At 44.5% G+C, this 60,948-nt stretch overlaps 2 protein-coding genes across 8 annotated transcripts in view; both read left to right on the top strand.

Annotated features, from left to right (window-relative positions):
• The window catches only part of KBTBD8 (kelch repeat and BTB domain containing 8), a 9,523-nt gene extending 3,499 nt beyond the window's left edge, over positions 1-6,024 (top strand). The window contains exons 3-4 of the mRNA XM_063164980.1: positions 1-26; positions 2,343-6,024. The exon at positions 1-26 is cut by the window's left edge and continues 1,089 nt beyond it. Of these exons, the coding sequence (XP_063021050.1) occupies positions 1-26; positions 2,343-2,806 (490 nt within the window). The 3' untranslated portion in view covers positions 2,807-6,024. The remainder of the gene's footprint in view (positions 27-2,342) is intronic.
• Positions 6,025-11,217: 5,193 nt separating this feature from the next.
• On the top strand, positions 11,218-49,051 carry LOC134422659 (monocarboxylate transporter 2-like). Of its 7 annotated transcripts, none has more exons than XM_063164981.1 (7): positions 11,218-11,318; positions 11,653-11,776; positions 13,797-14,323; positions 14,554-14,811; positions 37,184-37,327; positions 43,434-44,282; positions 47,034-49,051. In XM_063164981.1, the coding sequence occupies exons 4-7, from the start codon at positions 14,595-14,597 to the stop codon at positions 47,324-47,326; spliced, it is 1,503 nt and encodes a 500-aa protein (XP_063021051.1). In that variant the 5' UTR covers positions 11,218-11,318; positions 11,653-11,776; positions 13,797-14,323; positions 14,554-14,594; the 3' UTR covers positions 47,327-49,051. The 7 variants fall into 7 exon arrangements, with proteins under 7 accessions (XP_063021051.1, XP_063021057.1, XP_063021056.1 ...); XM_063164985.1 differs by having other exon boundaries at positions 11,306-11,322; XM_063164987.1 differs by lacking the exon at positions 11,653-11,776 and having other exon boundaries at positions 11,272-11,414.
• The last annotated feature ends 11,897 nt before the right edge of the window (positions 49,052-60,948 follow it).

The raw sequence follows: 60,948 nt of genomic DNA on the forward strand, positions 1-60,948 counted from the left end.
CAAGGATAACATCTATGTTTTACAGGGTAAGGTGGTGTGACTGCCTCTCTGGTGCTTTACTGGAAGTGGGGATTGTTCATTCTGACTGTCTGTGTTTTCTTTAGCAATTTGGAAAAATCCCTTGGGCAATGGGGTGGGGGAGAAAAGGGGGGAACTAGGAAGAAGGAGGTTGCTGTTTGAATTCTCATGCCCTGGGAATGTGTCACTGAGATGTAGTGCTGAGTTATTGCAAAGATGGCATTTTTGGTGGTATTCTGAGTCAACAATACAGTGTTTAAATTAACTCTGAAAATTCCTCATTAAATCTTTACCTGGATGAAATGCACCAACATTTAAGAAAAAATATTGTCCTATGAAAAAGCACTTTGCATTTTACTTAGCTAAAGCTGAGAAAATTCCTGGTGTCTTGTTCTTGGTAACTTGTAAAAGTTGATTAACAACTTCTAAGCCTTCATTTCCTGTCCTACCCTACTTTCTGAAGTCATCTTAGAAACTGGAAAGAGATAAAGCATCTCTCTTAGTTAACTCTGTTCCTTTGGTCAGTAATTACAGTAGTGCCTTTACACTCAGTGCACACTGAAAAGTGCTGAGACTGCTCTGAGGCCGTGGTAAGAGACCCACAAAGTGAGGAAGGAGGAGGAGATGTCCCAGTTTTGTTTTGCTGAGGGCCACCTCTGTAAACACCTGCTCAAGTTGGGGTCTCATGCACACCAACTCCTTGGGTCACTTCTATACAAATCTAGACAACAGAGAAGAAACAGGAAAAACAATACTGTAAGATCCTTATTATTTAGCAGAAGAAGTTAACATTATTTCTTGACTTTGCATTCATGATCTTCCATGTGACTTGCAGTTTTCTTCTTCCATTGTTTCTGTATCATGTTCTACTCCTGTTGGTTGTGGCCTTAAGTAGTTCTGTTGTGCTAAAAAGTTCTTTAAATCTCTCTTGAGTCAGATGTCTGCTTTAGGTGTTTAGAAAGGAATGCTGAAGAATGCTGAACTTGGTATTTGTTCTTTTAGTGTTTCTTAGAACTGATAAAAGGTGGATGATATTATAACCCATAGAACAAGAGTGCACCTTGTTCACAAGTTTTAGCTGCTCTGATTCTGTGCTTCAGTGCTTTAAGTGACAACTGACTGCTCACACAAATAAGCTGCTTCCTGTGCTAACCAGCAAATTCTAAAGAGTGGTGTTATGAGTGGCTAGAAAAAACTAGATTGAGCTGTGCTGTAGTATAAAGAGCTTAGCTTTTAGTAATTTTTCTAGGGAAAACTCCTGTGTTAGAAGTAGTCAATAAGAATTGATGAGTGTGAAAATGCCTATGGAATGCTGGGGTCAGTCACAGGAGATTGCACTATGGAACAAAACTAGATAATCAAAATTAGTATTATCTGTAACACCTTAACTCTGTTCCACCAATTTTACTGTCTCACTTCTGCATTCTTTGTTATACTTGAGGTGTTTGGTCACACAACAGCTTGGTTAAAATTCTTGAGATAGCCATGTGAAATCATGTGTGATTTGAATTCTGCTACTATTGCCTTTCTCCCACTGGACTTTACAAAAGTCAAGGAAGTCTTTATCCATGTTCTTTTCATTAAATATACAGAGCATGAGTTTTTGGTCACCTGAACTTCGTTTATCTGCAGTCTGTAGCTGCTGCTCTGTGCACTGAGCAGCAGAAGTGTTTTATGACCTAACCACAAACCATGAATCAGTAGCTTCATGCAGGTTCTCACCTGGCCTCCATTTCACCAATCAGCCTGAATGTGTAACCCAGCCACCTGATACAGCAGCTCCAAAATCTGAGTGTAGTGTAAGACAGAATTCAGGGTTTGAAAGCTGCTAAACTTGAGCAAATCATTGTGAGACTCCCCATCTGCAGATGACGCATTGTGAAGATGTTAAAGAGTGAAACAAATGTACTACAGATATTTCAAGAGTGGAATCTTGAAAGGTTTAGTCCCAAATTAAAAAGCATGGTTTAGAAATGATACAGGATACTTAGAAACTGTGTAAAAGGTGTTTCTTTGTAGGATACCTAGACACTGCGTAAACTGTAATATCTGTTTACACATATTTCTGTGTAAAATATGTTTCAAATACTCTCTGCTTCAGCTGAATCAGAAATTCAAAGTAGGTTTTAGTGATGCTATTAATCTTTTTGTAAAGTACTAAAAGGAAAGCAGCTAATGGTGCTGGGGAGTTTGTTTTGGGATGCAGGCTCTAGAACATTCAGTGTGTTCTGTCTGTGGAAGGACTTTCCTGAGAGCTCAATTACTGCGGAACTGTTGTCTGGAAACAAAGCATGAGTTATATTTTATTTTCCCTCTCTCTCCAGGGGAGTTCTTCCTTTGCTATGACCCTCAGAAGGATTACTGGGGATTCCTGACCCCAATGACTGTGCCTAGAATCCAAGGCCTGGCCACAGTGTACAACGACTCCATCTATTACATCGCGGGCACCTGCGGGAACCACCAGCGCATGTTCACAGTCGAGGCCTACGACATCGAGCAGAACAAGTGGACTCGAAAGAAAGACTTCCCCTGTGACCAGTCCATCAATCCATACATCAAACTGGTTCTCCTCAAAAACAAACTCCATCTCTTTGTCAGAGCTACTCAAGTCACTGTTGAAGAGCACGTTTTCAGAACCAGCAGGAAGAATTCGCTCTACCAGTATGATGAGGTCACTGACCAGTGGCAGAAAGTCTACGAGACTCCAGACAGGCTCTGGGATTTAGGCCGGCATTTTGAATGTGTTGTTGCTAAATTGTATCCGCAGTGTCTTCAGAAAGTTATTTAAATTCTTTTTTTTTTGGGTTTTGGTTTTTTTTTTTTTTTTTTTCAGTAACAGGCCTTAGTGATTTCAGTGGTAATTTGATGCTAGAGAAAACATGTCTTAAAAGAAAACAAAGAAATTCTGTCAGTATTTATTGTAAGATGAAACAGACAGTTTTTTGTATATGGGGATGGGTGCTCTTTAAAGGTTGCAGTCCGGGGAGGGACTTGTTGGTTCAGTTTCATGTTCACTGATATTTTCCTGGGAAATGAGAAGGAGGTTACAAAGTGCAATTATCAGCATTTTTTTTTCTGGTATACACTTAATCATGTCATACTAAAGGGTTTTTTTGTGGTAAAAGCAAATGAAGTGGAAGAGCCAGGATAACTATGCACTACAGTGAAAGAAAATCTAGCATTAATAGTTGAGGATGTCCAAGATGTGTTGAAGTGACTTTTCTTCTTCTCTTTTTTTTTAATACGGGTAAAATTTGAGGCAATATCACTAAGTTTTGTTGCTTTTTTTTTTTAATTTAGATTGAAAGTACACAGAGAGGAATGGTAGATCCTGATTCATAATGATCTCTTCTTTTTGTACTGTTTTTGAAGTCTGCTAAGATGTTTGTGATGTTGTTTGTGCACTGCAATTTGGGAGAAAAACTCAAGTCAGAATTGGATTGTGGAGTACCTTTGCCCCGGATGGAGGCCTGTTCATATTGTTGTACCAGTTCCTGTCTGTGGATTTTTGTTGAGATTGAGCTTAATGATAGTGGGGAAAATACCCCAAAACCTGTTTTTTGCCACATAGGTGTAGTGCTGTAAAAACTTTTTTTTTTTTTTAACACTGATTAAAACTTTTTTTTTCACCCCGTAAAGGGCTTTAACCCAAAAGTTGATGGTGCTAGTACATTTTTAATACTTGTTTGTCTGAACTGGGCCAGCCTTCTGCTACTGTTTAAGACAGCCTGTTATTTTCCATGGAGTGTGTGTCTGTCTTCAGGCCCTGTCCTGTCATCAGATTCTTTTCTAACATAACATTTTTACTGCAGTGGTGTTCTTGCACAGAATGGTGACAGGATATGGCCTTAATAATACTGATTCTCTTTTATTTTTTCTCTTTGTGTGGAGTGTTCATTCTGTCTCCACTACAGTACAGTGCTATGTGCAGAGTTGGCATGTGCTCTGGTAATTTGGAAAAGTGTGGTTTAACTTTGCAAGTTGTTTTTCTTTTCTCTTTGCAGTCAAGCCCCCAACTATCTTCTATTTCCTTCTGATCTATAATGTGAAAAGTTGCACTACTGAGCTGTCAGCATTATCCAGTGTATTAAAGCAAAATTGACAATAAGCATCCATGGCTTAAATTATCTTAGGGGAAATACAGAATAAGGAATATATTGCAACACTTGTCTTTATGTATTTAACATTTAACTTATTTTTAAAAAGCAAATAACTTTGACCTTCAGTCTCTACTTCAGTAGTGAAAGTTGGATTTAAAAGGGAAAAGAGGACTCCTAAAACTTGCATCAGCTGTGATTTACCAGGTTTCTTACAGCTCTACTTTTTGCAGAGCTTTAAGTTATCCTACTCTTTGCTGTCTTTTCCTGTTGACCTAAGTAAACCAGTTAACTTGACATGGCACTGGCCATCACTGCCTGAAAGTGCTTACCATTATCTGGCTTAGCAGCTGATACTTCAGTCAGCCAAATATTTAGCTCATTGTTTATCCCCCTGGCATGGCTGAGGATTTGGATAATGTTTGTTTACTACGTGGTCTTCCTGTTCCCAAATGGAATCTTCCTAACACATGAAAATACTCGCCTGGTTCTATTTATTAATTCTTGCACAAAATGTTTGAGAGGCAAAAACAAACAAAAAACTGTGAAATGAAAAGCAAAATAAAAATGCCTCTTTGCATTACATACCTCATCTTCCAGAGACTCACCAAACTCTTCTTCCAATGCAAGCACCTGCATTTTGATTTTTTCCTGAATTTGGCAATTCTTGCTTAGACTGCATTTTCCAACAGTGTTGAGGTGTGTTGTTTCTTTGTTTAGTTTTCTTCCTCTGGGTAGTTTTATCTATATGCATAGCCAGGAATAAGGGGTTTTCTGAAAAGTACAACTAATTTAATGTTTAACTAATGATCCTTAGTCCTTGGCTAGCTCTCTTTGCGCTGTTGTAGGCCTCTAGCTGCAAGCTTTCTGAAGCACCCTCCCTAACAGTGTTGCATTTGTGTGTAAAACCATTTTTTTTTTTTTGCAAAGTGTTATGTAACTTTTTCCTTGTTTCTTTGTTTGTGTTTCTTTTTTTTTTTTAGCTTGGTTGACTATTTACAAGATTTCTTGCTGCTTTTTGACAATCTATATTTATTTAGTAGAACAAATTTCAATATATTACTTGAAACTATGAAATAGAATTGAGTTAGCAGTTGACTGGTCATGTGATGTATAGGAGTACAATATGCTGTGGTTAATTCTGCAGTAGGTTTGTTAATTTTGTTTATCTGCACTAAAGTACGAAGATCTCCATTCTGTTTAACCATTCAAACTGAGGGTGTGATCCAAGTCTGTCATGTGTTTGAAAGCTAAATCCTGGAAATTGCTGTGGGAGTAGAATATACTAAATCTTTTGCATGAGGAGTTTGTTGAGACAGTAATGTAGCTGTGACATTTTGCCAATTCTTAAATGCTTCTACGTTATGCTGAAAGTCAGATTCCTGGTAAAGTTTTGCTTTAGAGTCAGGCTTAAGTAAACTTGCACAGCACAAAAAAAAATAATTGCACCAAAGGTACTGATAATATTTGAACAGTGATCTGTACATTTTGCTCATTTGGAATTTTTGTTTTTTTGCATTTGTTTATTTCCCTTTATGAAATGAATTTCTAGTGTTGTAAGAACTTAGGTGAGTGTAAATCTCTTCCAAAATTATTAGTTACTTTAGAAGGAAACATTTTGTAATTTCCACTTGCTTCCATCAATGAAATTTAGAATAACTCAGAGCAGTTTTGGTGCACCAGACATGCAGTGTGTGTATGTTCTACAAGAGATCCAAGAGCTCCCTGTTTGCAAGGCTGTTGAGAAGTGGCATCCAACATTCAGTGCTCAGGTATGTTAGTAAGAAGTACTGTAGTCCTATGAGGGCAAATGTGTGGATTTTTAAACATTTTGCCATAATTGCACAATTTTGCATTTTTACTTAATGTCATGTTATGTTTCTTAAAATAAACCTATTGTTGAAATACAGTGGAGTTTAACTGTTTTTGTGGCAAATCTGTGTGCATTTAGTAAATTTCTGAAAATTAATCTGATGTATTTTTGATGTTTGTTCAGTTCTTCTATTTCTGGAGTTGTGCCTCACCTGTGTGTAATGTCATTTTTGTTTTTAATGTGGAAGGTGCTTTGTTCTTTTGTCTCATTCCTTGTGGCTGTTCAGGTGTAACTTCTGGTTTGTTTACACTCAGGCAACGTGGTCTTTGCCTTCCCTTTCTCCATGCCTTTGGCTGCAGTTGGCATTCCAGCAGGAGTGTCAAGTGGGGCTTTCCAGCCTGAGAACACTATTGGAAAACCCCAGCCCCTTTACACTGAATTTCCCAGCACCCTTGCTGCAGAGCTGAGAACTGGAGACCCCTGGCTATCAAAGCAAAGCAGAACTGCTGCAGTGATGGTTGCAGAAGTGCTTGGACGTGGTACTGGTTGGTTGAGAGCCTTTGTTCCCTTCCAGAGGCTCTCATGACCAGTGGAGATGCCAAGTCATGGCAGCCTGGGAAAACACCATGGGATTCTCTTGTTGGGGACATTGTGCTGATTCTCTTGTGCTGCCATTGTCAGGTTCTGCAGGCAGTGTCTGTGTGCAGTCAGGGGCTCTGATCCTGCTCTGACTGCAGAGCTGTGCTGGGCTGGCTCCTGTGGCTGGGATGGTGCTCTGGAGAGCTGCACTCTTTGGGAAAGCCAGGCCAGGGAGGCACTGTGGATCTGGGGGCAGCACTTGGAATGTTTCAAAGTGTGTCTTGGGGTGGGTGATGAGTGAGTCAAGACTTGGGGCTCTGCTCAGGGCAGTCTGGTCAGTCTGACCTGCTGTGGGTGTTTGTTACAGGCCACCTGAACATGAGAGCATGAGGTTTTCTCCAGGCAGCCTTTTCGGAGGTCTTGGAGCAGTCCCATAGGAACAGGGGTCCAAGAGAGCTGGTTGCTATTAAAGGATCACTTCCTTCAGGGTCTAAAATGATGCAAGCTGATGAACAAGAAATTGGGTAAAAGGGGCAAGACACTTGTGTGAGTGGAAAAGGAATTCGGTTCCTGCATAAGCAGGAAATACAGAGGAGATGGGAGCAGGGTCAGAACAAGAGAGGGACAGGAGTGTTTCAACCATGCTCTTTGATTCCCTAATTTCTCTTCTGTTGTCGAGGCAAAGAACAGATGCGTGGATTGTCCCCCAGTGCCCCAAGTTCCTGTGGAGCTCTTGTGAAATCCTTTCAGTGCTGGGCTGTGTTACAATGCCAATGCTGTGACAGAGGAGGATGACTTGGCAGGGTCAGGTTAACCTGCTCAGGTGCAAAGAGGGTGAGCAGCTAACCAAGGGAGCTGGGGAGCCACAGGCTTGCAAGTGATTATACTCTTCTAAGGGTCAATAAGGATTTTCCTTCTTTGGATACTAAAGTAATTTCCAATGTATTTTTTTGAAGAGAGAAGTAGCTGAGCCCTTGAGAGATAATTCCATCCCCAACCTGCAGACAGGAACAATTTGCTGGGCATTTTTTTTCTTTCAGAGACTTCCTTTTAGAAGTGAGTTATTTTAGAAGCTTCTGCTGAAGGACAGGAACACACAAACCCCTGCATACCCCCTAAAGTGTTAATTAAATGAACTTATCCACTGTGTTTTGTGCCCCAGAGCTGTGCAGTGCATGCTGCATGCAGGGGAGTATCTGCCAGCTTGGCACTTGTGTGCAGCCAAGAGGTGGGGAAATAACCATCCAGATGTTGCTTTCTCCTTATCTCTCTGCACATGTTCTCCCCCCTGGGCCTCTCAAAGAGGGAAGAGTGAGACCAGAAAACTGGAACCTCCCCCATTTCTTAATATCTCACTAAGGTCCCTGTGGCTCACTGCTGGTTTTTGTGTTTTACACAAATAACGTACAAATATCTACTCCAAGAGGCAGGAATTTATTAACTTTTACAAATATTCTGTGATCAAATTACTTAACAAGTATAAGCTACAAAACCAACTGAATTCTAACATCTCTCCAAGAAGAATTTTTGAAGTACAACAAAGGCATTTGTCAGCCAGCTTTCCCTTTCAGAAGGTGCTGGTGGGGTCTCTTTGTTTTTAACAAATCAGTAGGACACAATTCCTGTGCAGACTCTACATTTTTGAAAGGTTTGGCCCTCTACAAAATGGAATTTAAAGCAGCCTCCACCTGAGGAGTTGGGAGGCAGAGTTGTGAGAGTGATCAAGCACATGGACAGAATCCTGAATATTGTATTTCCTCATGGAAAAGGTGCTGGGTTTTACTGTTTTTGAAGGATTAGGTGAATTCCTGCATGTCACAAGCTTTGACTGAAGAAGGCCTAGATCTCCCTGAAGAGGAACAAAAGGGAAATAGGTGAAGCATTTTGCCCTACTCTTTGCAGCACCTGGATGATGGGGAGACCTTCCCAGCATGGAGGGACCTCTGTAATTCATACAAGTGTGTCACAGCTTTCTCCTCTGCCCTTCTTCTTTCTGTGGCTGTGAGCCAGGGCACAGCCTGGTCCCAGAGGCACTCCAGGGTAACAGGGCTGGAGGTTGTGCCCAAATGACCTCAGGCTGCTGTCTTTTAACAGATCAGCTCCACAATTTACCATGCTATGTGCGTGTTTAGACCTTTAAGTGTCACTGAGTGCTAGCAATGATAACACACCTGTAAAACATCAACCTAAATGGCACCAAATCTATCTGTTTTAAGGAATGCCCTCTGTCTCCTTAGATCTGCACGTGACCTCTGCTTTGCAGCCCTCACTGTCACACAACTGTAAGGACTGTGAACTGTAGGCTCACTTTGTGCCAGCTTTTCATCCTTTTGTTTAACGATAAATATCTAATTTTTGATTATCTAAAAACTCAGTTCTAAACTCCATTAGATCAATTATTTTGAAGTCAGGATGTTGTGTGACACATCAGTTGCAGAAAAAGATTTGCGGGTAAATTCTGAATTACCTTAAACCCTTCCAGATTGATTCAGTTCATGTTCCTTCAGTAACAGATTTCTTTATAGATTCTGAAAAGTTCAGGGGCAAGAATAATTGGTGAATATCAAATTAACTGTCTCCAACAGCCAATAAATTAAGTGCTGAAATTGTTTTTATTCTGAACATTTAGATTTTAAGTAAAAGTTATGCCACATTTTATATCAAAACTAGTATATGGAGAGGAAGTGTTAAGAAGAGCAGTTGGATTAGTCTTTTAAGTTCAATTTTTCATATTTTCTGAAATAGTAGAGTTTCTGCTGCTTTTGTCCATCTCAGCCACAAGGGAGGTGTCCAAGATTTTCTGAAGTGATTTTGAAGAGCAGTCTCAATAGTGTCAGTTGCTATTGTGTCTGAAGTGCACTAGAAGTGGTCACAGCCAGTAACTATCAGCAAAAACCTCTATAAATCAGGCAGTTGCTGTTAACATAGAGATGGAAGGAGGAACAATATCAAACAAAGGCAAATCTATGTTTTGATTTGGTAAAGCACCAGTCTAAAATGGCTCAGTGTCAAGGGAACTGTTGGGTATCCACAAGCAAAACAGAAAGTACATATTTGGAAGTGTAGAGTTAATTAATTCTGAAGGGTCTAAAGGAATTTCATCTTTTGCAATGCCATTCTATCTTACAGTAGCATTCTTCCAGCACTATACTTTTAGGAATGAATGACTCCCATGAACTCCAGGTCTGGAGTGGTTGCATTCTCCTCCACAGCCAGCTCCTGGTGCCTTCCCAGAGGACCACGTGCACCTCCAGCAACCTGCAACAAATCCCCACAGCACCCACAACTGCCTTTAAGGATTTACTCATTTCAGAACGCAGAAAAAGCACCAGGTATGCTTGTTATATTTCTGGCTGTGAAACGTTTTTAGAGAGAGTAACTGGTAGGAGCCATGGCTGGTGAGGCAGAAAGAGCAGGACCACGAGATCGATCAGCCCAAGGAACATGCAATTGGAATTTGTTCCCTGACTCCGAGCTAATGGTGAGTGCCTGGGGAGACAAGCGTGGAGTGCCTGTCAATACTCCCCAAGCTCCAGCAATTTGCCGTCTGCAATGCCAGAGGTGACATCTCTGTGTTTAATAGCCCTCAATGGATTTCTCCCCAGAATTTATCTTGCTGTCTTTTGACCCCTGGAGACTTTTTTTATCAAGCTGTTACAAGTGCCTGGTAGAAAAATCTTTTAAAATGGGAAACGTGTATTGTGTGTCCTGTGTTGTGAGAAGAACATCTGAGCTGGCTGGGAGAGCACCATTTGCAGCCTTTTGTGCTGATGCAAACTGGGAACTTGTGTGTGGGTTTGGGCACTAATTGTGTCCTTGCAAAGATATATCTGCTATGGAAGAGTGTGGATAACTCCATGTGGCTACAAGGCAGGAAATACAGGCTACAGGAGATGCTGACGGGCAAAGTTAACTGGGATGTATCATTTTTCTAACTCCATTTACCTTTCTTATTAATTTTCTACTCAGGTTGGCTGAAAACAGTTCCCTGGCCCACCTACAATCAGGGTTTTTTTCCTATTTTTCTTTTGTGCTTCAGTAGTGTGTTGCAGCATTGGGATTATAAACACGGCTGGGGAATGTTTTAAATCCCCCAAATGGGGATTTGCAACATAAGTCTGGTGGAAACATTCCTGCTGAAACTGGGTTACATTAACCTTTACAAAGCATGGATATTGCTCATTTAATAGTCCAAGTCAACTGCTTGGTTACTGGTAAAAAATTCAGGAATTTTCTGTATCTTTTCCCCTCACTCCAGGGTGATATTTACCCCTGGATAAGTGTTGCTATGTCTTGTCAACTCCTTCATTTATTGGGTGATCAAAACCAATCTTTTGGAGGATTTTGGGTGACCCAGAAGTGATTCAGGAGAACTTTGGGCAGAGGGTTAAAATGCCCATAGCAGGATGGGCAAAGACCTCCATATGCAAATTTCCCTGGAGCAGAGTGGGAGCAGAGCCTGCAAAAATACATTTTAAAGAAAGAATAAGTTAATATGTACAAGGAAAAATGATATCTGACAAATAATTGATCAACATCCACAGGGAGCTGAGACATGCCAGCATTCCAAGCACAGCGGACTGAGAGCTTGCGGTGAAGGGCCACCCCCATTCAAGAGGAGTTAATGTGACATACAGCAGCCTTTGGGTCCAACAGGTGGCAGAGGTTGTTCCAAGTGAGGGTAGAACCTTTGATCTCCTCTGGGGTGGGGGACAAGGTCAGCAGATGGCTTTAAAAGGCAGCAGGTTGCTCCCAGAGGAGCCAGGGACGGAGAGGGACGGCGTCCGAGCCGGACAGGGAGCAGCCCAGTGGTCAGTGAGTGTTTGTGTGTGATGCTGTGCTGGGGCTGAGGGAATCTTGGCCCCATGGAGCCCTTGGATCAGCAGGTGAAGCTTCATTAGACTCAGGTTTGATTTTTCAAGGTGCTGTCATCTAGCAAGAAAACCCAGCCCCAACCACGTAAAATGAGCAGTGTAGAAAATTGCACAGTCCAAGAATGGCCCCAGTTGATCTGGGTTACTGAATGAAGGTTGTGATTGTATTTGTTGCTTCAATAAATCAAAGAAAGAGGATGGTAAATGTCAACTGGATTGAGATGTAAGGGCCTTGATTGTGCAAGAGACCTGGAATTCCTTTATTTCCAAGTTGTTGTTTGTAGCCTCAGAGAGATTCTTGAAGAGGGTTGAATGATAGTGAAGATCCAGAATACCTGTCTAAAGAATAAGCCTAAATAAACTATCAGGAATTAAGCAGAAGCCTGCAGGGAGTGGTAAGTGGAGAAATGGGATATCCAGAATTTTTAACTTCACAAAAAGGAAATTGGGACAAAGTGAGAGAGCTGACAAGTAAATTTGTGCCAGACAAAGACAACTCTTTCTTTAAAATGACAAAGTTGTGGTTAAGAGGTGTTAACAGAAGGGGCAATGCCTGTGGGAGAATGGTCCTGGGCCCTCCTTGGTGCTGATATCTCACAAACCTCAGGGCATGCCACAGGAGAAATGAGGGGAGACTGGGACTGTATCACATCACTGCCTGCTGGTTGCTGAGGCTATTAAACCCTCTAAAAATAATCCCAAATTTTATAATCTCAAAGTTAGATTCCCCTAAATCTTCCTCTGGAAGCCTTGTTTTAGAGTTGGAGAAGTAAGAGTCAGCTGGTGTGATTTTTAATTTTGACTGTACACTACATTTTCATTTAACTTTGGTTCCTCTCTTTGGTTTACTGTATTAATTTGCCTTGATATAGAAAAGCTTTACAATGATATGATACCATGGTCTGATTTTATGTTAATGTCTTCTCCATATATTTCTCATTAAACAAAAAAATCAAATTAAATGCACAAATATATTCATCATGTAAGACTTCTAAAGGTGGTGTATAATTAGTCACAGTTTTAGAATTGGTGGTAATAAAAAATAGCCTTTTAATCCTATTTATAATGTTCAGGTTTAACTTTTTTAAAGGACTATGAAAAAATTTGAATTTGAGGGGCCTGAGAATTTTGCATATCCTAAATTTGAATGGCAAACATAACGTTAAATAGGGAAACATGTCCTCACTCTAACCACCCCTTTATCAGTTTTATTTTGCCTAATTTCAGAAGCACTAGTATATGTCAGTATTTTTAGGAGCTTGATATTCTCCACAATATTTGAATGGCCTAAACTGGGTAGAATAACCATGAATGAAAGAAGCTGTGCAGTGAAATGCAATTTGATGAGTAATAAGATCTCTTAAACATCAACAGACAGGCATTTCAACATCACCACTATTACTTTTTAACTTGGGTTCTCCTTTTAAAATCTCACCCCACAGTAATGAAGTCGAGTTAATGTAGTTCTAAAAGAAAATTATTTCCCTTTATGGAAAGGCTTAGATGATGGGCTATAACAGACTCTGCATCAAAATGTTCCAGATACTGTGGGTACCTGTAAAGGGAAAAAAATGTTTCATGAATATCTATCAGAAAAGTTTATTAGCTAATATCAGAGCAAGAGAAACTTTGCAAGTACAATCTTGCTGATCCTGAAATTAAAACATAGCATCCTTCACAGTGTAATGCAGCATTTTCCTTATTATTTATAATTTCATTGTAAAAGACTTAGTTGGTCATCTCTTGATGTAGCAAAGAAATCTCAGGAAACCCAACATCTTGCAATCCTGGATATTATCCAGATAGAAATTAGAGTGGATTTATTAAATATTAGCATTTTGGGCTAATAATTTTTCCAGTTATAGTCAAGTTCCTCTCATGTCCAGTGAAATCCTTGTGAAGGGGTTGGAGCTGGATGACCTTTAAGCTCCCTTCCAACCCAAACCATTCTGGGATTGTGTGTAAATGGCAGTCAATCCTCTCGTGGGTCTCAGTGGATCAGTCCCTGTTAGACTGGCTCTGACCAGGGCTCCTCACCCACAGAGGCTGGGAGAGGATGCCCAGGGATGAGGGTGAGGATGGAGCAGGGGTGGAGATCCTCTTCCAGTCTGTAACCTCTCATCCTTTGAGGCGCTCTAGAGCACTGAAGATGGGTTTACATAAATTTCCTTCAATTAAAAATAAATGGAGATGAATGGTCTTGGTCTGTAGCAAAAAAAGAGAATGAAGAGAGGCTATGGCAAGAACAAAAATCAGTGATTATCTTTCAGTACAGGACAAAGTTTTCAATGGAGGTCTGACTATTTTGCAAAGGGATTCCAAAACTCATCTCTGATGTATCTGAAAGATTCACAGAAAAGAGATGCATGTTTTATTTATTTTTCTTTTTTATCCTCATTTTATTTTAATGACCAGGGAAAATGGGAAGAATGCAAATGAGTGAATGCCCTCTTTGATCTGGGCTGTTCCTGAGCATAATCTGCTAACCTGGCAGGCACCAGGGACGAGTGGAATTGCTGCCCATAAGCAGGAAGGAACCTCAGCCCCTTTGCAAGCAGTTTCTCAGTTTGGTTGTTGGTTTGAGGGAAGCAACAGCCAGAAGAGCCCTGTCCCCCTGCAGAACGGGGGAGCTGGGCCCACTCTGGGGCTGCTCACCTGCTGCTTGCACCATGGGGATTGTTCTTTCAAGCAGGAATTGCCTGAAATCATAAGGATTCCACCCACACTTGAAAAATACACAATAAAGGATTCATCCTGAAAAAGGTACAACCACAGCACTGGGTTCTCTCCAGAGGGACTGTGACAGGAGTGACCTCCAGGAGCCATCTCCCAAGGTGGGACACAGAGCCACAGGCTGGACGTGGCACAGAGCACAGAGTGAGTGACTTCACCTGGGACTGAGCTCTGCTCCTGGACATGGGGGCCATAGGAGCATTTTGAGGGTATGTATTTAAAATGCAGGTGGAAGAGCTGGACAGGGTTATTGCAGAGGGAAGGGTGGTCTTGGTTGTGCTAGAATTGAACAGTAGAACTGTTCAAAGGCAGCAAAAGGATTGAGGCTTCAAGAGCGGGTGATTCTCTGTACCTCTAAATCATTTTAATTTGCTTTAAAATGATGCCTGACCACATGTTATGAGCAATCTGTACAACACACCTCTCCTCTGCTCTGCAGGACACCGGCAAGCAGGGTTTGCTCTGGAACCTGCCCTGACCATGTCTCCTCCAGTGCTGTCAGAGCTGGGCTATGTCCCCCCCGACGGAGGATGGGGCTGGGCCGTGGTGTTTGGAGCCTCTATCTCCATTGGGTTTGCATTTACCTTCCCCAAAGCTTTCACAGTCTACTTTAAAGAGATCCAGGCTTTCTTCAACATCTCCTACAGCCAGATTGCCTGGACAACATCCATCATGTGTGCCACCACCTACGGAGGAGGTAAGTGAAGCAAGGCTGGATCTTCCTTTGGAAAGAGAAGATCTGAGCTCTACACCAAAAGGGGAGAATGCATTTCTTTGAGAAAGTTCCTGGGAAGCACTAACTCTAAGCCTGGCTTTCTGTTTCCTGATGATACATATTGGCAAAATTGAGAAAACCAGTAGTGCTGAGTTTTTTATTGCCAACATATATGAAGCCATCAATTATTATTTGATCAGAATCCTTGCTATGCGTGGGTGAGTGGAGGCTTGGAATTATTCGAGTCTGGGCAGTTAATTCAGTATATTTATTCTTTTGTTCTGTTCCTATTCTTGTCTTTCCTTTTGAAACAAAAAATGTGTGGCTTGTACTCATGATTGCAGAGAAACCACTGAAACTCAAACCCCAAGTTTTGCTGATGTACAGACACGATATATTTGCATGTATATCTTAAGGCAGCATTGAAATATGTTCTTCCCTAAATATGTTGCTAAAATCTTGCTTCAAATAAGTAAGGGATGATGTTTTAGACTTTTCTCTGTAGAATCTTTCTAAAAGAACAAATATATTCACTGGTTTCTTCAGATTAAAATGTTCACTGGGTACCTGTACCTTGGCTGCAAAAATTGGTGCTGTGGGAAGGTATCTACTGTCCTCATAAGGGAATCATCAGATGGGTGTTCCCTGAGGGATGTCTCCAGGTTATCAGTCTGCCACTTTGATGTGAGCAGCAGGTCAATCGTGCTGTTAATGGTTAGTGGAGATCAACTGGTTCAGGCTGCTGGTGCCTGTGAGGTGCAGCTGCTGGCAGGCATTGCTGGGCTCTCAGCAGATCCTGCTGGTTCTCGGCTGGTTTTGCAAGGGTGAAAGGTAAAAGGATTAACACTGGAGAACACAAGATTAGCCACCCAAGTGTGAGTGACCTCATACCTTCCCAAACCTGTATTCTCCCTAAAAAATTCTCTGACATTCTTTGGGGAAGACTATTACAAAAAATTTTGTAGGTGGAGGGATCTTCTTGGTACCCTCCAACCTTCAGGACAGGGTGCTTTGGAGGCTTCCTGTGTCACTCATTGCAAGATCAGGGGTACACTCTGGGCACAGAAGGCTCACCCTTTAGGAACTGGTTTTACATGGCAATAAAAAAGGAGCTGGTATGGGATAGATTAAGGTGAAAGGAGATGTGTGTGACCAGAGGGGTGTGAGGGATGACAGAGCCTCTTCAGGTGCGGCTGGAGTGGATCAGACTGTCAGTGAGGCAGAGTCCCTGGGCTCTTTGGGCTGTGCTTTCTGCTGCAGATGGACAGAAGGGTTCACCTCCAGGGGGAATAAATCCCTGGATTTAAAATCCTGGAAATAAAAGCAGCTCCCCTGAACACTGATTTCCCCCTGAAACAATGGCTGTGTGTCCTCTGGCTGCTGTTTGGCCCTGGTGGTTTTGTGTCAGGAGCTGGGAAGGGCTGACAGAGTGAGAGACGGAAGAGAGATTCATTTAGAGGGATTATTTCCTCAGGGTGGCTGCTCAGGGCCCTCTGGAAGCTGCAGGTCTGAAACTGAGCACCAGACCCTGCACATGTCTCAGAGTGGTGGAGATTTCTGTTTTTTTATTCTCCACATTCCCTGAGTGAGGGCCTTTGACATCTGGCTGGAAACAGAGGAGAGGACAGCAAGGGCACCGCTGGCTGTGGTATTGATGGGGGAAGAAGCCATCACAGTGTCAGATTTGTGGCTTTCATCACTGATCTTCCCATCTTTAAATACACTTTTCTGACACCATCCTGCTGCAGAGCTGTTATTATAAACCAGAACTGTGTGTGTAAGTGCCTGACTTTCCCAGATGCCACCTGTAACAACAGGAGGGTGCAGCACAAGCAGGAAAATATGAGATACTGTAGAGAAAGTCAACTTTTGCTTTTCAGCATTGTATTTATATTCACCCAGACTTTGGGCCAAGAGCTCAGTGCTGGTAAGGGGGTCTTGTCCCTGTCACAAACCCTGTGTTCATTGCTCTCAGAGCACCTTTCCTCTCTGGGGTTTGTCCCCCAGGCAGTACCTGCTGCCCTGCACCTCACTCAGCTTTTAAATCCCTGCAGCATCTGAAACAGATAATGGAAAAACATAAATCTGAGGAAAAAATCCCTGTGTACTCTTCTAGAATTAAGGGAGATCAAGTGTCTCATCTGTTTTTGAGCATGATTCATAATTCTAAACATTTCCCTGTCATGTTCTCATCTTTCAGTTTTGCTGCCAGTAACTGGTGTTGACATCTCCATAGATCTGAAGGCAACAGCATGCTAATAGCAACAGAAGAGGGAATGGCAATAATAACAGATTTAGGACTTTCATCTCAGGGAATAAATACCTTTGAGTGCATAAGTAATTGAATACTCAGTTTGATCTTCCTTTCAGCTATAGCAGCATAACTCTACAGCAATTCTGTAGCATCCAGTGGAGCTGCATGCTGTGGTTGGAGAAGGAGGAAAGCACCAACAAAGCCTGCCCAGAGTGGCTGGAAGAATGCAGGGGATCCCTTCAAACCCCAGATTTTATTTTACAGCATTCAGGAAAGCTGCAGCTATCTGTATAAAACATATATATATATATATATATATATATATATATATATATATATATATATATATATATATATATATGATTGAGATATATATATATACACACATAATAATGTATAATATATATAATATATATGTATTAAATATATTAGATATATATACATGAGATATACATATATATGTATATATAAAAAATATATATAATATATATATAAAAAACAGTTGTTTAGGACAGCCTGCACTAGAGTAAATAGTAAAAAAAACCCTTCAAGAAACATTGAGTATAATTTTTTGGGTAAAGCCTGGGCTGCACTGAGGTTATCAGGCATTTTGCCATCACCTTTAGTGGAGCCAGGATTTCATCTTTCAGCTGCTGAGTTTGACCAGCTGAACTGGAGCAATGGAAGCCTGGCAAATTTCAGCCTCAAGCATTTTGGGAAAAGTGGCTTTCCCAAAGGCGTTCAGGAATAGGAAGCAATGGAGTGCCCTGTAACAGGTGCCTCTTTGGAGCACATCTTACAGGGAGTCATTTCTGTGGAACTCAGGGGGCTCTTGGCCAGCCTGTAAACCTGGGATTACAGCAGGTTTGAGTAAACACTGCATCTGGACCAAAAAACCTCCTGGTTTTGTCCTTGTGGGGTAACGGGGATTGTACCCTTGTGGGGTACAATGTCAGAAGTTCAGCAAGTTCCTTAAGAACTCTGTGTAAGTCCTTGGAAGTTAATGCCAAAGCACTGTGCTGGTCTGCTGGACAATGGTCACCCAGAGGGGCATTCAGAGCCAGGAGCCTGCTGGGCTCACCCCCAGCAATCCTGAGAGTTGCACCAGCCTGTGTTGAGGGCACAGGGGTGTCACACAGCTCCTGTGATGTCTGCGCTCAGCTCCTCCCAGCTTTGTTTCTGTCTCTTGTTTCCACATCCCAGTGTTTTACTGAATTTGAAGGGTAATGAGGAGCTTCCTGGCTTTCCTCCACCCCATCAGGAGGAGCTGGTTGTGTTCCAAGGAGCTGCAGGCTGGATCCTGTTCTCCTGCCTCCCACCTGCTCTCCTGCCCTGCCCAGAGCTCGCTGGTGACCAGCACTGCGAGGTGCCAGCTGAGACTGGCTGCTGCTCACACCATGCCTGTCCTTGGAGCACATCAAAGGTGTCCTAAATGCATCAGCAAACAGCAGCTCCTGCTCCCAGAGCACTGCAGTCATAGAGAGAGATTTCCTGGGGAAACTCATGTTAAATAGAAACACCTTTGTGGAATTACAATTTTACTTGGTGAGGAACCAAAACCCACACCAAAGCCTCTTTATGATATTTTTCTGTACTTATAATTGACTATCCCTCCATCATCTTAAAACTTGGGTGATGTGGGGTTAATATCTTTGGAAAATACCTGGATTATGTAATGACTAGGAGTACTATGATCTGCAAACAATGGTGTTCCAGACACTGCTTGGAAACTGCTGTGACCTCCCCCTGTCCCCTGGTCACTGACCCCCAGTTCAGGCTCAGTCAGCATTGTGCAGTCCCAGGTTTTGCTGCTCTGGAGTGGGGCTCACTCTGCAGGGTGATCCTGTGGCATCTCTCCTCTCTCAGACACCATGAGGCTTTAATGAGATCTAAAACTCTCCAGCTTGGTGGAGAGTTATTCAGGCAGCCTTGAGGCAGCTGATCCTTTTTCTGTCCTGCTGACAGCAGCTTGGGAGTCTGCTGGGGACAGCAGTGGTTATCTGCTGCCAGATGTGCCACAGCTGCTCAGGGCCATGCCTTGGATGTGGTGCTGGTGGAGAGGTTGGATGTGCCACAATTCTCCAGATTAGTTTTGCCTGTCTAAGCTGCAGATCTTTGCTAACCTGGTCCTTTTTCACTGAAGGGAGTAAGGAAACCCTCACAAAAATACTCTCACCAGAAACCACAGGCAGGCTGGGTGGGTAAGGCAGGCTGGGGCAAGGTGGGATCCACACTGGTTTTACTTTGGCACACTAAGGAGTCTTTATTCATTAAGTGTTTACCTTGAGCAAAAATGTATGGACTCCTTATCCTGTGCTAAAACCTCACAGCAAGGACAAGGCTTGAGTGTGGACCTGGGTAGGCACAGGGTGGGGAAGGCAGAGGTTTCCCTCTGTCACCAGTAGAGTCCCCTTTATTTTCAGTACAGAGAGTGACCTGCTCTGCTCTGGCTAATGTGTAATTGTACCTTCAGCACAACCTCCTGCCCCAGCTGTTTGTTTGCCTGTCTTTGTGTGCACAATCTTAAATGCCTTCAGGCTCTGCATTCAGCAGTGTTTGGAAAAAAACCACAGTATTTCTCCTCATTTCAGCCATTTAGGATTTGGCATAGCCAGACTTATGCCATAAAAGTTAGTAGCTAAATTCTTGCTGCATCTCTGAGTACTTCAACCATGTTGTTTTTCCCTTTCTGTGCAATCATTTTCCAAATATAACAGAGAAAGATCCTTCTGGGATTAAAATGTAAATGAGACAAAGATGCAATAGCAAAGGAATAATTTGTTTTAATTCCCCAGTGAAAGCATTCCAGTTATTAGATCTAGATTAATTGTCACCATCTTTTTACCAACAAGAATGTTTTCATTTGAGCTGCTGATTAAACTCCTGCAACAAGGGAAAAACAGAAGAAGTGATGTTATTGCTTGGTTTATTCTGATTTCTCCAGGAAACCAGCACATCCTGCAGTGATGCCTCATGCACCTAGCTGGTTTGATGGCACAGACACAGGGCTGGGGATGTCTGAGAGGTTTCCTGGCTCTGGAGAATATGATTTCATGTCATGAATCCCTCTACTGTCTGTTACTAATATTGGGGTTTAGCAAAAAGCGAGTTTGATATTTCATAACTTTCTATTTCAACCTCTCCTTGACCCCCTTGTAAAACACATTGCTCAGTGAAAAACAAAGCCAGGAGGCTCTGCCATTGTCCCAGGTGGTTTTGGTGCCAGCACTGATGTCACCTGGCTCTGTGCAGTGTCACCTCATCACCAGGGATGAGGAGCTGGTGGCTCTGCCTGCAGCAGAACATCTCACACAGCAATAAAGAGGCTGCATGGAAATTAAAGGTTCCCTCCCCTCCCAAATAGCCAAGGAGATGCCAGGGGATGTGGCCTGACCAGGTCTGACCAACAGATGCCACTTGGAACGTGTTGGTTGGGTGCTGCCTGCACCCCTCCTGCTGCTCAGTGCCCCAGGAGCCACCAACCAGAGTTTGGTTCCCTTTAATTAAAAACCCAGGCATGGAAATATTAGTGGTAAATCCCTGAGTGCTGGAGTCCTGTGGCTAAACACAGAGGAATGTGTTTTATCAGCCTGGTCATGCTCAGGTGGGGAGAACACAAGGTACAAGGGCAATTCTGTGCTACTGGGGAGGGAAATGATGCTTTGTCCCCCAGCTGGCATTTTGTGGTGGCATCAGCTTGGAGTCCAGAGCAAAGAGTTTTGGTGATTTGAAATCTACTCTCGAGTTTTACTCTGTATCTGTATGGATTGATCCCTTGGAAAAAGTTAAGAATTTTATTAGGAGCACAAATAAATGGGCCTATTTTTTGAGGATGTGATGTCTCTCTCCTAGGACAGGTCACACAGGCAAATGCAGGGGATGTTCTTTAGAATGACACCCAATTTATGTGCCATTCCCTCCTGGAGAAGGGAATTCTCATCTTCCAGTGATGGTATCACATGGGTCCAGCCCTTTGGTTTTGCAGAAAATTGCTGTCTGTATTCTCATCCATTAATTCAGGAGCTCCATTTTAACTGGCTGTGGATTGGATTTCAGTGCTGCTGCACTTTATGAGCAAATGGAACATGACAATAGAGCAGGTTTAAGAAATGGGGTGTGCCATTAAAGGCCCTTTAAAGAAGTGCAGAGGTGCCTCTTCTGGCATTTACCAGATGCTGTTTTCAAGCAGCAGAGCTAGGTATGGATTTTTTTTTTGTAATGTGGAAGCAATTTCTAAAGTCTTTAATTGACTTCCAAATACTCAATGAAGGAAAAGCTCTGTTGGAGTTATAGAGTTGTAGCTCTTACCTTTGGCTGCTACAAACTGCTTTGCATAAAAGGCTTTGAATAAAATTATTTCCAAGTGCCAAAGTGGTTCACTGAAGACAAATAGAAATGTTTTTGTTTCTTGAGGGGGCCCAGAGGTTTTCCCCTGATCCTATTTTTTTTTCTTTTTCCAAGACAAGAAAAAAACAGTGGTTTGTCCTCACTGGTCACTTTTTTGGGGGAACTTAAGTGCTCCACTATATGGGTAAAGTGAAATGAGGCCCTGGCACAGGTTGCCCTGGGAAACTGTGGCTGCTCCATCTCTGGAAATGTTAAAGGCCAGGTTGGATGGGGCTTGGAATAACCTGGTTTGCTGGAAGGTGTCCCTGCCCATGCCAGGGGGATGCTCCCTGTCCTCCCAAGACATTCTGTGGTTCTATAATTTTAAATATTGTCCATCAAACCTTGGGCTTCAATAAGTAAAGGCTGTGAGATCATTTGATTAGAAAATCATGACCTGGGAAATGTCACAGAAAGCTTTGTGAAGATTGGAAGATGGGGGGAGAGGAAGAGTTTCAGATTCTGCTTTGCTCCTGTCCCCTTTTCCCTGCATGCCCCTCTTCTTTGAGCAGCCCTGGAGCACTGGGAATTACAATAGCAGGCACTTATTTACATGGAATACTGTGATAGGGAAATGAGTCATTTGGAAAGGTGTTTTGCAATTTTAATCATTTTTTTTGCTGCTTGCCAGCAAATTAAAAAACCTGCCCTCCAGGAAGTGTCTGCTGTCGGTGGATGAGAAAGCAGAGCCTGGTCCCCACATGGATGGGGAGCCCTGGCACAGGCAGCTGCTCTGAGAGCAGCCCAAGGCTCCCAAACTGCCAGGAAATCCTTTCTGACCTTTGAGCCCAGGTTTCCAGTGTCACTGCCACCCTCTGTCCTCAGGCTGTTCTGCTTTGCTTGTGATTCTCCTCAGAGCAGCAGCAGCAGTGCAAACACCGCCTTTAACATCTTTAGAAATCATTTGTTTGCCCCCAGAGTCACCTGCTGCAACTGGTTCCCTGCTCCAGTTCTGAGTTTGTGTGAAAATTTACCCAGAGGTGCCCTGCTGGGCTGGCTGCAGGGACCATTCTTTAGCACGACACACAAGGACACACAATTTAATAGTTCTGGAGGAGGAAATTCTCATCTTCCACCTGAGAGCTGATGCAGCTTCCATGGCTGAAGCTGTACCTGCTTCTCCATCCCTCTGCTCCCTGAGCTTTCCATCTGTCCTCCTACCTTCCCTGCTCCTGCTAAGTACGTGCCAAGCTCAATCTTAGGTGTGTTTATTCCATTTTGGCCTTATTTTTAATTTTTAATAGAACACTGAAACAACTGAATCCTGGTATCCTCACAGCCCATGAAGTTGGTCAGGGCTGTACCAAAATAAAACTCCCCAAGTCATCACGCCGTGACCCTGCAGCTGAGAGTAAAGGTTTCTGGTCGTTTTGAGTTTACTCAGTTTTATAGGAAGAAAGAAATGGCAGTAATAATACATTTTACAGTTGTGTTGTGAGGAGATTTCAAAGCTCCAGATTAACTGAGCCAGGTGAACTGCAGAGCAAGGCCCTGGTTTTTTCCCCCTCTCAGCTGATTCATGGTGCAAGCAGAAAAATAGGGCACACACAGGGCTGTTAGCTAAGGCAGGGGAAGGCAAGGTTGAGAAAGATAAAAGGTCTGTGGTGAAACTGCACCTTCCCAGCCAGAGCAAACACTGCTTAATGTTTCCCAAGCAGAGCCTCATGTGAAAACTAGAATACACAGTGAACTGGTGAGCATGAATAGGGGGCAGAAGTCTGGAGAGATCATAGAACCACAGAATTCTGAATTGGGTTGGAAGGGACCTTAGAGCCTATCCCATTCTAACCCCCTGCTACCTTCCTCTATCCCAGGTTACTCCAACCCTGTCCAACCTCTCCTTGGACACTTCCAGGGATGAGACAGCTTCTCTGGGCAACCTGTGCCAATGCCCTGGCACACCCACAGTGAAGAATTTTCTCTCAACATCCAATCTAAATCTCTCCTCTTGCAGCTTAAATATGTTCCCTCTTGTCCTATCAGCATCTACCTGTGTAAAAAATCCCTGTCTTTTTTTTTTTTTTTTTTTTTTTTTTTTTTTTATAACAATGATGTGGGCCAGGGGCAGGAGTGTAAAGAATCACTCTCTTTTTTCTTTTGTAATGATGATGTGATGATGTGGTCCAGGGGCAGGAGAGCAGCAAACAACTTGGTATGGGGTAGAAAAGAGGAAGCATGTAGATGGAAACGGAAAAGTACGGAAAAGAGGAAGGATGTAGATGGAAACACAGGGAAGTAAAAAAGACCAATTCGCACGTAAGTGACTGAGGGTGATTTAATTGACACCCGCGGGGTGGCCGGTGGTGCTGCCTCGGCTGGGGGCGAGGACAGGCGAGGGGACAGGAGCTGGAGTGAGGGATGTGACAGCCGGGGGGTTCGGAGCCGGTCCCGCCGGGCAGAGCCGCGCTCCGCAGCTGGGGCCGCTCCGGCCGCGGGTCCCATCGGCGTCCCACCATTGTCCCACCATTGTCCCAGCAGGGTCCCACCGGTGTCCCAGCGCTGTCCCGGGCTCGGCAGGCACGGGGCGGGGCGGAGCAGCGCGTTGCAGCCGCTGTTTGAAGGTTTCCCCCGGTACACGTGGCATTCCTGCCCCGTCCGCTGCCCCGGCGGCTCAGGCACAGCAGCGCACGGGACCCACCTGAGCTGAGGTGTGTGCGGGGCTCGGGGGGCTCGGGGGGAGCAGCACCCCGGGACTGGGGGATCTAGGGAGCAGCACCCCAAGGCTGAGGTCTGGAGGAGCAGAATCCTGAGACTGGAGGTCCAGGGGAGCAGTATCCTGGGACTAGGGATTCAGGGGAGCAGCATCCCGGGACTGGGGGTCCAGGGGAGCAGAATCTCAGGAGTGGGGTTCCAGGGAAGCAGCATCCTGGAACTGGGGGTTCAGGGGAGCAGAATCTCAGGATTGGGGTCTGGAGAAGCAGCATCCTGGAACTGGGGGGTCCAGGGGAGCAGAATCCTGGGACTGAGGATCTAGGGGAGCAGAATCTCAGGACTGGGGTTCCAGGGGAGCAGCATCCCGGGAGTGGGAGTCCAGACGAGCAGAATCTCAGGACTACAGATGTGGGGAGCAGTATCCTGGCACAAGGGGTCCAAGGGAGCATCATCCCAGGACTGCAGGTCCAGAGTCTCAGAACTGAGAAGTCCAGGGGAGCAGAATCTCAGGAGTGGGATCTGGAGGAGCAGCATCCTGGAACTGGGGTTCCAGGGGAACAGAATCTCAGGTGTGGGGGTTTGGGGAGCAGCATCCTGGGACTGGGGTTCCAGAGGAGCAGCATCTGGAGACTGGGGGCCTACGGTCTCAGGACTGGGGGTCCAGGGGATCAGAATCTCAGGACTGCGGGGTTTTGGGGAGCAGTACCCTAGGACCACGGTCTGGAGGAGCAGCATCCATCCCGGGACAGCGGGTCCAAAGGAGGAGCAGCATCCCGGGTCTGAGCCCAGAACTATTTGTGACCCCCTCTGTTGCAGGGCCCCCCGAGCCATCCCCGGCCATGCCGGCCCCTGCCGAGGCAGGGCGTGTCCCCGGCCCGCCGGATGGTGGCTGGGGATGGATGGTTCTGCTCGGCGCCTTCGTTTCCATCGGCTTCGCCTACGCCTTCCCCAAAGGCTTGGCCATCTTCTTCAAAGAAATCCAGGATTTCTTTGGCACGTCCTATAGCGAGATCGCCTGGGTCTCGTCCATCATGCTGGCCACGACCTACGGTGCAGGTGAGTGCTCCTGCACCAGCCCTGTAAGAGCAGCCAGAAACCTCCGCTCTGGGCCAGAGCAGAGCCACCAAGTGTCCATCTCTATGGCCACCATCCACAGATTCACTTTCTGATCGTGTTTCCAAATGTTTGTTTAGGCAGACAAGTCATGTGTGGAGCCTGAGGGGCTCCTGCCCAGAAATCAGATTACCTGTGAAAACTTTCTATGGGCATCAGGGAAAAAGCCCTGAGAATAGGCTGGTGTGAAATAACTGGGTCTGGGTTTCAGCCAGGGCTGAGTGTTGAATAGAATAATAAATGAAGTAGCTGCTTGTTTATTGTGGCAGCTGATAATGACAGCAATGAAATTGCCAGTCATTCCTATCAGTTGTAAAGCAGTGCTTGTAACTCTGCTCTTTTTTATGATTTCAATATCACTTCATGACTGAATGAAATACATGGGCTGCCCTTGATTAAATCTTCAGCTGGAGGTGGACAGGAACCACACTCTGCAATTGCAGGAAGCTTAATCAATATTTATCCTGTCTATTAAAGACATTCTGAGAATAATCTTTGTTTTTACAAAGGTGGTTTTATTTTTCCCTTAATAATGCACTGTAGTGCAAGAGCACAGTTGCTAATGAAAATAAAGTTGCTTTGTGTAAGTTTGTAGGGTAGAAGTGAGGCTTGAGTCAGAACCTATTGTAATCCACTCTGTTGTAACCCAGACTTGGTCCTACAGAGATGAGCTCTGCAAAGTTCCTATAGTTCTAAAGTTCCTATATTAGTTCCTATATAAGAACCCACCAATGGAGCACTTGGAGGGCAGAACCCAAGCAGTGATTCAGAGAGAGAAATGCCCTGCTTGTGCCAGTGCTGTTGTCCCGTTGGCTGTCCCATTACACTGCAATAAATGTGCCAAAGTATTTACCTCTGGGCTCCCTGGATGCCTCTGTGAGTTGTTGGCAGCTCTGCTTTGTCTTCCAATAAAAAAAAATGTTGTCCCCTCCCCTGGCATGGAAGAGATGCTCTGTGCCTGACCATGACCAAGTGAGGAACATTAACCCTGCACCTGGCAGCACCCCAAATTACTCACAGGGATTTAGATGGGGAGCTTGAGCCTCTTGGGGTTCAGCTTATGGCAAATGAGGTGCTGGAGCAGGTGAAATGCTGCTCTGATCCCCTCTGTCTCAATCCAGCTGCTCATTTTCCAGCCCACCTTCTTCTCTGTCTCTCCAAGTGTTCCAAGTCAGTGCTGTGTGCTCTGTACCTGGGATGTTGCAGAGGACTTTTATCCTGATTACCTGAGCATCTCCTGCCTTAGCTTCATTCTACCTGATGCTGTTACACGGTGATGTGGGGGATGATACAGCTGAATTGCAGGTGACTTTTGAGGGAAATAGTAAATGCAAGATGATTTCTAGAAAGCTGTAAAAGTAGGTTTTAGAAACAGAGAGAACAGAAAACATAGAACTAGCTGCAGCTGCAAAGTCTGAAAGTAGAAAAGGTTGCAATAGTACAGCAAGCAAGGACAAGAAACAATAGCTTGAGTTTAAAGTTTGGTTAAGATAGACTTTAAGGCTGTAGAAAAATGCGCTTAGCAGGATAGTAGAAGGTTTTAAGCTTAATAACAGTGTATTGCATGTTGTTAATTGAAGGCATACAAGGAAGTATTGTGTGCAGCAGGTGTATGTGTGCTTTTAGTGATTGGCTAGGACAATTGTTTGTAAGCTTTAGCAATATGCTAGTGGCTAGAAAGTTTTTAAACTGCTCTGTAGCAAGGAAATCTTTGGCTGCTGCTGGTTGTAAATGGGCCTATGTCATTTTTCTATTGTCTGCACCACGTAGTGAAGCTGATGCTGCAATAAAGCTCAAGGAACGTACCCCAGCAGTCCCATCCTGTTCGTGAAAAATCCTCCAAACAATCTCTTTGTACAATCCCTTGCTTGCAGCTGCTCAGTGTCCAGTTTCCAGCCTCCCCTCCTGTGCTCTGGGTGCTTGGGATGCTCCCCGTGCCCCTGGCTGAGGTGCTGGCTGGTGCAGACAGGGCATGGTGGGAGCTGCTGGAGCATGGGGCAATGAAACACCAGTGTCCAAGAGTGTGTTTGACACTCTGCTGTGACTGAGTGGGCATTTAACACCACTGTGGGTGTAGCTTATGCACGACTCCAGTGATTTGGAAATGCTCATTAAAGGGCAGCTCCTCTGTGGCTGTGCCTGTTGGAGCTGTGAGCGTGCAAGGCTTGATTTACGCTGCAGAAAAAACAGAAAGCAGTTTAACACTGAAGTTTTGTCAATCTTTCCAAAATAAGAAATTCTAAAACCACCAAGATTTCAACATACTCCTGAGCAGCTAACAGAGCTACCAAACCAGATGATTATTATGATTATTGCCATAGCACGTGCATCCCTTCCCTTCCTCTCCCCAGTGAGGCAGAAGGGCCACAGGTTGTGCAGGTGACGCTCTCTGCAGCCCTGTGGGAACACTGAGCCCATGAAGCACCAGGCACATGTCCCTGGAGGAGGGGACATGTCCCTGGGGTGTGAAGGAGCCAATTTGCAGTGTCAGGTGTGGCCATGGAGGGCAATCCCTGCCCCATCCCTGCCCCTGCAGCCCCAGGGCAGCCTGGTGCCCTGCAGGGCACTCAGAGGCTGAAGTTTCCGCTGGCCACAGCTTGTGGTGACACAGTGCCCGGTTTCCTTGGTGTTCTCCTTGGTCTAAGGACTCGTTTTTGGACTGTGCTGCTTGCACTGTAGCAGAGCTTGCGTTTGCATTTCATAAATAATGCAAATGAAGCTTATTTTCTGAAAATACATGAACTAACCCAAATCTCCACTGGAGAAGCTGTGTTGATTCTGACAGCATGGATGCAGATTTACAGTGACCACCTGAGGCTTTGCTTGCAGCACCAAAGGAGCTCCAGTTTTTCAGACTAAAGCTGAAAATCAGCAGCCAGGACTGTTTCTGCCCTTCACTTTCTGCTGAATTCCCCCAGGAGGCTGTTTTACACCAGCCAGGGCTCCGGCAATATATATTACAGAAGTTAATGTGTCTTATCCCCCAGTTTCTTAATCTGAACTAGGTTGCAGAAAACAATTCTGTCACTGTAATACAAGCAGTAAAACAGATTACTGTGCAGTAAAGTGGATAGCCTGGACTTTATGATGGGGTACTTGTAGCTCTTGCCAGAGCTCCTGCTCAGCAATTCCACATTTCCAATTGCACAGGGCAGGCTGGGAGGTTTGGGAGCGAGGAGCAGGAGGGAACATTGCTCTTCTCTGCCCAAATCCCACAGGCTGAAGCCCTATCACTCTGATAAAGAAGGATTTGTTTCACAATGTTTCTACTTTTCTTTCTTGTCATGGGTGAAGAGCTCAATTCCTTACCCCAAATGAGAAAGGTTTTACAGAGGAGAGTTTTTGATGCATGGGAACAAAAAAAGGAAAAAGGATCTGATCAATGATCTTAGAGGTCCTTTAATGATTCTCTGGCCCACACAAGACCAACATTCCCAAGGTTTTTCCTCACATATAAGGGTGGGTTTTGTTTAGGAAACAATTTCATTGCAAAGCCAAAAGCCTTTGGCCTTGGCACCTCCTGATTTGGGCTGTGTGGTGGTGCCAGGTTCACCAAACTGAGCTGCCCTTGTCCCGCTTTTGAGGGTGACACATTTCAAGCTAGGCCACAGAGGTGTCTCTGGGGAAAGCAGGGAAAGCAACAGAGCTCTCAGGAGAGAAAAGATAAGCAGCATTAATTTACTAGTAAATTAGTTGCCCTATTCAGGGTCAGGGGAAACAGCCAAACATTCTGAAAATAAGAAATAGTGATGCCACTAATTTAATAGCAGCAATGTTCTTGTAGCTCTTATGGTCTCCTGTGAGGGTGCAAGAGAGGTAAGGATTGTGGGAAGAAGTAATGTCCTTTATTATGGCCAACTGTTAGAGTTTGAACAACGAGCCAGCCTCCTGGCACATGTGCCAGAATAGAGGGAATAATTTAATACCAGGACAGGATCTGCATTTTCTTTTTTTAAATTTTTTTTTTTTAAATGGTGACTGTGTGGCCAAATGCCTCCTCCATCTTTATAATGGAATAACAGGAATCATCCAAGGGGAGCTCAGAGAGCAGATCCTCCTGCAGAGTCATTTCAGCTGCTTGCTTTGAATAGCTGGGGCTACATCAGGGGACATTGGAGCTGCTTTTTAGTAATTTAGAGAATTTCACTCCTTTGTGATTGCTGTGCATGTTTATATACAGCTTGTGGGTGTAAATATGTGCTGCTTCTGTTGCCCTTTAATACATAAAAAGCTCAGGCTCATGGCATCAGCACCATCATTGTTTTTATTCAGAATGTGCTGCAGTGGAGCCTTGTCTCAGTTTTGCTGTACCCTGATGTGAAACTCCCCACAAAATCTCCAGGGTGCTGCTCTCTCACACCCAAATTCCCCTTAAAATTAAAGAATCTCTGTCCATTTTACAAAGACAGCATCAGAGAGCCACATTGTGTAAACACAATAAAAATGAGAGTGCTTCTGGTGAAAAAGCCTCCACCTGAAACCAACCAGTGTTTATTAGTCTTGTTATTTATTGGTTTGTAATTTGGTGAAGATCAAATTACCTGAAGATTTAATTCTGGAAATGCTCCACAACTAAATCTTTTCCTCCAAAAAAACCACTTTCTCCAAGAGCTTGTAAGTGCTTAATAGAGCATCTGCTAAAGCAGCAAGGAAGAGATAGGGAAGCTGAAAGTCCACCATTGACCTTGAACATTTAATCCAAAATTTTATAGCTGTATTTTATTACACTGCTAGCATGATAAATTGCAGTGACAGGTTTAGAAAGAACCTTACAACATGCAGTGGCATAAAGCTATATTAATAATGAGTTTGATTCTGCAGTTTTTAACTTAATCAAAGCTGCCAATGTTCTCTCCTGCTCTGGTCCAGGCTCTATCAAAACCTCCTCTGCCTCCAGAAAATCCCACCCAGGGCTCCCCACCCGTCTCAGCTGCCTTCAAAGGGCTGTGAAGCACTAAAAGGGGAAACTGAGGCATGGAGGGAGGTGGGTTATTTTAAAGGACAAGGTTATGTTCACCTGTGTCAGCTGGTTCAACAAACATTCATTCTCCAGTGGGGGTTTTACCAGGATTTCCCTTTTTGCTTTCCCACCTGGGTGTTTTGTGGAGGCTGGAACGAAAGGGGGAAGATAATTCTGTTTATTCACAGAGCTGTGGATATCCAGCATCCTGCTATCCTGGCCCAGGCCCTGCCAGGTGCTCCCTGGAGCTGCCTGATGCTGGAATTCACCTTTTTCCTTACCTTCCCCACCTCTGGGAGTCCCACCCCATCATCCTCCCCAGGCAGGGGCAATCCCTGGGTAGCAGCACCATTAGAACCCCAGGTTTGGATAAGAAAGCTGCCTGAGGAATGATTTGATTTCTGTAATGGATGGTGCTGCAGGTTCATATACTTCTCCTGACTCTCAGAGAGCACTCCAGCTCTGCAAGGTCACCACGTATGGGCTTGTATTTTTTATTTTTTTAAATAGCTCTGTTCTACTTAAAAGCAATAATAGCACTGTAGGTTCAAGTGAAATATTTCTGTGTTGGGGGACTTGGTCACAAAGCTTTATCATTTTGCCCTTCACTGGAGCTACCAAGGTCACCAGGCAGCAGTAATAGAGATGTGATAGACTTAATAAAAACCAAGATTAATAAGAACTAGGGAGAAGGAAGTGAAGAGTTTTGGATGGGGGGTTGTTAATGGTGTTAAGCCAAGGAGTAGAGTTATAATCCATTCCCCCCAAGTGGAATTCAAACATGTGAAAACTTCTTCCCCCAGATGCCAGCCTGTCCCAGAGCATTGCAGTGGAATTGAAAAGCAGGACCTGTGGTCCTCTGTTATCCTCTAGTGCCCCAGGATGGGCTCTGCAGTGTAACTGAACCCTTGGTCAATGCAGGGTCCCAGGGTGGGCAAAGCCCTGTGGAGAGCACCAGCAGGCAGGGCCAGGTTTGGAGCAGAATGTTAAGAGTGGTAACCAGGGGCTGCTGACCTCCAGGAATGGATGTTCAGCCATGTGGGGGTGCCAGCTGTGGGTTTCTCTGGGTCTGCATTGAAGGCACTTGAGACAGTAATTCATGTTCAGACTCAGGTGTTTATTATTTCTGATCAGTAAAACAGTCTCACTGCTGTGAGTTGGGCAGCTTTTCATTAGAAGGCACAAAATGGCCAACAATCTCTTGGCACAAGGTCTTTTAAGACTAAACTATCCAATTAAGAACCGACACCTGGATTCTTTTCCCTTTTAACCCAATAACTGATCCCAAAGAGCTCCAATGGGGACTTTTCTGCCCAATTACAAAATGCCACCCAAACCCATGGAGAAGGAGGAAGAAGCAGCATGAAGAAGAAACCCAGGATAGCACCCTGTGCCCTCCATCTTGCTTCCATCCACAACACACTAAAAACCCCAAAACCTCAACTTCTCACCAAGTGACACACCTGCACTGCTCTCCATAATCTACTGCACACTTTTGTGGGTTCTGGTCTATCTTGAACTCCAGGAAACTTTCTCCATGAATGAGGGTCAGAGTCAGTGCTGCCCTGGGGTCAGGGCACCCCAGAGCAGACACAGAAATATTCCCAGTGCCCTGGGTCTGCACAGTGGCACACAGGGAGCTCCTGCCCTGCAGCTGGAATTCCAGTGATGGAAGGGATCACAGCCAGTGGTCCTGCCAGGGCAAAAGGGCAGCTAAAGAAATCACAGGAGAGCAGCTCAAACACTGAGATGCTCTGACCTTGTGAAGGTCTGAGCTGTGATCTGCTGCAGGGTGAGATCCAAACCTGCAGCTGGGGTTGTCCCTGAGTGCTGTCCCTCTGCAGGAGAGGTGATTTAACTGCTTAAACTCAGAATGACACAAAGGGCCTTGGCCACAGCCCCAGTCTGGGAGCTGCTGGCCTGTGGCTCCTCCTGCACTGCAGGAGCAGCATCTGAGCTGGGTAATGTGGAAATTGAAATGCCAGAGCACTGATCAGATAGGACTGCTGGCACTTTGTCTTTCTGAAGCTTGGGCCTTGTCTGCTTTGTTCTTCTTCTTTTATATATATATATATATATATTTCTTTTTCTTGACATCAGGTTGCTGCTGCTGCTGTGGCAAGTTTCAGAGTTTCAGGTGGGAGGCCAGGGTCCCTGTGCTCCCAAGGGCATGCCTGGTGGGTGCAAGGGAGGGAGGGTTGCTGCAGTGGATCACTGCCCTCACCACCTTTCCCAGTGAATGCAGTGCCAGCCCTGCCCAGGCACACAGGACTGACCAGTTTGATGACTCAATAATGTCTGTCCAGACAATTTCTCCCACGCTTGGCTTATGAATCATCTCACAGGGGTTGTGCTGGAGCTGCAGCCATTACCCATTAAATGAACTGGCTGTTCTCCTCACCTGTGAGGAAGCAAATGAAGCATCTCTGGGGCCAGCTTAGCTGTGGAGCTGCTGTGGCATGTGCTGGATTTCAGCCTCCTTATTTAAAATCAATTATTTTTAATGTAAATAACACTAATAGAAGGCATCAGGGTGATTTAGGTGTGGACAGGTCTTTGGAAGCTGCTCTGTCAGGTCTGGCAGAGGAGAATTTGGGACTGTGGTTGTCACCTGGGGTGTGTGCTCAGTGCCACTTGTCCCCAGTGTGCGGCCATGCTGTCCCCAGCAGCACTGCCTGAGGAAGGCTCTGTGGTCTGTGGGCTCCTCAGCCCATGCAGGTGAAAACCAAACCTGAACCAAGCAGCTGAGACTAATAATTATCAGGCTTCATGATGAGCAGGTACCAGCAGTTATTCTCCAGGGATCTGCAGCAGGCAGGACTGAGTCACTGAGGGTGAGCAGGAGCTCTCCACACCCTGCTGACACAAACACCCAAACCACGAGCTGCCCAAGCCTCTTCTGGCACGACAGAGAGTGAAAGGCTGCAGGTTTGACCCTCTCATCCTTCCCCCCACGACTGCAGCTGGGCCCTGTGTTCTCTCTGGCTGCCTCCCTTGCAACCTCAGAGGCCAATTTTGAACTCATTGCGAGCAGGAGCTGCTGCTGCTGATCCCCCCCATCTCCCGAGGCTGGGGGGTCTGGCAGCTCATTAATAACGTGGGGGCACTTGCTTTCATTCAGGGGTAATGAGGAGGCTGCTCTGTTATGGTGGGCTGCTATCCTGGTGGATAAATTACCAAGCCAAAGGCAGGGTTGTTATTCCATGGAGGGAGTGAGATTATTACTGAGGAAATTGCAGGCCTGCTCCCATTCTTGTTTCACTACTGGTGTAATAATAGACTTTGTTCCATTAGTATAAACGATTTCCCCCCTTTCCCTCTCCTCTGAGTACACTGCACTCCTTCTTATGTCCCCAGTGAGTCCCCACAGTCAGTGGCAATCCTGGCATGCTGAGTTCCTATTTGTATTTTCACAATAGTTTGGAAAATATTAACTATCTGGGCAGTCCTTTTGGTGCTGGCCAATGTCCCTGGGCAGGAAGAGTTCTTTAGAGCCACTTGTCACTGTGGAAAAGCAGGAAAAGCTCAGCTGCATGTTGCAACCCCACTGGTGGTCCCAAACCTTCCAGTGGTGGTCTGTGCAGTTGAGTATTTTAAAGTATTTTAAAGTGTTGTTGTTTATCACCTGTGTGGTGATCAAATGGTCTGACCAGCAGACCCAGAACATTTGCACTGGCTCTGTGCCACTTTACACTGTCACAAGGTCAGTGTTGTGAAACCTGGGAAAAACCTGGAAAAAACCCACATTGCTGGAAGCCTCTGGGTTACAGATTGTCAGGCCCTCAGCTCCTCACTCTTATCTGAGAGCCCTACACAAAAACATTGCAGCAGAAATTCATCCAGGCCAAGCTCCACCAGAAAGGAGGAACACTATTAGTTAGGTTAAAAAAAAAAGCCAAACCAGACCTTACAAATAAGGGATAAATATATACACACACAGGGTCAGAGGTATGGGAAAGGAGAATGTTTTAGTCCCTGTTAGAAATACATCAGGGTTTCACACGGGCACTGGAAGTTTTGCAGCTCATAAAAAATTCATAAGGCTTGCTGAGGAAAACAGGAAGGCAATTCAGGTGTCTATTTTTTGAGCACTGTCATACTTGCAGGAGTTTATGCCAGTCTGGATTGATATTTCTTGTTATGTGCCAGCCCTGCATTATGATCCTCTCTGGATCATAGTTCAGTGACTCAGGAAGAATGAATGACAGGGTGGCCTGGGTTAGTAGAGGGGAAGAGAGAAGAGCCCAGGGTTTTTTGCTGCTTTTTTATGGCTTTACAGTCTCCTCTTCAGGGTCCTTTTCACTTGTGCAAACACAAAACTCAAGGTGAAAAGTAATTGGACAAGCTAACAAATGAGCTGAGGCTTGCTGCATTCCCCACTGGCGAGTCTCTGTGTTCCTCTTGCCACCCAGAGCAGCCTCTCTGACATGGCCTTTCATGTTCCAGCCAACAAAGAATGGAAATCTGCCACAGGTTTGAGAAAAGAGAGGCTTTAAACAGGACAGGCACTGAACCAGAGTGATTTATATGGGCTGAGGGCAGTGCTTTACATTTCATCAGTCTTCCAGGGGCTCCATGATCCCAGCTGCATCTTTTGGGGATATTTGGTGCAAACTGTTGCTCTCCAGGCTGCAGAGCTTTGCTGCAGGCAGAAGTGGAAGCCTCAGGGTGTGCACCCTGCTCAGGAAGGGTTTGCAGTGTAAAGTGAAGCATTTCAGAGCAGGCATTCCTTGCTCTCACCATGGGCTGATGGAGGTGATGGAGAGCAGGACCCTGAGAGCCAGGGGAGCTGCAGAGCCACAGGCACAGCTCTGAGTGAAGCCAGCAGCAGGGTGAGGCCCAGCATCCCCACTGGGTCCTCTGCTGTCCTTAGCAGGAACAGTGAGGGCTTTAAATGCTTTGCTCCATGGCACAGCATCCTACAGGGTGAAAGCCCTCTGCCAGTGGGCAAAGGTAATGGAAACCACATTTTCTTAGCTGAGTAATTAGATTGATTCTGCAGAAATGCAGACATGTGTAAAATTGAAAAATGGAAGAGTTGTATGCCCTGAGGCTGCAGATGAATATGTTGGTGCCTTTCTGAGGAGCACTGGCTCAATCTATTGAATTACTGATGCAAGTTCAGGCCCTGACCAGGGGAAACTCTTCAGAAGGGGGTGTCTTTCTCACTGTGCTGATCTCAAATATATATCCCTTTCCCCAGAACTTCTCATTGAATTCTGTAGTGCTCTGTGCAGCAAAAGGATGCACCTGTGTGAATCCAGTTGCAGGATGAGCAGAAAAACCCTCCATGTAATTACAGAACCCAGAAATTTTAATTGAATGGTGCATTTGATGGGACTAGATCACAGATCACAGTTACAGGGATGTTGTTGAGGCTGTGCCTGTGTGCATTTAATTTATGAGTGTTTTGACCTCAGACATCAAATGGAAAGTATTTCCATGGGCTTCATTCCCCAGATTAAACCAGCCATACCTACTGCTTTCTATTCTTGCACATTATAACAGCTGAGAGGTTGTTTGGATGCTGTCAGCCATGCTGAGGGAGGGTTGAGGTTTCTGTGTTTTGTTCCTGTGGTCAGGAGTTCTGTGGTTTGCAGGGTCTGGAGAGAGCTCTGGAGCTATTTCTGGCTGAGATTATTTAAGCAAAGGTAAATATTCCACCATGGCTCTGTGGTGAGGTGGGTACCACAGCCAAACTCCTCAGAGATACCTGTGCCTTTAAAATACCAGTTTGCAATATTATGTGTGTGAGTGGGAAGTGGCAGGAATGAAGGCAAGCAGGCACACTGGGCTCTGAAACACCATTGCTGAATGATGAGTAGCACCACAAACAGCCAGGTAAATTCAGATATTGAATCTGCCTGCATTCTCCTCACTTCCAGTATCACTTTTGCAGCATTTTGATTCAGGACTTGTGAGTAATACAGAATCTTTTCTTTACATCTCACAGCTTGGACTTCTGGAGTGCTCCTTCCTGTTCAGCTTGGCTTTTCTAGTTCTGGCTTCTCAGTCTGTTCTAACTTCAGAGCTGGCTTTTCTTTGAGCAGGAGGTTGGTCCTGAGGTACCACCAAAGTCCCTCTGGAGGTATATATCTTACTGTGATTCTGATTTTTACTGGTCTCACTTCCTCAGATTTCAATACTTTGTTTCAGTGTGCACAGTTTTTGTCAAGCCATTTCCCTCTTAATTTTGCACTGCCCTGAACCTCCTCTTTGCATAAATGCAAGTCCAAACTGGTTCTTTTGAGCTCTGGCTAATCCATCATCCCCAACATTTCCTACCTACACGGACTGCTATTAAGATTTAATTAACAACTGTTCTGCTGAAGCTTGGGTCCTGGTCAGCAATATTGGAATTGCATTAAATAGAGGCATTAAAAATGCAACAGCATTTGTGATATCTGCCTCACAATATGAGCCACTGCTTTGTGTGTGCAGTTTAACATCATCATAAATCAAGGAGCTCCTGTGACTCACAGGATTTGTTATTGCTGTTTGCCTTCTCTGGTGACACGTGGAAGTGCTGAGGGCAGGAGCTGTCACTGGTTTCACACCCATGGCACTGGACATGCTGCCATCTCTGCTTTTCCATTTTCCTCCTTAGCTCTCCCTAGGAGCTGTCTCAAGAGGACACAGTCTCAAGCTGTGCCAAGGGAGATACAGGCTAGAATTAAGGAGGAAGTTTTTCACAGAAAGAGTGGTCAAATACTGGAATCATCCACCTAGGGAGGTGGTGGAGTCACCATCCCTTGATGTGTTTAAAAAAAGACTGGATGTGGCACTTGGTGCCATGATCTAGTTGAGGTGTTAGAACATGGGTCGGACTCGATGATCTGAAAGGTCTCTTCCAACCTAGAAATTCTGTGTGATTCTGTGTCAGCAGCACTCAGGCCCCTTGGTATTGCAGAGCTTTACCTGCTTTGTGTCAAACACGCCCCTCTGTCAGAAGACACAACCTCAAGGCCCTTCTTGCGCTCTTTCCCCAGGTCCCATCAGCAGCATTTTGGTGAACCGCTACGGCAGCCGCCCCGTGGTGATGTTTGGGGGGCTCCTGTGTGGGGTGGGGATGATCTCAGCTGCCTTCTGCACCAGCATCCTGCAGCTCTACATCTGCGTGGGCTTCATCACAGGTGAGAGCACAGCACAGCACCTCCTTCCCTGCACAGAGAGGATCCCTCCTGATGGCCTGGGGCTGGCACACCTGGGCAATCTGCACCAACACAAACACAGGGAAAATGGGGAGATAAAAAGCTTGGGAGATAAAATCTGGTGGGACAAAGGCCCCCCTTTATTGTATTTGTGGGGTTCCCAGATGAGGGAAGGAACGATGAATCTGGCTCCGTGTTCTCAGAAGGCTAATTTATTATTTTATGATACTATATTATGTTAAAGAATGCTATACTAAACTATACTAAACAATACAGAAAGGATACTTACAGAAGGCTAAAAAGATAATAATGAAAACTCGTGACTCTGAGTTGGCACTGATTGGTCATTGAGTCAAAACAATTCACAGGAAACCAATGAAACAATCACCTGTTGGATAAGCAATTTCCAACCACATTCCAAAGCAGCAAAACACAGGAGAAGCAAATGAGATAATTATTGTTTTCCTTTTTCTCTGAGGCTTCACAGCTTCCCAGGAGACAAATCCTGGGCAAAGGGATTTTCCCAGAAAATATGATTGCCACACTCATTATCAATGCTTATCAATAGTTCCCTGTGCCCTGTTCCTGGCTGGACGTGGCATGTGGGATCCAGGCAGGGCTGTGCTCTGGGCCAGGTGCTGGGCATGGTGCCCATCAGAGCCCTCAGCTCCCCTGAAGCAAACCCAGGCTCACTGTGCTCTGTCCTGGGCATGGCAAGTCCTTCTGGGTACAAGTGTGACTATAAAGAAAGCACCCTTGTTCCTATTTTACTGTGTGTTATCTTCCCTCTGTGAGATACATGGGGTGACATTTCAGGGGTTTGCTTCAGTTGACTTGCCCTTTTCCAGCTTGTGAGGTCCTTTATCTGAAAATGAGAACTGCTGGGGTTGACCAAAAATATCCCTACTGTGAAAAAAAACCAAACAAAAACCCCTGTATTTCCTTCTTGAAGTTCCAATTTGAATTGCCTGTATTGAAATATGAAATCACATATTGGAAACTCAAGTAGAATAAGGCACAGGCTCAGTCCAGCATCTTTAAAGCCTGCAGGTGCCAGGTTATTGCTTTTAAAAGTAGATGGATTAGAGCTCTCCACCTGTGTGAGTATAGGTGCTTAATTGTGAGTATTTTTGGTTTATTATTTTGGATAAGGTACTGCCAAAGTTTATTCCAGTGCAGCTAGGACATCTGCTTGGAAGCATGACACAATGAGTTCAAATTGGCTTCCGAGGTTGCCAGGTGTATGGTTTAATGAATGTTCCCAATCTCTCTGCAGATGCATTAGGTGTTGCTGCTTTCTGAATGTGAAAATGAGAGCTCAACATTTAAAATCAATAAAACCAGCCACTAGCAAAGTAAATTGGGACAGAAAGTTTGTCACTCTGTTCTTCTATATCAATATTATTTTACTAAATTGGTACAGTAGTGAATGAATCCCTGTGTAGCATTACCCCTCTTAAACTTTACTCTTCCTAAGGACTGTCACTGTAATTAAATGAAATTGTTTTATTATTGGATGAATAAGTCCCGCAGATTCCTTGAAAGAGACTCCAGAAACAAAGGGATGGGAAATCAAATTAACCAATGTCTCCCAGTATTTCTCAATGCATGAGCTTGCATCATTTCCTCCTAAACAAATATCCTCTGGGAGGGTAAAGGGGGAAGTGACAGGACAAGGGGAGATGACTTTCAACTGACAGAGGGCAGCTTAGATTAGATTCTGGGAAGAAATTCTTTATTGTGAGGGTTGGGAGGACCTGCTGAGAGAAAAGCTGTGGCTGTCCCATCCAAGGCCAGGTTGGATGGCACTTGGAGAAACCTGGGACAGTGGAAGGTGTCCCTGCCATGGCAGGGGAGTTGCCATGGGATGAGTTTGAAGGTCCCTTCCAATCCAAACCATTGTGTGATTCTAAGTTGACTACTGCTGGATTAGCACGTGGACACCATAAATCCTTTGCTGAAAGTATTCCATGCACTTTGGTGAGCAGAAGGACTCAGACAAGAAACAGGGCTGTAGGAAGGCACCAGCCTCTCTGTTCTAAAGCACTTGGATAAAAAGGTGACAGAAGGGAGCTCTGTGCATAACCCCAACAGAGCCAGGATTGATAAAGGCCTTGCTCTTGGTCCCTGAACGTGTCTGCAAGTCTGGGGCATCACCCAGCACGGAGTGTGGGCTGTGCTCAGTGCACACAGGTGACCCTTGTGCCAGCCCTGAGGGACAGAGCTGAAACACTCACATCTCTTTGCACTGCTGTGCTGATTCCTCTGCACTGCTGTGCTGATTCCTCTGAGCAGGGCACACCTTTTGTGTGCATCTTTGTCGCATTCATCTTTTATGGAAAATCCTTTCTTTAGGATTTTTCCTCCTGAGAAGCTGAGAGACCTCAGGAACAAAATGTAAACAATGGTTATCTGCTGCTGTGGAATGCAACAGGTGCATCTGTGATTGGTCTCATGTGGTTGTTTCTAATTAATGGCCAGTCACAGTGAGCTGGCTTGGACTCTCTGTCTGAAACCAAAGCCTTTGTTATCATTCTTGGCTATTCTATTCTTAGCCAGCCTTCTGATGAAACCTTTTCTTCTATTCTTATAGTATAGTTTTATTGTAATATATGTCATAAAATAATAAATCAGCCTTCTGAAGCATGGACTCAGATCCTCATCTCTTCCCCAATCTGAAAACCCCTGTGAACACCCTCACACATCTTTTCCTCCTGCCTGCTGAACAAGGGCAGCTGTGGGGATGAGGTGCTGGCTGATAACCCATCATCCACAGGCACAGGGGTGTGTGGAGAAGGAATAGTAATTTGACAGAGAAGGGAAGATGCTTGCAAGCCTGCTAACATGCTTGATGCCTCCAATTAAGCTTGAAGTATCTTTTCTGGTCAGGCCTAGCATGGAAGCATTCAAGGGCAATTAGGAAGCCACCTGCCCATCACACAGCTGTGACAGTGCTGCTGCACGAGGAGAGAGGCTTTTGTGAAGGGGATTTGCAGTAACTGTAAAGCAACCTGTAAACATCACACTCTTTGTAGCCTCCTTGCTACCAGCCTGGAAGGAAAATAGGCTGATGTAAAAGCCTGGGCTCATGTAAGTCACAGGGATGGAGGTAAAAACAAGGTCTTGGTACAGGGAGGTCTCTGCTACAGTGCTGTGCCTTTGGCATATTAATAGGTATCTCTTCAGAGGAGCAGAGCAGGAAGAATCTGTTGGCAGTGGGGGGATTAGACACAGCAACCTCAGCTGCTGACTTGATTATGCCTGTTTCCATTTGCATGCAGAGCAGGAGCCAGGCTCTGCTGGTGGAGGCAGCTCTGTCCTTGACGGCTCTCTGGGCTGCACGAGGCACTTTGAAACCCCACAGCCCCTTCCCATTTGTTTCCCTACAGCACTTAGAAAAAGAAATGGGGTTTGCAAGCTGTCCACCTGGACAGATGCCAGCCTGCATGCATTAAGTAGGTGTTTCAACATGCAACCTTTCCAGAAGTCTGAGGCAGAAGCAGCAAATTTTAAAGCTGATTGCAAGGTGGTAATGACTGGTCAGAGTTTAGCTCAATCTGGACCAATTAGACTGCCATGAAATAAAATGGGATCTTAGACTGCCGTGAAATAAAACGGGATCTTGGGTGAGGCATGTGGACTAATGAGAGCAGAGTCTTTGCCATGGCTGTAGGTGTTGAGCACTGAAATACCTGGTCAAATGTTCCTTGCTAATAAAGTGAGAACAAGATCAATAACTACACAGCTGAGTCCTGTAGCACCACTTATTTCCTTCTGATATGAGTGAGATGTATTTAATCCAGGAAAGGACACTCCCTCTGGCACAGGTTTGCCTCTGTTCTTGCAGCACCACTGACAGACCTCTCTGTCACATCCCTGGGGAGAAAATGTGGTTATTGAGTAACAATTCCAGCTATGGAAAAGCTGCTGTAGCTTCTGAAAACTGCAATAAAATGGATGCAAATATTTCTTCTTAAAGTCAGCCAAAAGCTTAGAGTAAATTGAAATTCCAGTTATTCAATTTGAAACTCTCCAAATTTAATTAATGGGAAGAGCATGAGGTAATATTAAATTAGATTTGTCTGACTGGCAAATTAATGTTCACATAATAAAAAAAATTGAGATGATTATTGTTTAAGTGGGTAGCTGGCATCCAGTCTGATTTTCCTCCTTTGGAAGATGTGTGTTGTGTCCCTACCAAAAATGACTCTGTGGAAATGATGGTTCAATTTCTGCCCTTACTGACCAGCCTGGGAAATGGGGAGCTAATGCAAACTCTCACCTGCTGTGCTGCATCTTCTCAGGTGGAAAAAGATACATTTCTATATTTCAGCACTGTCAAGGGTGTTCTCTAACCAGGGCTGTGGTTTTCCTCTGTGGTTCCCAGGTCACCCTGAATTTGGCCCTATAGACATTACAGGCAGGCTGCACTCCCCAAAGATGTGCCCTGCATAACATATGGACTATCTAAAAAAGTTCATGCTGAGAATGTTCTCTATCCAGAATTACTTTAATGTGTTGCCATTTCAATTTATTTTTAATGTTGTAAACTTCAAAGTAATTAAAAAAAATAACTTTAGACTTGGCAAAAATCATAATTTTGTAAACCCATCCAAACTGAAACTATCCAGCATTGGCTGGATTCTGCTGCATCAGTTGGATTCTACTCTATCAGTGACTAATGATAGTGTTCCTTAATTAATTTTGAGGACCTTGACCTTTGTAAATTCTCTTCTGTAAAGCAATATGCCTAATTATGTACTGCACAGTTAAACAAACTAATTATATTGACTAATGAACAAGAAAAAATCTGCATGACCCTATTTTCAGGATTCATGTTCTCTGATATAATCACTTCAAGGATTACATTTCTACTTTGTTCTAATGTGGCTCATTCTTTCCTGGATGATGGAGTGGAAAATATGTGGCATGACTTTTAAATGCCATTTTGATGGAGTTCTGAAAAAATGAACTTTTTATGAAAATACTGCATGTCAAAGAAATGCTTGAAAATACTATTGATGTTTAATTATTGATTATTGGTGCTGGGCATCAGGAGGAATGGTTGGATATCAGGAAGAATTTTTTCACTGAAAAGGTGATTAAGCCTTGGAATGGGTTGCCCAGATGGTGGTGGATTCACCATCCTTGGAAGTGTTCAAGAAAAAGCTGGAGGTGGCACTCAGAGCTCTGGTCTGGTTTATAAGGTGATGACTGGTCAGAGGTTGGACTCCTGACATGGTCTTGGGGGTCTTTTCCAGCCTTACTGCTTCTGTGATTCTATGGTTCTATTTGTCAGTGCTCCCAAACAGAACCACAAAAAATTGAGACCACCACAGCATTTGGCATTTCTGCCTGCAGATTCCACCTGTGCAGGAGAAGCTGGCCAACTGAATTGGCAATGCTGATTTATAACGGCATTTATATATCTAAATGCAATAAAAATAAATTCTAATTAAAATACACACTCTGGGGTCCTGTATAATTAGCATCCTCAGTAGCTGTTTTGCTGTGTACTTGCAGACCTCTTAATCTTTTGGATCAGACTTGAACTGCTCACAGCACCAAATCAGTCGTGGCTGAGGAGGGTGGTGTTATTTTCTGTGCAGGTCTGGCTGCCCAGCAGCAGAGTTGGGTGCCCATGGAAGGGGAGGCCAGCCCTGGATGGATGAACTTTGGTCGTTGACACTGTCTAAGCCAAAATAACCTTCCTCAAACTGCGAGTTGCCATTTTTTAAAAACAGATCAGTCCTCTCCCCCAGCAAGGCTGCTGTGTGTGGACAGAACCCACCAGAATTTCATGAGGGAATAATTTTGGTTCACTCTGAAGCAAACTCTTGGTGCTAGTTTTGCCACCCAAAAGATTTGCAGTGCAAAGGGAAGGGGTTTCTCTGACTGAAAGAGTGTTTCTGGGGTCTGGTTACCCAAATCTGGCAGCCAGAACTCAGGAACACCCTAAGCAACATTTTCATCCAGATTGTTGTGTTGAAGAGCCACCAGTGAACCAACTGACTGTGAATTTCCTTAAACAATGAGCTGAGGAGAAAACTGTTCAAATCTTCCTTTGTTTATCTGAACTTTTTTCCAGGATTTGGCCTTGCTCTCAACCTTCAGCCATCAGTGATAATCATAGGGAAATACTTCTTGAAGAGAAGACCCCTAGCCAATGGCCTTGCTATGGCTGGGAGCCCCGTGATGCTTTGCACCCTGGCACCTCTCAACCAATTCCTTTTTGACAATTTTGGCTGGAGGGGCAGCTTTTTAATTCTTGGGGCAATTTTATTAAACTGCTGTGTGGCAGGAGCTCTCTTCAGACCCATCGGGCCAGGCACAGCACAGGTCAAAACCCAGGTGACTGAGGAAGGGAAGGATGCCCTGAAAGGAAAGATCACTGAAGATGGCCCCATGGAGAGCAAAACAGAAGAGGAAGGAGAAAAGGACTGCTTTGAAAAAGTCAATCAGTACCTTGATTTCTCCCTCTTTAAACACAGAGGGTTCTTGATTTACCTGATCGGAAACGTGCTGATGTTCCTGGGGTTCTTTGCCCCCATCGTTTTCCTGGCACCCTATGCCAAGCACACCGGCGTAGACGAATATTCAGCTGCTTTCCTGCTCTCCATCCTGGCCATTGTGGACATGGTCGCTCGCCCCGCCACGGGCATCATTGCCAACAGCAGGTGGGTGAGGCCGCGGATCCAGTACTTCTTCAGCTTCGCCATCGCCTTCAACGGTGCCTGCCACCTCCTGTGCCCGCTGGCCTCCAGCTACACGGGGCTCATCGTCTACTCCAGCTTCTTTGGGCTGGCCTTTGGCATGGTGTGTGCCATGCTCTTCGAGACGCTGATGGACCTGGTGGGGGCTGCCCGCTTCACCAGCGCCGTCGGGCTCGTCACCATCGCCGAGTGCTGCACCATCCTGCTGGGACCCCCCATCGGAGGTGAGTGTGCTGTCCTCCCCTGCTCTCACTTGGATTTACACTTTTGCAAGCACAGCAAAAGTCTAAATCTAAGTGGGATTTAGACTTGTGGGAAATTGTCACTGTAGGACGCGAAACAACGCAAGCGCACGCACCGCTGCTCTCAAGGTGAAGAAAAAGGGAAGTTTATTTTCTGACTCCAGCATTTATAGTTTTCTAAAAGAAACAGTGGATTGGAGGGTGACAGTGCCACTTCTTCAATGACGCTGGACAAACCAACAGTCAATCAAATTTCTCTTCTTTCATAAAATAATGCAAAACAATAAGTTATTTACAGAAAGTGTGAGAGAAAGTTCACTACAAGAATGTAAACATCAGAAGGCTTAGAAAATCTTAAAAAATCAGGGTGACATGAAATTATTCTAGATGTGTTTTCTCTGCCTCACAATCACCACTTTTCCACAAGTAGCTGGACAGGAAAGGGTGTCCTTGATGTCTCCTCCAGCATTTTCTCTTTCTTCCTTTCTGTTGGAGTGAGTATTGGAGAGTCATCTTTTAATCCTGGATCCCTTCAGACACTTGAAATGAACCTGCAGAGTGGGACTTCCTACAAAACCAAGCACCTTGCACTTCAGACAGCTCCTGCTGGACATTCCTCCTTTTGCAAAAGGCTGGAGTCCACCATGATTTAAGCAAAACACAACAGTTCTATGAAAGCCTCTTGTTGACTCAAACCTTGCTGTTTGTCTCTAAGGCTCTGAGTACACCACTTAGGAATTTCAGTCATATTAGTGCAGCTGAAAGATTTAAGTATGTTCTAAAAATAATTTTAAAAAATATTTATTTTGGATGGCATGGTTTGAAATATCAAAATGCAGGGCCCACAAAGGTCCATGTGGACAATACAGAGTCCCCAGGAGGACTTTCAGTCATCTAAAGATAAGTAAGGGCAGTGATATCCTGTGATTTAACAGTCTTAATATTCTCTCTATAGCATGTGCTCCTTTTGCAGTTTGAATCCTTTTCCTGGATTCAAAACTGAAATCTGGCTAATGCTTCATATGACACATCCTGCAGAGCTGTTTAATTCTTCATATTACTGGGTAGCTCATACAGTGTGACAGAAGCAGCTGTATCCTCTTGCTGTCTTAGAGATTCATTATTTAATTAATGACAAACAAAAGAAAATACAATTTTAAAATGGCCGTTTTCTGAATTATGTAATTTTCTGTGTGGGAGATTAAGTTAATGACCAGAGACTGCTAATGAGGCTAAAACAGTTCTGTGTAATAATCAGTAATATTAGTTTTGTAGGGTTTTCCCCACCATTTTAATAAGCAGCAAATTTATTGGTTCTTTGGCATTTTAATAACCTACTGCAGGGTTCTGCTTTAATGAACTAAGTAAATTGTTCCCAATGTGTTTTATGACTTTATCTTATCCTCAAAGGAAAAGAGGCAAGACTATCCTACTGTTGAATTTTCCAATACTCTACTCATTAAAACTCTCATTGAAGCCTATTTAGGAGACCTCTAGGTCATCCTGATGAGCAGAAAATGAAAAATTGTTGCAATTAGCGTTTGGTTGATGTTTCACCAGTAGCATGAAAAATACAGTGCATGGAGAATGGTGTACCAAGTCAGCTAGGGATGACTCAGGAAAAGCCACTGACCAAAACCAGTTAAAAATTATTATTATTGTGATCAGGAAATCTCTTTGGTGACCATAAAAACCCTTGTTAGTGCAATGCACCGGGATAATTAATCATCAGTTTTTAAACATTAAGGGTCAATTGGGATGTAATTAAAGGTCCCTCTTTCTGAGGAGGAGAACGTTTTCCAAAACGTCAGAGAGCTAAGGGATGATGGGCCAGTTTCAGGGAAGATTGTATTGTGAAGGCCAGGTTAGGAGTGGGTCTTACTTTAATTAGGGTTTGGGATGTTGAGAATGGTCTGTGTTGCCCAGTAAATGGGAATTAATGCTCAGGATCATAATCCCAATAAGATTTGCATTACATTTTGACATAATGGAGAACGGTGACATTTCAATTAAGCCATCTCCCTTCAATTACTCTGTAACTCCATAGCAGAGGCATTAACCTTTGAGAGGAACCTGTCACATTTGTCTTGGCATTGAAATTATCTGACACTGACAGCATCATCTTTGCTTTCCCTGGAACTAATGTTTTCCAGTTTCACGCTGTGCCCTTTCCTCTTTGGATCAAGAGTGTAACTGCAGAAAGGGCAGCTGTGACCAAAAGCTGAGCCCCCTCTAATGCTGCGTGGTGGAATAAATCACAGGGTCTTTGCCAGGAGCCTGAGATGAGACCCAGTGGGCAGGTGCCTTCTCATGAAAGTCTTCCTGAAAGCTGCTGCTTTTTGGCTGCCAAGCCAAATGGAAAATGGACATCCTTGTAATTGATCATTGGAGTTAGTGGGGAGGCTGCCTGCAGGCTCTGTGATCAGAGGAGCATGGAAAAAAATAGGTGTGGTGAAAAGGTCCAGACTTTGCAGTGTAGGTTCTGTCCCCATCTACTGAACTGTGCAAATTATCAGAGCATCACCTGTACCAATGTCAAGTACCCACAGGCTGTATAGTGCAGCACATGTTCAGTATTTGCAGGTTCAGAGTGTTTGTGGAAGAGATCAGAAGTTCAGAAAATATTTTATCCTAAAGCCCCAAGGCTGTTCCTTGATATACAGCATCTGAAAACACAATACCTTCCCTTCATCTCTAAATTTCCTTTTTTTTTTTTTAATTTATATTTTACAGGAATTCTTATTGATACCTTTGGGGACTATAAATATATGTTCATTAAATGTGGATCTGTGATGGTCCTGGCAGGAACCTTTCTGTTCATCATGAATTATTATAATTATCGTATGCTTGCCAAGGAGGAGAAGGAAAGAAAGGCAAAAGAAGAGGATCCTAAATCTGTAAGGACAGAAAATGAAGGCCAAAAAAACTGGAACAAAGACTCCACACAGGATGGACCTGAGCTGGAACCTTTGAAAGAGAAGGGAGAAGGATTAAAGAAGGAAATGAATGGCACAAATGAAGTTTAAACCCGTTCTCATGGGCTGAATGGTAAATGACTTTTGGGTTGCTCAAGTGAACACCAGCTCTGAAATCACACTAGGTTTGAAAATTTTACTCTACTCTCTGCCATGTGCATCCTCGTCTTTGTTGTAGGAGAAGACTAACCAGCAATAAATCCTGATTCCTACAAACTGCTGGGACACTGCAGTATCTGCTTGCTTACCAAAGGTCCTGCAAGATTTTCCTTTGGATATTCCCCATTTCCCAGAGAAAGGGGAAATGTGATGTTTTGCAGGGGGCCAGGATGAGGCTGGCATGAGACAGGAGTCTTCCTTCAGGTGCTTTGTGCAGGGCAGAAATTTAATCTTAAGCTTAACCCTTGACCTACATCCCAACAGTGCAAATTTAATTTTTCCCTGGGAGGTTACAAAGTGCTTATTTATCCAATTTCTGAGAGCCCTACCATTTCTAGTGAGCTTTTTCTTTGCAACACCCTGGTGAGACAGTAAGTGTTGCCACTATTAATTAATTGTACAAATGAAGAACTGAAGCACAGGGGAGCACAATAAAGCTTGGGCATGCCAGAGCTGAAATGGAATCCAATGCCCTGAGCTGCCTAAAAGCCCTGCTGAGCACAGGTATCCCCTTGCTAGAAAAGGGGAATACAATGGATAGCAATGCATTAAACCTGTGCACAGTGCACTCTGCTCACTGTGTGCTTCACACTACTCACACTAATCGCAATTAGTGATTTTGAGCACTGTCTCAGAGCTGGGCCCTCGTGCCAGGCTTTCTTTTTCACCTGCTTCAGTTGCATCCATGCTGGAGGGAGTCCAAAGCCAGCTGCCTCCCCCTTGTTTGGGCTGGAGTGGGCACCTCCCTGCTGCTGGTGCTGCAATTCCTGCTGGCCCTGCTGCACAAAGCAAAGTTTGCCAGGGCAGTGATGCAGAGGTGGAGCTGAGACCACATGGGAGGCTCCCATCTGATGTATTTTATAGCAAGCAGAGACTCTCATCCTGTGGTGATAATTTTGATCTGTGAGGATTTGCTCTCTGATGTATTTTATACCAAGCAGAGGCTCTCATCCTGTGGTGATAATTTTGATCTGTGAGGATTTGCTCTCTGATGTATTTTATACCAAGCAGCTGATGCCCAAGAGCTGTGGATGCTGAGTGTGACATCATGCAGTTGAATCATCAGATTTCTGTGGAATTTCATGGATTTGATTAGATAAAAACAAGGACTTTTCAGGCAGATCACCCAAATCCTAAGCTAAAACTTGTCCCAAAGTTAGTTCTCCTTTTTCTTTGTTTCAATGGTACCCATATGTGGTCAGATCATATTTTTTCATGGTTTTGTCTTTGAAGAACTGTATTTTCTTGTCACTTGTGTAAACAATATGAAGAAAACCTTGTAAAAATACTTGCATAAATACACTGTATTTTTAAAATTAGGTCATTCTGATCTTCTTGTACAAAACCTTTTCTGTAAATTCTTTTGTTTTTTTGAAGAATAGTGGTCTTTGACTTCAGTAGGACTTAAATTTTAGCCTTATGTCATAACTTGTATTTTCTCTAAAAAAAACAAAATATATACAGAATAATTAGCCTTCAGTGCTTGTTTTTAATACGCTTTATTTCTGTCAAATATATCTGTGATATTTCATTTTAAAAGGCATTAATAGAAGGTCATGAATGTTTTCCAATATGCCTTCTGTCATATACTTAATAAAACCATTTAAAAAAATTAAATTAGTTTGCATTTTCCTGTGTGTGTAATGCAGCTTCTTGATTCAGTAAGGAGTTTGTCCTCTGAGGGTTTCTAGTCCTGCCTCCATGCACATGGTGACACAACTCTTGGTCACAACCTCATCTTGTTGATTTGGATTCCTTTGATATCCTTGGTGGTCTGGGCCAGCCTGACTCACAGCTCCAATTGTGTGGGCCCAGGAGTTATAAAGCTGTGCAGAATGACCTGGCAAGGACCTGACAAGATGATTTTCATACCTTTCCACCAGGTTGTACCAATTAATCCTCAGTGCAATGACCCAGATCCTCAGCTGTCCTTATGGCAGGAGCTGATACTCTGGCTCCTCATCTCTCAGAAACCCCAAGCAAGCTTTTTAGGTCATAAAACTTTGTTAATACAGATAAGATTTTTTAAAAATGTGTTCTGTTCAACTACCTGTGAAAATCCTCTGGAAAAGACGCCTTTGTGAAACTGCCCCTTAGGGCAAAAGATGTTTCATTGGATAAGTAGGTCTTTAAGGCTTCAGAATTCTTCTAACACAAAGCAGGTATTCCGTTTAACCTGCTCACTCTCCTGTCAAAGAAACCTACACAGCCTTTAAGTTTGTGGCACTATTTCTGTCAGGTAGGAAGCCAGACAATTTTAAGGCAATTTTGGTGGTTGTGGCTGGTTGGTATATAAAGCCAGACAATTTTAAGGCAATGTTGGTTCAGTGGTGGGTGGCAGTTCCCTGCTACCTGCTCCTGCTGCCACCCTACACTCAAACCTCTGAGCATGACATCCCACTAATCACTGCAGCAAAGAAATGCCAAATAATTCTCTACTCATAAGCCCTAGAAATGCTTCCCTGACTCAAATCCTATGAATTCAACACCTTGCAGACTCAAGCTGTAATCCTTTCTTGGAAAGCTCTCAAACTTTCCTAAGAACGTCCTCAGTTATTAAAAATAACTGGTGCAGTATGAAATAACCATTACAAAAAGCTCTTGTGACGCAGGGGAAGCTGCCTGTGCATCTAATTTAGTGATTTGTGTGGGAAATTGAACACAAAATTCATATTTACTTAGGTTTGGAAAGCACCTGTGTGAGGAAGTCAAGAGGTGTGAGAGCTGTGCCATAAATATGCGTGCTAGGCACAGGGGGGATATTTGGGATATCAGATGTGCAGGGATGATTGCAAACACTTTCTTTGGAGTGCAGTTATGAGACTTTTCTTTTTATACTTCATTAGCTTGTGACCTTATTAGAAGTAATTGCCATTGTTTCCAGGGCTGCTCAGACCTCATCAAGAGCCTGATTTGGATGCTGGACCATCATCCCCAACAACCACAAAAGAAGCCAACAGAGTGGTTTGATGGGGAGGTGTGACAAGTGCCACAGATTGGATTTAGATTTATCCCATGTACTCATTTTTTGTTTACAGTTCTCCTCACTTCTACCCTCTCTATATTTAGCTTTCCAAATTCAAAGGCATGGAGGTAGAATTCAATAATTTACTACTTCAGTGTGGCAAAATTTGTACACATTGCTCCCTCCCCCCTTTTAAAAAGAATGTTAGAGCAGTGACTCTGCCACATGATGGAGTGTCATGCTACTAGAAGGGGACATTTTCTGCCATCACACCTTGGGCCAGCTGATGCTTTGCCCCACATATAAAAATCATTTAAATGGAATGAATGAACCATGAAAGTGCAAAATGCACAAGGAGACTTGAAAAGTCTGGAACCACAAATGAGTAGAGGCAACGTGGTAGTAACTCTGTTAAAAATTAGTAAGCAAGCAAACAAACAAACAAATGAAGTGCCAACCTATGTGTTTGAAATATGCAATCATTTTAGACAACACAGGAGATTATTCAGAAGGACAGTTCCCATGGCAGCTGACACCAAATTTATTTGGCTGTGTTCAGAAAACACTTCATAGACAACACAGGTGCATTCAGATTACATCTGAAATGAATTTAAAAGATGACTTTTGTGCCCTCTGCAGTGACAGTGACATTGTCTATAAAATAGTATTATTTGGACTTATCAGAACTGTGTGAGGGCGTTTTGATGAGTGACATTCATAACTGTCAGCAGAGCTTCCCACAATGGCAGCGTGGCTCAGGAACACAGATTTGATTTGCTGTCCTCTCTGACACTCACTAAAGTATTGCTGTGCTTCAGCTTGGATTTGGAAAGAGGCCCATTTACATCCTGACACCAAAAAATGAACATCCATGGGTAAATGGGATGTTCTGTGTCACTGTGATCGAGACCAGTGACAAAATTCCCTTTTATACAGTGTACAACCCTTTGTCCTGCAGAGTCTGCATCTACTTCATATAAAGTATCTGACAGTCTAATGATGCAAACACCTCAGTGGGTACTGTCCACCCTCACACCATCATCTCTGAATGGACAGCCCATGGCCCAACTCCCCAGCCCATGAATTTGTCATTTTTCTACAGGTTTTTCAGACTAAATCCATGGAAAAAGAGAGACACACAGGCTTCCCATAGGCTCTCCAGAGGTTTTGGATTCAGAAGACAGAAGACACAAAATGTGTCACATGAAGAAACTGTCACCTCCTGTGGGAACGCTGCTGTTTGGGACAGGCACCAAACAAGAATCTGCTTCTACACTTCCCTGGCCAAATCCATTGGCTTCCAAGAAGGGGAAGATAATTCACCAAAGATGGCAGCTTCAAGGTCTAATTCTGACACATCAGATTCCTTATGAGTCCTGGATCCTGTTTGATGTGCAAAGCAGAGTTTTTCAGATGGATGGGTGTGATTGAAATGAAATAGGGACGAGCTCTTGCCTCCTGCTGCAGAGCCTGGCATTCCCTTCCTGGACAGATGAGATTCTTAAGTAGTTTTAATCAGTATGTAATCACTCCTGACCATTAGTTATGCCTGTGATCACAAAGCACAGCTCCAGAGAGAGATCCTTGGAATATCTAGGAGGTTCCATGCATTATTAAGTGAAAAAACCACAGACTCTACCTCTCACCCATTAATACTGTGTACAAGAACTGCTTGTTGAGCAAACTTGCCAACTCTAATTATTCTCCCAGCAGACTGTGGAGGGGTTTTTTTGGCACTTTTACAAGTCTGATGGAAACCTCCACAGCCCTGCTCCTGCAGAGGCAGCGTGGGCAGGGAAATCTCTGTGATGTGATAGCCCTGCCTACCTTGTGTGCACATCACACACCCACAGCCAGCACTGGGACAGATCTAAGGGAAAACCCACCTACTGAAGGCTGGCATGCAGGGCCTGCATTCCTCTGGAGTGTCTGGCTTGATGTGTTAAAGGACTGAGTCACTCAAACCTCATATCAGAAGGGGTCCTCAAGCATCTTTGATGGTGCACTTTTGATCCCAGAGGTGGCAGTGGCAATGGGAAGAGAGAAGGGAGCTTTTTTCAGCATCACCCAGATCACAAACAGAGACTGGAGAAGGAACACAGGTTGCTCTCCATGTCTGGGCTCCACTTTTCACTCTTCCAGGGAGGACAAACTGTGTAATAAAGTTTGTTCACAACCCACAACCTGCGACATGATGTATGTTGATTCATATTTCTTATTTCTTTAGACTTTTTGGGTTTTTTTAATCAAAATAGACCATGACTGCAGTGGCTAGAAATAAATAGAATTAGCTTACTGAGGAGGTATTTGTCCTCTGATTTACCTGTTACAGAAATCCTTCAAAATACAGTATTTTGTAGCACATTTCAGTATGACACATGAGGAACAATGATATGATTTCAGCTTTCAGCCAGAGAAGACAGTAATTATATACCATACAAATAGAAGTGCAGTGAAGCTGCTTTGTAATTACAGGGTAACTAAGCTGTACCTCATTTACTTGTATTCTGAAGTGCATCTGGAGTTAGCAATTAGGGCCAGCACATGATTAAACACTTACCTTCACCAATCCCAGTATATATAACACTATACTTACCTTCACATGTGTATTATTTTTCACTCATATCTGCTATAAACCTAGATATTTTCCAGGGATTAATGACACACTGCGGAAAGTTGATAGCCAGAAGTTCAGCAGAGAGCTATTAAACTGGCCTGACCATCAATCCCTAGAAAATATCCAGCACCAAGGTTGTTATAAGGTGAATATGGAAAATAACTTTCCACTCATGCTGACTTTTGTCTTGGCTGTTAAGCCTTTGTCAGCGTGCAGGAACAACACCCCAAATTTGAGTGACTCCCTTGGGTTTGGGTGTGTCTGAGGTGAACAGGATGAGTCCTGCCTCAGTTCACCTTTGTGCTTCACAAGGCCCTCAGCAGAGAGTTTGTGTTCCAGCCAGCCTGTCTGAGCCGCAGCTTTCTGGCAATCTTCGGAGATCAATTTTAGAGTGAACCTGCATTTTCTGAAATGTGCAATTCCAGCTTCTCCGAGCTGAGAAACAGCACTGGCAGCCAAGTAAAAATATCCATTACTGGGGGAATATGTAAAAACACTGTTTCATCAGTCATCCTGCTCACACAACTCCCTCCCAGAACTCAGAGTGGTAATGAAAGTAATTTAACACACATCTATAATTAATTTACTACATTCTTCCTGCCGATGGCAATCATCTTACCTAGGAAAGTTCATGAAATTGATCTTAATGCATAAAAATAAAGATGGAAAAGCATTAAAGGCAGCTAAACGTGGTTTACATCTAAGCATGTAAGCAGTTAAGCACTGTTTGGAGAGCCAATTTGGGGCTGATTTAGCAGCAGCCATTACCTGTGAGAAATGGCAGTGAGCACATGAGCAGAGCAGGGCTCTGCCCTCAACACTCTCAGGCTGTGAGCACTGCTGGGAGCAGCAGCCTCTGCTCCCGCTTTGCATGGCGTGAACAGAAATGTGAGTGTGGATCCCAAGAGCCAGTGCGGGAGGGGACAAAGCTGGGACAGCTGGAGGCAGCCCAGGGACATGGCCTGCACCAGCTCTTGCTTCAGGACCATTGTGAGCCATGAGCCCGGGGCCCAGGTATCCAGTTAGGACAGCTCTGGCCAGTGTGAAGAACATCCAGATGTGCAGATGTGTCTGGACACTGCACACACACCTGTGCATGTGCTGCATGCACACAACAGATACCATATATTAAAAAAACAAAAAAACCCCCAAACATATAAATATATGTTATATACACATATATAAATATATATATATAAAATTAAATATTAAAAAAATTAAATAAAATTAAATATATACATATATAAAATTAAATACACAAATACATATACATATATTAATATACAAAATATATAATTAATATATAAATTATTAGAAATACAAATTTACAATTACTAGAATTATTGTTATAATTATTAGAAATGCAAGCCCAGCCCTGACCAGCTCAAGGCATGAGCTTCTACATTGTGCAAGACCCGCACACTTTCACCCTGCAAATATTATGCATGAAGGGCCACCACTTATTTTTTGTTGGAACTAGGAAGAAAACCATATGAAACAAAAGAAAAATTCGTCAAGTCTGGCATTTACTTCTCCTTCCTCCACCTTTCCTCCCTCCATCAGGCATAGGAGGAGCTAGGTTGGATGTGACAGGGAAGTAAATAAAAAACAAGTATTCAGCAGAGAATAAAGAGAAGCAATCACTCTGAACAACGATTTGAAAAATTCTAGGAAGATTGAAAACCAACGTTTTCCTTTTTCATCCAAACAAACTTTGCCAAGAAGCCTGGTACTCTAGAGGAGCACTTCTCCAAGAGATTCACACAGGGCTAAAACAGAAAAGTAGTGCTAAAACAAAAACGGCTTTGGCGGGAGAAAACACATTCTGATGTGTTACTTAAGAGTGAAAAAAAAAAAAAAAATCTAGGCAAGTTTGGAGCGGTGCAGCCGGAGAGCACCGCTAGAGATCAGCCTTGCCCCGCGCTTGCGGCCGCCCTGCGCTCCTCCCGCCCCGCGGGATGCTCAAACCATCCCCCGAGGGATGCTCAAACCTTTCCCCCGGGATGTTCACATTGTCCCTCCGGGATACCCACACCTTTCCCCCCGGGATGCTCAATACTTTCCCCCGCGGGATGCTCAAACCTTTCCCCGCGGGATGCTCAAACCTTTCCCCCCGGGATGCTCAAACCTTTCCCCCCGGGATGCTCAAACCCTTCCCCTCGGGATGTTCACATTGTCCCTCCGGGATGCCCACACCTTTCCCCCGGGATGCTCTCATCCTCCCCATGGGATGCTCACACCTTTCCCCTTGGGATGCTCACACCTCTCCCCTTGGGATGCTCACACCTTTCCCCTTGGGATGCTCTCGCTCTCCCCCGCGGGATGCTCTCGTCCCGCCGGGTTCCCTTTGCAATGTGCGTGCTCTTCCCCGTGCGTTTCCACACTCCCCCGTGCTTCTCTCCTATCCTTTGTGCCTGGCTGTGTTCATTAGCCGGCAGCACGAGGGGTGAATTTCCTGCAGAGGGAGCGTGTGCGTCTCCCTGCAGCAGAGATGCCCAAGTAAGTCCCTCTGCCCCCGAGGCTGTTTGCTTTGGTTTAGCTGCTTTTTTACACTATCCTCTGCTATAAACTTGTAAGAGTTTTGTTTCCCCTCCAACTCCCATCTGCTGAGAGGTGACTGTCTAATGCTATGCCTGACATTTTCCATCCTAAGATACACACGGATCTGGGAGAGGGGGATAAAAATAGATAAAGGAGAAGGTTATTTTGCTTTTCTACAAGGGCTCTCCCATCCCATGCTACATGGTCTCTGAGATTGGAGGCAGCAGGACAAGCCCAGCATTTCTCTGAGCTCAGGCAAGCCATCCATCCTCCATCCCACTCCATGCCCACACCAACTCATTTTTACACTGGGGATGCTGGGGACAGTGATATCAGTGACCAAAATGTCAAAGTGGATCACTTTGGTCTTCCACAAGGAGCGACTCTGCAGATTCTTCCCCTGGAGCAGAGCTCTTCCAGCTCCCCCTCTGTGCCACACTCAGCCTTAATGCTGCAATTAATCTCCCACTTTCCCCGTGTCAGGTATTTCAGAACTTCCCTGATCATCTTTCATTTTGAGCCCAGGAAATGTATTGAACATGATGTGAGGATGTAACCAGCTGTGACAAATGGTGCTGTAGATGTGAGGAGCACCTGGCATACCAAAGGATGCAAATGCCAAGGCCTGGGCTCCACCTTCATCCCCAGCCAGAGGTTTGTCTCAGGCAGAGCTGGGTTCACCCTCAGGATTTGTCCCAGCTCCTTCCCAGATTGCTCTTTATGTTCATACATGCATCTCACCTATGTGTACATGTTTTGGACACATGCCTCACTATTAGAGTGAAATGGTTAAACTGCAATAGGTATTTTTAACTAATTACAGCCCTTGCTTAAGGGAAAATGTACATCAGTTTTCACTGTGCCATGATGCAAAAATCTACCTGTGGGTTGGATTAAACTGATGAGACTGCTCTTGTAGCTCTCCACCAAAATGAAACAAACTGAAAATGAAGGCTAAGAAACCAATGTGACTGAGTGGTACACTGAGGGCAGACGTGGGCTGAGTCTCCTGAGCTCTGAGCTGGCCAGATGTGTCAGTCCCCAGGGATGTGCCTGCCTGAGGCTCTTCTGGGAATAATGCTCTGCAACTGCCTGAATGGGTGAATTTGAAAGCCACTGTCCTCAGGGGCTGAGAATATTCCTCCTCCTGCCCATCTCTGGGAAACAAATTCTGGAAGCACTGGAAGGTGGCCAAAATTTGTTTATGAATTCTGCCAAGATTGAAGTGCTCAGTTTTCTAGAGGTGGCTGTCAGTATATACAGCATTAAATATCTCTTCTTATACTGGAGGGAGAGTTATTGACCAGTCAAAAATTCAGATTCTGAGACCTCTATCTACCTCAGTAGGTTTGTGATGTGCAGGAAGGCTCCTTCAAAAGCCAAAAGTGACAGCACATGTCCTGGGTGATGGAAACCAGACTGAAAGAGGAGGCAGCAGTTCTGCAGGAGCCACAAACCTCTAACCCAAGTGATCCCTGCAAACTGAGGTGAGAGCTTGAGAGTCAGAGTGGAAGGAGAGAAGGCTGGGTGAAGAAGTGTCAATCCCAAATAACCTTCATGTCTGCCCAGAGTGAGAGCTCTTTTCTGCTTTCACACATGGTATGTGGACACATGCCATTCTTCCACACTCATTTAGTGTCACCAACCCCCTTGTGCCTGCAGAGGACAAGGATGAGCCCAGCATTATAATATCCATTATACACAATACAGAGGATTTTACAAGGAACGTGACAATATCTGAGCACCCAATCTCTTTAAAAGTGAGAAAATAACCAGGAAACACTGGACTGAGTCCCAAAAGAGATGTCACTGCATTTAATGTGTATTTATGCAGCTATTTAGAAGCAAACACGAAGCAGTGATTATGTATAGAATAAAAGGGAACAACAAATTTAGAATGCTTTAGTTTCCGCTCTATCTGATTAGCCAGGAAGAACAAGAGACTGAGGTGCTCTGAGCAAGCAGGAACATGCTGAGCCTAAATGCTCTGCTCCTTGGAGGATTTATTTTTATTTACTGCATGAAACAAGGAGGGAGAACAAAGGAGATTTGTTTTGAGTCAGCTGTGGCTTTTGGCAGCCCAGGCTGAGCCAGCCCTTCTGCACACCTACGTGCTGCTGGACTGGCTGGGGATTCTTGGTGCCACTTCCCTGCTCCTGGGCTGAAGTCCTCAATCAGATGGCACCAACAGTGGCAGCTTTGCAAGCCAGCCCTGGGTGAGAACTGTGGCACAGGAAAGTGCTGCAGCACAAGGTATTTCTCTCCTGGACGCATTTAACAGTGGAGTGTGGGTGAGGGTCTGTGGTGATGCTGTCAGGTGCAAAGGAGAGCTGCTCTATTGCAAAAACCAGGCCTTTTTAAGCAGTCAGGCCTTTCTCAGTTACACGGTTTTAAATCACAACAAACACAATTCAACCAACCACCACACACCACGATGTGAACACATAATGGTTAAATAAATTGTTTTTCGACCTCTAATTCTCTTTCTCACAGTACTCTTCTACTTAGCCAAAGTAACAGGCCTGAGCTATGACTTTACAAAGTCTTCCTTTTGTAAGGTTTTACCTTTATGCAACAGTAGAGGATTAGGTGGAATAGCTGAATGTGGTGCCTCAGGGTCCCCTGGCTCAGATGCCTGCTCAGTGCTGTGAGAACAAAAACCCACCACAGACACACTCAGCAGTGATTTCCCTCAGTGGTGATTTATGGGGACAGCCAGCAATGCTTCCACACTCTGTACACAGCCATGGGGAGCAGGGAATCCATGCATGAGGTGTCTGGCATGATCCCAGCACAAGATGCAGCTGGGGAGACTTCCAGGAGCCAGGTTTTAAAGGAAGCAAGTTGAGATTGGACATGAGCTCCTAAGTCTATAATGTGCCACTTCAGAAAGATGGGAATCACCAGCTATAGCTTTGCTCTTGCAGACCCTTGACAGGCACAAAATAGGTTGTGCTGGGGATGAACAGGAGCTGCTGGATGAGCTCCTTGCAGGTGCAGGATTTCATTAATCTGCCCTGGAACCCACCATGGGACCACAAAGCCCTGGTGAGCATCAGTGCTCAGTGCACCAGCAGGTGTTATGTGTTACCAGGGCTTAGGTGGTACATTGCAAGGGTAAGCAAGAGTGGCTGCAAAAAACAGTTTAAAGGTAAAGGTTTAGTAGATTTTTCATGCTGCTGTTATAATCCCACACCAAAAATCCTCATGACCTATGTGATAAATAACGCTACTGGGGCAGGAATAACAAGTGCACACAGCAAGTGCAGCAGGTGCCCTTCTCAGCTGAGAGCTGAGGTCTGCACTGTTAAATCCTGCATTTCCCTGTGCCAACAGGCTTTGGGGTGAGGGAAAGATGGATGCTAGCAGCCAAGTAAAGCAAAGCATATCCCTAAAGAGCCTCTCTCTCCATCCTCCAGGTCCCAGTCTGGCCACACCACAAAACTGAGACAAAATAAGCAAACTAAAACCTTAATCAACTACAGCCATACAACAATATAAATCCCAGAAAAACTGATGGGAAAGCAAGCCCAACCTGTCCTGAGAGCCCCTACTTCCAGAGTGAAGCTGCTCTTGCTATAAGGTGCTGCAGTGCCACAAATAAAATTCCCACTCAAGTCATGCTAGGTTAGGTTTCAAGGATAGCCCAGGATTAATTTTATAATATGATGTATGGTTATCCCTGAATTTTTGTTCCAGCTGCAGTGAATCTCTCCCAGATTTTGGGATGATGAAGGCAACATCCAACTAAAGCACCCCAGCATTTCTGTGCCATCTTCCACAAGTAGGAGGAGATGGCTTGGAATGTCATCTGCATGGATGAGGAGAAGACTGACTGAGAAACAGTTGTGAGCCTGATTTGAGGAAATGCCTGTGTTTATCAGGGCATTACACCCTCCATTTATCTGTCATCTCTTCCCTCCTTCAGCTGACCAGTGGGATTTTACTGGCAGGCTTTGTTTTGTGTGTTTACTCCTTCCTTGTCATCCCAGCAAACAAACACACGCAGCTCACACTGCCTGGTGTATCCACAGAGCACACACAGACCATCATCCCTCATCAGTGCACCAAAAAGGTCAGAGGATTCAGCTGGCATTGCAAATCAGCACCAGTTATGTACTCTGACAGCACCAGATGTCAGCTCCAAAACGAACTGCATCTGCTCAGCAGCACACAGAGAGCAATGCATGAGAGGATGAGAGCAGACTCTGGAATGGCCCCTCAGAGCCAGGGCTGTGGGCTTGCATGGCAAATGCAGCACAGCCCATCTGCAAAATCAGCTTTGGGCTCCTACCCTGGGCTTGTTGCTGTGTTTAAGCTGAGATGAGAATGAGAACTGCAGGTTAAATGCAGCAGACTGACCCTGGGGCTGGCCTTAACGTGGCCATTCCCTTTCCCAGCTCTGAGCAGCTCAGGCCTGGGGTTCATCAGCTCTTTCCCACTCCAAATCCTGCTCCCACCAGCTAAGGGGTGTTGACTGGGGTTTCCTTCATCTGGTCAAGCCCTCAAGCAGCATTTTCCTTCCAGAGTGCCAGTTTTCACTGACCCCAAGGGAAGAGCTGGTTTGGTGGTGGCAGCCAAGACAGGGTGAGCTGCTCTGCCCTGGAGCATCCAGCCTGGATGGGCTCCTCAAAGTCCCATCTTTGAGTTAATCATGCCCCTTATGAGGCTTGACAAAATATTTGTTCACTGGACATGATGAGGATGGTTTGGCTTATTTTGTCTGTTGGGGTTTTTTTTAAGGTAAGGGTAAGGAAGGTTTTTCTTTCTCTCCTTGCACATTGCACCTGACATGATAAATCTTAGAACAGTAATGAGAACAAGTTAGTATGGGACTATATTTTCTCTTCTCATAATGAGCTTTGTCATGGAAATGGATTGATTTTATGCCACTTTCTTTCCTCTTTATAATTTTTATGGGTAGAATGAGTTAGCAAAATTTTCTCTCTCATAAATTCAATATAAATTTGTCTTAGCCTACGTAAGTCTGTGTTTATTTTGGCCACCTATTTCACATCTCCCCTGTTTACAGCATGGGAAAGAAGGGAAATGGCCAATCAATCAAAATCTGGAATACTGAAAAGGTCACAGCCATTCACATGGTACCAGATCCCCTGCAGCATTGGGCATGTCCCAGCTGCTGCACCACTCCAGATGTGCCTCCTTCTGCCTTCCCTGTGACTTCCACAGGCTCTGGAGAAACTGGGGGAAATTCAGGTATTACCTAGAGCAAACCAGAGCAGGAGGAATGGCAGTGAGAGGTTTCTGTCTCACCAGCAGGAAGAATGGCAGTGAGAGGTTTCTGCCTCCAGAGCAGGAGGAATGGCAGTGAGAGGCTTCTGTCTCCTCTAACCAGAGCAGGAGGAATGGCAGTGAGAGGTTTCTGTCTCT

Source organism: Melospiza melodia, chromosome 10, assembly GCF_035770615.1.
Source record: "Melospiza melodia melodia isolate bMelMel2 chromosome 10, bMelMel2.pri, whole genome shotgun sequence".
In the NCBI taxonomy this organism is placed as follows: domain Eukaryota; kingdom Metazoa; phylum Chordata; class Aves; order Passeriformes; family Passerellidae; genus Melospiza; species Melospiza melodia.

Excerpts from the sequence above, each read along its gene's own strand:
- LOC134422659 (XM_063164981.1), top strand. The coding sequence starts at position 14,595 with ATGTCTCCTCCAGTGCTGTCAGAGCTGGGCTATGTCCCCCCCGACGGA. Across the intron at positions 14,812-37,183 it reads TGCCACCACCTACGGAGGAG|GTCCCATCAGCAGCATTTTG; the intron begins GTAAGTGAAGCA and ends CTCTTTCCCCAG. Across the intron at positions 44,283-47,033 it reads GCTGGGACCCCCCATCGGAG|GAATTCTTATTGATACCTTT; the intron begins GTGAGTGTGCTG and ends TATATTTTACAG.